The sequence below is a fragment of the Adiantum capillus-veneris genome, chromosome 16, assembly GCF_014529385.1.
Source record: "Adiantum capillus-veneris isolate H3 chromosome 16, ASM1452938v2, whole genome shotgun sequence".
NCBI lineage: Eukaryota > Viridiplantae > Streptophyta > Polypodiopsida > Polypodiales > Pteridaceae > Adiantum > Adiantum capillus-veneris.
This window is the reverse complement of record NC_140946.1, coordinates 153178212-153245804: the sequence shown is the minus strand read 5'-3', so window position 1 is coordinate 153245804 and position 67593 is coordinate 153178212. Positions and strand designations below refer to the sequence as shown.

At 43.8% G+C, this 67593-nt stretch overlaps 1 protein-coding gene across 1 annotated transcript; it reads left to right on the top strand.

Annotated features, from left to right (window-relative positions):
• Positions 1-11617: 11617 nt before the first annotated feature.
• Positions 11618-45388, top strand: LOC147440085 (mitochondrial fission 1 protein A-like). The gene is made up of 5 exons (XM_086485757.1): positions 11618-11815; positions 44435-44576; positions 44662-44783; positions 44854-44917; positions 45007-45388. The coding sequence occupies exons 1-5, from the start codon at positions 11735-11737 to the stop codon at positions 45090-45092; spliced, it is 495 nt and encodes a 164-aa protein (XP_086341883.1). The 5' UTR covers positions 11618-11734; the 3' UTR covers positions 45093-45388.
• The last annotated feature ends 22205 nt before the right edge of the window (positions 45389-67593 follow it).

Sequence of the window (67593 nt, the reverse complement as noted above, 5' to 3'; positions counted from 1 at the left end):
ACAGGAGAGATGCCTGACAACATGAGTGAGGGCCTGATTTACCTCATTCCCAAGGAGGGTGGCTCCTTGGATGATTTCGACAATGGTGGCCCATCACCATCCTCAACCCATCCTACAAAATTCTTGCCAAGGCTCTGAGGATTCAACCACTTCTAGAGAGCATTATACATGGGACATAGACATGTTTTGTCAAGGAGCATAGTATCCTTGACAACATATTTACTTTTTGGGAGGCTTCTACCCTTGCACGGCTCTGTGGTGAGGATCTGGTGATACTTCTTCTCAATTTTAAGAAGGCCTATGATAGAGTTGACTGGGACTTTTTGGAGGGCACTCTACGCAAGCTGGGCTTCTCAAATGCTTGGATCAGAGGTGTGTCAGCTTTGTACAGACAGACACACAGTCAGGTACTTTTGTCAGGAGGTAGAGGTGAATGTTTCATGCTCACACGTTCTGTCAGACAGGGCTGCCCTCTTGCCCTCTTCCTCTTTCTGTTCTATGCTGAGGTGATGAGTAGGTTTTGGTTTCACAACAAGTTGGTTTGCGTGGCTTAGCGCTCCCTATTCGGGGAGATGAGCTATTGGATGCCGAGTTTGCAGACGAATAAGCCTTGTACTTGGATGGCCAGGAGGCCAACCTTCACAGGTGTGAGTAGGCTCTTGAGACTTTTTGTTGTGCATCACGCGTACTAATCAACTTGTGAAAGACTGTGGCTTTCTCAGTTGGTAGTGTTCCTACACCTGATTGGATGCCAGGTGAGGGTTTAAGATGGATTCCCCTAGGGATTGCAGTTTGATACTTTGACTATCAGGTTGGCTTGAACTTGTCTCCCGAGCAGCAGATTGCTCCCCTCCTCCCGTCCATCAGGAGGAAGTTGTTACATTGGAGCTTCACACGACTTTCTCTGGCAGGCATGGTTGTAGTGGCCAACCAGGTGTTGTTGGCTACTATATGGTACATCACTTCTTGTTGGATCTTTGTGAGTTATATCAGCCAGGTAGAGAGGCTGATCAGGAACTTCTTTTGGTCAGGATGCGACACTCAGATAGCTCGGGCCAAAGTGGCATGGTAGGTCATCACTCTACCTTGTCCTCAAGGGAGGTTGGGGATCATAGACCCAGCACATCAGAGCAGAGCCCTTCTTGGGAAGTTTGTTGTCAGAGGACTACTTCCAGGGGAGGAGCCCTGCAAGGAGTTTTTGCTTCAGCGGCTTCTTTTGATCAGGACGTGACACTCAGATAGCCCGGGCCAAAGTGGTCTAGCAGGTCATCACTCTACCTTGTTCTCGGGGGGGTTGGGGATCATAGACCCAGCACAACAAAGCAGAGCCCATCTTGGGAAGTTTGTTGTCAGAGGACTCCTTCCAGGGGAGGAGCCCTAGAAGGAGTTTTTGCTTCAGCGGCTTAGAGCTAGAGTGCCTCAGGCTGGAGGCCCTTGAAGACCTTCCACCATATGGATTTTCACAGAGATGCGTAGAGTTGGCTTGAGCAGGAGACTAGAGGACCGTTTTGCTGTGAGCCTTCTTCGATCCTGGGAGCAGCCGCGGAGAGGCTTGGAGCAGCACCAACCTACTTGCACAAAGGAGCACCTGAGACGGCCCCTTGTTTGGAACCCCATGGTCAGCACTCAGAGAGGCCACTTGGTTGATAATAGGCCTCATGTTTCCAGGGGTCCCACGACAGAGGGTCCAGCACGCACTTTAGGTGACTTGCTACAGTTCTCAGGGTTGTCAGAGGAGCTTCAGAGCATCCAGCTTAGGGCATGAGAGGGGTGCAGAGCATGTGTCAGGACATCACAGAGGCAGTACCAGCTGAGTGGCTCACGCCTCTCGAGTCAACAGCGCCGAGATAGATGGGGGCTTTCACGCGACTGGAGGTTCTCATCGTAGTTTGGGCTTGCTCAGAGACTATTCCCTCCTTGTTTTTCGAGCTAGAGGGTGAGGGACACCTACACCGAGTTTCAATAGAGGCCCCACAAGTGGCAGAGTGCTGTTTTCAAAGGATCCAAGTGGTGAGCATATATGGAAGGATTTGTGTCATAGATCTTGACCCATTAGCTCTTGCGATTGGCCACTGGAGGCTGTGGGCTTGGGAGTGTTGTCCACTGGCACAAGTGCAGTGGGATCCTGGGGAGTGGTTTTAGAGGGACCCTTTCTCCTCAACCGACCACCCAGGTGACCCTTTCTTTCAATACACTAATCGTATGGGATGTCATGGTGTAGAGATTTTTGGTGCTGCTCTTGTCGCGCACACACCACAATCTGTGTATTCCAAGAGATCACATTCCGGATTGGAAGCACCTCAAGCACTTTTTGTGTTTTCTCAAGCGCTCCATATTTGGCATACATATCCGACCAAGGCAATACCAAGCACGACATATGTTTTCAAAAACCTTTAACTAACAATACAGTTGTGCCCATATCAACATCTTGCGTAGAGCCACATGCCTTCAAGATACATTCATGGGTAATTGCATCTGGAGAGAGGCCTTGCTTTGCATACGTATCGACGAAGACAATACCAAGCACAATATATTTTTTCAACAACCTCTGAATAACAATATAATTGTGTATTTTTGTGCCCATGTCAACATCTTGCGTAGAACCACATGCCTTCAAGATGCATGCATCTGGAGAGAGCCCTCGCTTCATATCCACCAAAAACAAAATAGAGCTTTCTAGCCCAGCCATGTGGGGAATAGTGCGTTCAAAGAGTCTACACTCCGGATAGGAAGCTTGTCGAGCACTTGCGTAGAGCCACATGCCTTCAAGACCTTCAAGACCTTCAAGATGGAAGTATAGGTGACTAAAAATTTGGGAACTTACACTTGCTTTGCACCCACTCAAAACACCCTAGAGCTTTGTGGCCCTGCTCTTGTTCGCACATCCCACAGTTAGTGCATTCCAAGAGGCGACATTCTAGACATGAAGCACCTCAAGCACTTTGTGACCTAGACATGTTCTAAGCACGCCATCTCACCTGCTGAAAACAGCCCATGTCAACATCTTACATAGAGCCACATGTCTTCAAGATGCATGGGTAGGTGATTGCATCTGTCTTTCATGCAATGCTGAAGTATCTTTTTATCCAAGAAGCTTGAACCTACTATGTTCCATAGCTAGGCATGATGGTGGGTGTGCAGAGTTTGCTTCGCAAATTCTTGGGCCCTTGCTTCACATCTGCTGAAAACGAATAGAATACCGGACGACTGCAATCATTGGCACAACGATGATTGGTATAGAGCTATCGCTGATTTGATGTTAAAAATAACGAAGACTTTTTTACTTTCCGGTTTCAAAATCTTGACACGCGGATGCACGATGAGACAGAGATTTGAATGTGCATGTATACTAACAAAGTAATCAAGGTATAAGAAAGTGCGTAGAAGACCAGAGCACATAGCTAGAGATTGTTGGAGACTCAAAACATGTGCAATTTGTGGTTAGAAGGGGCATCCCTCTTCTAAGTGTAAAGGAACAACAACACTAAGGAAGAGACACAATAGGATAAATGAAAGAAGAGGAAGACATAACACAGTAATTTGATTGTGACATTACAGGTGATCCTCGAACGCATCATTTCATTATTTTCGGGACAGATAGGATAGTGTGGTCCTAGGTGATTCTTTGTGTGAGAGGAGGAATCTTTAGCCTTCATGGCACCATAGTCCATTGAGATACAATATAGTCTATGTGTCTTGATTAGCCTTTGTGGCGTAGCTTGTGTGGCATAGACTTTGTGGCAAAGTGATCTTTTTGACATTAGTCATTGGTCCAAACCCCAAGGGAAGGTTTGTTGGGTATGTGGGCTCTGTTTGATGGCATCAACTACTCCTTGGTAACTCCACCTTGTATCTTGTTAAGAGTCTTCATGTGTAATAGCTCTTATTCAGTTAAATCCTATGTGGCAGCTAAGCATGTAACTTCCTTGTGTAGTTGATGAGTTAGAGATGAGTCTAAATGAGGTGTACATCATGCTAAAATAATCTCCTACCTTCATGGGTCAGTCCCCCCTTTACAGGGGCTGATTTGGACCTCCCTTCTACTCAGTAAGAGCACTTCTTGTAAACTCTCTGGTGAGTTTATGATCAATAACCTAGTTTGTTTCATCTTGATACATCTTCTGTGTTGTTTCGTTGATTGTTTCTCTAATCACGATGAATGCTTCTCTAATATGCTAGGACCTTTGGCAATCTCATCTGTCACCTTCTTGATGCTAGGGTCCTTATAAAGTGTCTAGCATGATGCCTAATCCTACCTAAAAAGGAACAATTGGAGGCACACCTTTCGAAGTTAGGCTGGGTTCACATCACATGCAGAAGACTCCACTTTTTCATGCGAGCCAATCAAAACGTCTCTATCTCTCGCAGCCCTGTTCACATAAGGCAGTGGAAATTATTGACCGGGCAGCATTGTTTTTCTCTTGAGCCCCCCCCCCCCCCCCAATGAGCACTTCCACCCTTACGCTACATTCTCCAACCAATGGAGCAATGCCATGCAAGCATGTGAACCCCTTGTGGCTACCGCATTGTGTGAGTAGTACGGCGACGAAGAAGCTCGTCACCCTCGTTTGGAAGTGGTGGAAGGGTGCTTTTCTTCCACCCTTCCAATCTGAACCGACACTTAAGAGAGGATCTGAAGTAAAATGGTGTCCTCAAGGAGATGCAAATAGGAGGACCCCTTGCAACGGAATGATAAAATATTGAGTACATTGGGGAAGGTTATAGGAGGTGTTTCTCTGAGCCAGAGGAAGACAACATCTCATCAAGAAGAAGTCGTGAGCACATGAGGAAAGGAGGGCAGAGAAAAGAGTGCAAGAGGGGAGAGGAAACCTCGACACATCCAAAGGTATTGCAAGAGGGAGTGTTGCCACAGGGAGCTCGCCCATGGAGGCAGCACAAGAGGGGTTGTTGCTCACAGGCGGAGAGAGAGAGAGAGAGAGAGAGAGAGAGAGAGAGAGAGAGAGAGAGGAGGGGGGGGGGGGAACTTGAGCATGCCCATGATACAAGTAGGGCTGTCCATCAATAGTACATGAGTTCAAGTGTTGTGCATGGGCGTAGCAAGAGAGAATGAGGGTGTCGGCACAAAAGGGAGCATAGAGTGGAGGTAGGCGTGCAGCTAGCGCCAAGTAATTATAAGGCCAAAGATAAAGTGGGTGTCCCTACTTACAGTTGTTGAAATGCACTCGTTTGGGATCCAGAAAGAAGAAACTGCAGTGCTAGTAGGACATTGATCATGGTTGCAAGAGAGAGGAGTACCTAGAGGGCATAGTAGCAAGCGAGAGAGACACAATGCGCACATGGAGCTACTTTTCTCGGTTCGTTCCATCTCTGTGAACGCCAACAAGCAAGCATCTTTTTGCACACAAGCAAGCTCGATCGCTCGCAAGTTGACTGACGTAGGCTGTAGTTTCTGGTAGAGCGTGTGCAAGCCCAGTGCATAGCGATTGCAACCTTTAAGAGACCTTCCTGGCATAGTGAATGCATGTGTTCAAAACGAACGATTTCTATGCAGCCCCGAGGATTCGTCTGCTCGAATCGGAAGACAATTACAATAGCGTCAAAAAAATGGTGGGGCTCATCACTTTTTGGATCGAAAAATGAACGAACACTCTTCATGTGCGCACTGCAAGAGACGAGGCTTACTAGCGTTTGAGTCTAAAGTCCTTCTCTCTTTTTTTGGCTTGCATAAAGGCTTAGTAAAGTGTGACATCTTAGGAGCGATTGTGGACCATTGGATATAGCTCATTGAGTAGTGCCACATGGCAAGCAAATGATGACAAGCTTTCTTTTTTAGCATTTCTTGTGGGAGGGGCATCTATATCTATATACTATATTTAAAAGAAAGGAGTGAGGCTCCACGTGGTTGCAAGCACAATGTCACTCCTTTTTTTCTTCTCCATCTTCTCCACGATGGTCGCTTCCTCTCAGCTACCAACTACCACTCTCTCCACACAGCCACCTCACGGCTCTTGCTCAGTGCTCACTCCTTGAATTGGCTGCCTACAAAGCTCCAACTAGCACACTTCTTGAACAGTTGCCTACAAAGCTCCAGCTGGAAAACATAGCCAACCTCCATATGATGTTCATGGAACTCCCCCTATCCACCTTCTCTGTTCTGCTATGTACATCAACTACCCATCCCCCATCAATCAGCCCGATTTGCTGCTCATGATCACCCATCATTGGGGAGCGCTCTGTTTGCACACACCTTGTTCTGCTCAACCCCTCTCCTCCCAAGTTTCATAGTGCAATGACTACGCATGACAGTATGGCAGACAACTAGCTCATTAGCCTACCATCTCTCCATACTCTGCACCAAAGAGCACTCCTTTTCACAATGTAGTGGGCACAATGATCAGAGCCACGATAGAGCCAAGCCGCAGATTGAGTTGCAACTTGCTAGGTATCATTGCAGGGTGGTTTTGAGCTATGGTGTGAGCCTCCTTGACATGCAAGCTTAGAGGTGAAGTACACACTTTTATCAGTGGGATCACTACTTGAGGTGTGCGAAAGGAATTTTGTATGTTCGAACAAATGATTTTTCCCGAACAATGATGCACACACCTACCCTCGTCTCTAATTGCCACCCTTGTTTTTTAGAGGGGATCTACGGTTGAAAATCGGATCTACGATTGAAAATCATCGTCGCTTGTCGACAAAGATCACAACCGTTGATCCCAAATGTGAACTTGATGTAAATCAGATGTAAACACGGACAAATGTTAACATGGTCTTTCTCATTGACACACACCTACCCTCGTCTCTAATTGCCACCCTTGTTTTTTAGAGGGGATCTACGGTTGAAAATCGGATCTACGATTGAAAATCATCGTCGCTTGTCGACAAAGATCACAACCGTTGATCCCAAATGTGAACTTGATGTAAATTAGATGTAAACACAGACATATGTTCACGTGGTCTTTCTCATTGGCTAAATTATGCCTTGGCCCAAGAACATCGACCGTTTGAATTATGGGGGCATGATGTGGGAGGCAACCTTCTAGTTCCATTTGCATGCTAAATGTGACAGGTGGGTGAGCTAACCTCTTCTTGAATAAGTCTGTTGGGAAATAATTCGCATTACAAGTTTTCTAATAACTCGATGGTGGAGATGAAAAAGATGTACTACATTAGCATGACTCAATTGCGGCGTAAGGGACTTACGTTTCAACCAATCAAAGAAGTATTTAAATAGAAGCAAGGATTTTAACAGATACTTTAACGGCCTCTTGCCATTGATGACATCCTTGTTACTTTCGTTGCCTCTGTTTTTAATATGAGGCATTAATGGAAGGCACCTACTATTGTTTTTGCCTCTATTGCTAGTGCTAGTATTGCTACGATTTTTGCTAGTTAAATATCTAGATGGCATTAGTCACCACGGATTAGCCAAATTAAAATAGAAAAATTCTTAAGCCATTTGTATTAATTCAAAAACTACAGATTTTTCCAAATAATCGTAACGTACTTCCATGTATCCACTTAAGGGAAAGTCTTTCCTCAATAGGTGACCTTTGAATCCATAATCCGTTAATATATAGTGTAACTCATGATAACGGCAAAATCGTAGTCCAAACATGTCCCACACTTCTCACTCCCACCGACTAGCTAATCAAGATATATAGATTATTGAAATTACAAGAGTGATCTCGTTTACGTTGATTTTGGTACGAATGCATGATTTATATTAAGTAATCGATAATAAATAACTCTGATTCTTGATTTTGGGAAGGATAATTGACTCCGTAGATATCAATCAAAACTTTTATTAATATGGCATCTAAAGAATAATAATGTTTCATATAGATAATCTGGAGTAACATATCATATGCTTTCTTTCTTTGAGATTTCAAATCTATATATCCGTTTGGAAACCAATAGAACAATAGTGAATGATTTGGGTGAATGCAGGTCATGATACATGTGCCCATCCTCACCCTTATTGGGTGATTGTATATTCTCACCCTTATCGGGTGGTTGTATAATCCTACACTATATATATCAAAACAAACCTAAAGAGGTACATTTCTTTTGTACCCAAAAACATTGAGTCAAAGCTATCCTCTCCATCTCTAGCTTATGCTCATCTTTTGTGCATGCATCTCCATCACTTTATTGCTTCGTCTAATTTTGTAGGACAATCAAACTAAGTTCTGCAGATTGCTGAGTCAGAATCTACAGATTGAACAGATTGCTGAGTCTGAACCTGCAGTTCGAGCTTCACTCAATCCTTAGAAATTGGTATCAGAGCTATGGTTTCACAAGCTGGTGTGCAGTGAGGGTGGATCAGCATAAGAGCTGTGTTTTGGAAGTAGAGTTCTGGTTCAGCATCAGAGTGTGATGTAGGCAGTCTTTGTCACTACAACAATGTGCAAGATTCAAAGCAAGGTCATCTTGGTCTTGCAGGTGGAGCAGTATACCTCCGGAGAGTGTACACAAGCCTGAGGTTCTTATGAGCTTGGATCTCTCAGATCTGTAAGCTTGGTAACTCAATTTCAAATTAGGCAAGCAATAAGGGTTTCCAGCAAGGTGGGTTTCCTATAGTGTATCAAAACCTTTTTTTTCCAGTGCTACTCGACTTGATTTTCAAAATATTCAGAATTGCCCAAAAGTCTTATTCCAGAGGTGCATAAGATCAAAATCCAAATCGCTAAAGTAGAATCCAAATTGCTGGTTAATTTGAATTCTGTAGATTTTCTGAGATGAGTTTGTGCAGCTGATCTTGTGCTTCTTTGTCAGTGGCTATTAGTGTTGCAAACCGAGTTTGAGATTTTGGTCAACAGAGGCTTCAATTTCCTTTTTGGGTTGAAGTCATGGCAAGCAACAGTGATAGCAGCAATCTTTTGCACATCAAGAAGCTTGAGGGTGCACACAATTTTGCCATATGGCAGAAACAATGCTACAATGTCTTGGTGCAGAAGAAATAGGTGGAGCCTATCAAGACAAAGGGGGTATGCCCAGCAGACATAGAGCAATTGGATTGGAAAGATATGGATGAACTTGCACGATCTATGATAGAGCTTCCAGTTTTTGACTCTTTGCTAAACATAGAAAATTTGAATTCTACCTATGCTATGTGGACTAGAATTGAGGAATTGTATGCTCAAAAAAATGATGCTAGTAAGATTTATTGGTTGAAGAAGTTGATGGACCTTTAGATGAAGTAAGGTACAACCATGACTATACATCTTAATGAGTTCAACTCAATTTCCAGCCAGCTGGTTGCTGTGAAATTCAACATTGATGGTGAATTCAAAGCTACTTTCCTACTATGCACTTTACCTAAACGTTGGGATACATTTAGGACAACCATGAGCAACTCCAATGCTATGCTGATGTATTTTGATGTGGAGAGCTCTTTGCTATTGGAAAAGCTGAATAAATAGAATATTGCAACTAATAAGTCTTCCGATGCATTGCATACCAGAGGTAGATCTCAGCAAAAGGGAAAATTGGAAAACACAGGCATGAGCAAATCTCGACAAAAAGGATGGTCAACCTGAAAAAGCAGAGCACAACTAAGATAGAGGAACTCAATGTAATCAGAAATGTGGAAATGGGGCAATGATATTATCTTTGCTTCTTCTGTTAGTGCACAATATTTGGTTGCAGATTCTTATGATGACATGCACATCTGGATTTTGGATTCAGGTGCTTCATTCCATGTGACACCACATCAGGAATGGTTCTCTAGCTACAATGCTGGCAGACAGGGTGTCGTTCATTTAAGGGACAACCATGCATGTGATATTGAGGGAATCAACAGTGTGTAGTTGAAATTTTAGCATGGATCAGATTTTACATTACATCATTTGAGGCATGTACCCGAGCTCAAGAAGAGCCTAATAAGAACATGGCAGCTAGATGTTGACGACTATCACACTACCTTTGGGGATAGCATGTGGAAAATCAGCAAGGGATCTAGGATCATTGCTAGAGGTCCTAAAAGTGGCACTTTGTATCCACTTCATGTATCTAGTGTGTGGGACCATGTAGTCACCATAATCGAGCAGCCAAGTGTTTCCTTATGGCATGGTAGGTTGGGACACATGAGTCAAACTGGAATGAAGGTGCTTTCTTGTTTGGGGTATTTATCGTGTTTGAGGTATGCTAATTTTAACCATTGTGATCATTGTATCTATGGTAAGCATGCTCAAACTCCTCACAAGAAATCTCTTTCATTGAAAGATTCTCCCTTGGAATTGGTACACTCTGATATATGTCTGATGCTATGTCTATCTCTAGGTAGAAAGTAGTATTTTGTTACCTTTGTGGACGATGCTACCCGCAAGGTGTGGGTATATCCGATACGACATAAGGATGAGGCCCTAGATAAGTTCAAACAATTGTGGCACTTTTTTGAAAATTAAGTCAACAATAAGGTAAAGTGTCTGCGCTTTGACAATGGGGGTGAGTATGTGTCAAAATATTCTCGAGACTTTTGTGACAATAAAGGGATAAAGAAGGAGTTGACTGCACCTCATAATCCACCCCATAATGGTGTTGCAAAGCGGGTGAATTGGACTATTCAAGAAAAAGTCCGATGTATGTTGTCTCATGCTGCATTACCCCATGGTTTTTGGGTAGAGGCTATTATGAGATTCATACATTTGATTAATCAGTCACCTAGGAAGCATGTTTGGGCAAGCCACCTTCATACGCTCATTTGAGAGTGTTTGGTTGTAAAGTTTTTGTGCACATCCATAAAGAAGACCACAACAAGTTGGAGTCAAAGTCCTATAAGTGTGTATTTCTAGGATATAGTGATGATGGTGAAATGGGGTATAGATTATGGGATCCCAAAAAGAGAAGAATTGTTCGCAACCACGATGTAATCTATCGAGAGAATCCCATGCACAAACAACCTCAAAGGACTAAAGAAGACAAGAGAGTTGTCTTTTGGGAAGATGTACCTTTTGGACATCAGTGTATGCCCAATGGTCAGCAAAAAATTGTTGATGATGTTCCCAAAATTGCAAGGAATGTTGCTGAAAATGCTACACTAGAAATTTCCCATCGTAGTCCACAATCAAAGCAACACAAATCAGAACAATTGGAACTGGCAGACCGACAGGATATCATGCAGGACAATTGAACTTTGGACAGTCTAAATCAGCTTGTCGGTCTGAATTTGGTCAATTGAAATGAGGAACAACAAGGTGTAAATTTGCAGACTGGACAACAAGTTGGAAATGAACAATTTCGTCTGAAGAGGCCTCAATAGCATCTAAAATCCTACTTCTATCATCTTCTATTGAGGAGGACCAATCTTCCTATGAAGTGTTGCAAGAAAATTGTTTTTAGAGATGTTTGTGAGGTTGATTAGGGGTATTTTGGGAATTTTTGTAAATTTGAAGGGTGTTACTTGGGAATTTTTAAAATTTGAGGGGTACTTTGGAAATTTCCACATGTTACAGGGGTATTTTGGTAATTTTTCCTTTATTAACATTGCCTTGAGGCAAAAAGATATAGTTCTGCTGAGGGAGTTTCAGCCCATGTACAGAAGAGCACCTTTCAAATTTAGCAGAGCACCTTTCAAATTTTGAAAGATATATTTTATTTACCTCTTTAATCTATAGGTCCCAGAGGACCAATTTACTGAAGGCCAAACCAACGGTGACACGAGTACAACACGTGCGCTCTAAGGTAAGGCTTGTCCGGCAGGTCTGCTTAAAAGCTGCTCTTGCACAGAATTTCAGAAAGGAGGGCGATCGACCATCCACGAAGGGAAAAAATGTCCAGTTTTCTTGATACCATCGGTTCATTCTTTGGCTCTTCTGACCTTCTGCCATGGACAGACGACGACATCATCCAGGTCTGCACTATATGATTCCCTTCCTGTCTCGTCGTTTGTAGCAGTGATTTGAACAGCTTAGGTTCATGCTTCATGTTCATGGTTATCAGAGTTGACCTGGCGTTCTTATGTTCATGGTTTGCTCAAGTACCACAAGTTTAGGTGTTTCAATGGGCATCATACATGCATGCTGATCTGTTTGCAAGTCTTAGAAGCATTTTTCCCCACACCTTCTATGGGCACGAAGCCTTTGTTTGATAGAAAACCAAGCTGGTCGTACTACCTGTGATTGCAAGTTTGCTCAAATAAACTGTGGTGCTAGGTAGGGTGGGTTGGTTTTGCCACTTTTAAAGCCAATGGGTCCAAGATTTGTAGAAAGTCTGTGAAAGTGGATCTTTTGATTAGGGTAATCGATTAAGTCATTAGGATAATTGATAAACTTTTCAGGTTACATTGACAATCTGAATTTTTGTTAAAGTGGTGAAGTACTTAAAGATGATCAGAACAACGGGTGATGTTTTTTTTTTTTTTTTTTGGGGGGGGGGGGGGGGGACAAAAGCTACTCAAATGCCAACCAAGTAAGGCTGGATACATGTCGCCTCAATGCCTGCTCGTCACCGTTGGGGACGGACGGGCATGTTTTACACACCAAACACTGGTTATTTTAAAAAAGTGTATGTAGCATCATAGCTTGCTGGTTTGAACTCGTCTTCCGGCTGAGTTGGCACAATTTCGATCCCTGCCCATGCCTGGGGAGGGGCCGTAGCTGCCCAGATTCTTGTCCGCTGCCCTTTTTTGTAGCCAAGTAACTTTTTACCGGCTGGCTTCCACATCCGCACGCCCAAGCTTGGGAAGGCTGTGTGTAACCAGCCTAAGAATGCCTTGCATGCCTGGTGGGTAAGGCACAACCATTAAAAGCATCGCCTTCCCTTTTTGAACACAAGAGAGTGTGCACAAAATACTTTGCATTCTGTTGCCTACAGAAAGACTCGTACATGACTGCTTAATACAAGTGCACTAGTCGATCTCTTGTGAACAGGTGTGGTGATTTGAACAGGCACAACCTCTGCCGATGCATCACATTGGATGGGTGACGGGGAGCATCGGGAAGAAGTATCCGAGCATCCGAAAACGGACATCTCTGATGCGTCATAGGATGGGTGACATAGAGCATCGTGAACGAGATTGTATTGTAAGTTCGGTAGGAAAGGACTAGGTGATGGGTATTCCTGATGCATCACAAGGTGGGTGACGGGTGCATTGGAAAGGGGATATCCATAGTCAAGAAAAAATTCCAAACTGTGTTGGAATTGTGCACAAGGAAAAGCAAGCACTTGAATGAAGATGGGTTCAGAGGAAACTTTGAGGAAAAACAGATGCTTTCTGAGAAAGCGGGATTGCTTTGCAGGAAAGCACATGCGTTTCCGCGAGGAAGTCTATGTCTGCATTGCAACTGTGCGTGTGATTGCATCCAGGGACGCCTGGGAAGTGCTGTGAAAGCATTGTTTTTAACTTATAAGGTTTTATTGAGTTTTTGGGCAGATTCAGACTATTTTTGAAACACGTCGGCTGCCAATTTAATACTGGGCAGCCATTTGATAAATAAGGCAACAGATCAGCCAGTGTTTTCTATCTCTCTTTTTATCGCAAAACAGCGAAAAAAAATATGAAGAGAGGAAAAAAAAAAAACGGCCGCGATCTCTAATGTCACGTGACACATCCAACCCTATGTGTCCGTGGACAAGCTACAACATGATCAGGGTTCAGTCAGTCCAATCAGTCTTGATTTAGAAGTGATCTGACACTTTTGTGAGTCTATTCGTAGACCGTGCATGCCCAATCACTTAGTGTGGATGCATATCCTCTGGTTGCACACAGCATGATCATCAGTATTCCCACCAGAATCCATCAGATTCCATCAAGGGAATTTTCTAGTGCATTTAGCCTATTTTACCTATTTTTGGCATTTTTCACTTATTAATTTAAGTGACTTTCCAACAAAAGTAGGTAGGGCAATTTTGCTAAGAAAATATGTAAGCAAACCCAAGTTAGCACTTTCTGGCAGAAGAGGCAGCAGGAGCTTCCCGCTCAACAGGCACCTTCTCAGCAAGAACCCCGCAGTACCTCCCCTCACTTGGCGTTCCCAGCCTTGGTTGATCGCCATCAACACCTAGCCCTAGCGTTTCCAGTTTGGTGTCGCCACAGGCTCTCTAGCCCATGGCGTTTCCTTTGCAGTGATCGCCATCAGTCCACAGGCCAGCGTTTTGCATATCCTCAGCACCTCCATAGCCTGGTGTTTGCAGTTTCCCATCGCCGACACACCTACAGCCCTAGCGTTTTCACTAACGCTACAGCAGCCCCAGCGTTTTTGGTTTTCAGCCCTTATCGCAGCAGATGCAGCAGCGTTTTCAGCTTTGAAGACGATAGCAGGTTCAGCCCTAGATGCATGCAGAAGACCCCCATTTTCAGCCCTCGAAAATGCAGCCAAAACAGTCATTTTCAGCCACCGAAACAGCCCCGAAATTCAACAGTTAGAAGACCACAGATTTCAGCCCTAAAGTCGTCGTCGTCATCCCCGTCATCGTCATCGGCATAGTCCCAAGTTGCATCAGTCCATTGCATCCGCATTGTACCACTTTGTGCAATCATAAGTAGACCACTCTCGCCGACGAGAGTGGGGCCTTCGAAGGAGGGTTTTACAACGTCTCTGGTGTCGTATTATCTTCTCTCTCTATCTCTCAGTCTCATACACTTGCACGCACAGTGTCCATTCACTTTGTTGTGATCATAGCACTTTCCATTAAGAACGGAAGGCTCTCCCTTCCATAAGAAAAAAAAGGAACCTTGAGCACAGTTCGGAGCACTCATCTTGAGCAAAGCGCAAACAATCATTCCGCTGCACCTTATATCTACACGAGCAGTGAATGCTCTACTATTCGTGACGTGGCCAGGAGCTAGAAAAGCATCACATGCCCTCACTCAAAGGAGAGGATCCGTTTTTGCAAGAAGGAGATGCTGCTGCAGAGTTCACCCGCAAAGAAGACGTTTGCCGGTGATGCCCATGGCTGCCCCAAGTGTACCCAATGTCGCCAAGACCTAGTGCGCGAGTTCCCTCGCGAAGAAGTGCCTACGGAGCGTGTTTCCATCGCAACAAGCTGCTGTTTTTCTCCGTTTTCAGCCCATAAACATGGTAGACAGGGCTGATTTACGAGAAGGAACCCGAGAATACCTCTTTTGTGCGTAGGATTGGAAGAGAGGATTTTCTATGTAGAGATCTCTTCCGGGGAATTGCTTTTTGAGAACCGAGTTGCGTTTCGAGCGTCGAGACTTTGAAGGTAACGATTTTCATGTTATGATCTCTGAGTATTTGATTGCAGGTGTACTTCCTCTCCGTGAGGTAGTAGGAGCAGAGGAAGGCATGAGCCTTTGCAGGAGAAAAGTGCTATGAGGAACTAGAGTCAGATCAGCCCAAGGGTTTCGTACCCGAGTTTGGGAAGTAGATCCACGGATCGGAGAGAGATAGTCTCTCAAGTTGTGATTCGGAAGTTGGGATTCCCAAGTAAGGACTTCGTGTCCGGGAAAGCAGAGTTGTTCTGCGGGAAGAGGACTCTGGAAACAGAGTTGGAAAAGAGAGTTGCACGGATGTCATGCCCTGAGTCTGGAAGGTGAGATCCCGAGGCGAGAGCCTTGGTTCTCAAGGATTTGGAATAAGGAACGGAAGTTCCTTGGAATAGGGTTTTCCCCTAGGAATTGGAAGCTGAGGCTTCTGGGAACCATCAAGTCTTATTCTAGAACGAACGTGGTAATACATACGGTTCAAGTGCTTGTATAGACTTCTCCTCAGTAATAAAGATACTATTACGGGGGGCGGACCAACCCATCTTCTGGTCCCAGTATTGTGTCGATCTTCTCACTCTCTCTCTCTCTCTCTATCTATTTCTCTCTATATCCTTTGGCTTCAGTAATAAGTGATAAATTCTATTTATCCGAATGTATTTATATTGTTATGCGCTCCCGTTTGCAACAGTGGTATCAGAGCATGGTCTCCTCTCTTTCTCTGTAAAGGAGGACGACTCTGGGAAGACATGGGAAGAAGCCATGAAAAACCAAGAGAGAAGTAAGCAGGCGGAACCCTAAGTCCTGCAAGGAAAAGCTCGCAGAGTTGGAATTTTTTTCTCTCTCTGCAAGAAGTCGACACAAGACTTGGGATTCTCTGAGAAGGCGACGAGCATGATGCTCAAGAACGTAGAGAATTCAAGGAGTGGAATGCTCAAGATACTTCGGAACTCAGAAAATATCCATGAACATCAATCCAGAACCATAGCCAAGAAATATTTCGATAAGGATATGAAGGTCTTTAGACCTCAGAACCATAGTTACCGGGGAACGCCCCCTAGCCCCCGTTCCGACGTTCCGGGGGGCAGTTCCCTTCCCGAACGTTCCGGAACGTCCCGGAATGTCTGACATTCCGGGTGGCCAATGCAAACCGGAACGGCCGTTCCGGAACGTTCCGAAACGCCCCCGGACCGTTCCGGAATGCCCTTGGAACGGCCAATGGCTACAAACAAATTTGGCAAAAATTGAAAAAATTGAAGTAAATGTTTGGGCTTCTTTTGAAAGTGTGCAAGGCCTCAAGGACTCATAAAATGCACCCCCCTTCCCCTTTCTCTTCACAAGCTAATCCTCAAGGCTCAAGCTCTCTCCCTCTCCCTCTCAAGACTCACTCTCTCAAGGCTCAAGGCTTCAAGCTCTCTTCCTCTCCCTCCCACTCTCTCAAATCTCTCCCTCTCCCTCTCTCTCTCTCTCTCTCTCTCTCTCTCTCTCTCTCTGTCTCTTCATCTAGTCATAGCAAGGTTGAATGGTCTTCAAAACGAGTTTTTTGTGAGTATTAGAGTCAAAGCACTCTAATACTCCTTGTATTTAAACACAAGGAGCTAAAAATTGCACTATTTGGGTGTTTTTTATACCTCCCGTTCCGGACCCCTAGCCGTTCCCCCGTTCCGCGAGGATCCCGTTGCCGTTCCCGTTCCGCGTTCCGGGTAACTATGCTCAGAACACTCTGGTCAAGTTTCATACTTCTGACGGAAGGGAAGATGTTCCGAATGCTACTGCTTTCATTCGACAGTTTGAAGTTGCCTTTGCAAACGACAACTTTTGAGAAGCGTCGAAGGTGAGGCATTGTGACCAAACACCTCAAGGGGATTGCAAGTACTTGGTGGTATACCAAAGCGCTGCAAGGAACTTACAACAACAATTCAAGGCTGAATTTTTCGACAAAGTTTTTTCCTCTACGCTTTGAGGAAGGCATCCAAGAAGATTGGGATCGGTTTGCCCAATAGGAACACGAGCGAGTCAAAGCAAGCAGTGGTTCACTCTTGCCAAGGTAGCTCCATTCTTGATCCTCTGTGAGGAAGGAAAGATGAACAAATTTAACGAAGGACTTTTGCTCGAATTTTGTAAACCCATCTGCAAGATACTTTGCAGCAGATGGTGGAGTCGACAATTAAAGGTGAAAGTATACACCTTAGTGTACATAGAATACAATCCCCGTAGTGGGACGATAACCATTGAACACAGAAACAACGAATTTTTGTTACCTCTCCTCGAAGGATACGTTGCTATCCGGAGAAAGTTTGGAGTAAGGGAATTCAATCTAACTCCTAAGTTTTTTGAATAGAAGACTCTCAAACTTTAAGTGAGAGGGCAAGTCTTTGATCAAAGTTAAATCTTTGAGGAACTCATCAACTGCGTATTGCTTTTATGCACGAGATATGCACGTGTCTAACCAGGACAATCACTCTCGAGTGTTTATGAGAGTAAGGTTGAGTCAGAACATTGTTTTATACGATGAACTGCTTTGCTTAATCATCCGGAAGGTCCATGATTGATTTGGTATCCGGTAGTTCTCCAACAAATTACTTGCTATTGCGGGTAGGAAATTATGAAGGAACCATTCTGAGCTTTCAAGCAAAGAAAAGCTTTCATGAAGCTTGAGTACTCTTTAAGCCCACACCCCCTACTCGGTCAGGGAAGACATGGTAGTGCTTTTCGCACAAGTGAATGAACACTCTCTTTACGAGGGAAGGAACAAGTGACGACTACAGCCTGTGCTCGAGGAATCCAAGGATTGAAATCCTAGTTTATTTGATGAGCAGGTTTTGCTCTAAGATTGAGCCAAGGGATCGTCAGGTTGAGCGTCTTCGCTCAAAGGATCTTACGAAGGGAAGGTAATTTCCTAGGCTCACTAAAAGAGTCTAAAACTTATATACACCTTTGGATATGTTGCTAATTAGACTATTTTCTTATTTTTAATGATTAAATCTCTTTTTTAGGATATTTTATTATGTGCACTAAGAACTGTTAAAAGACTGTAGCTATAGGAACTGCCATCAGGAACATACAACTCTGATGTGTCATTTGATGGGTGACGGTAAACATCGCGAAGGAGTTTTCGTACGTTCGGTGGAAAGGGCCAGGTTACGAGTGCCCCTGATGCGTCGCATGATGGGTGACGGGTGCATCAGTAAGGGGGCATCCCGTAGGTTAAGGAGGAAATCCGAACTGAGTAAGAAAATACGTGTAAGAACGCAAGCATAAGAATAAAGATGGGTTCAATGAAGCTTTTTACGAAAAGCAGGAACAATCGCGGGAAGGCAGACGCTTTCTTGCGAGGAATCTATGTTTGCATTGCATTCGTGCATGTGGTTGCATCTAGGGACGCCTGGGAAGTGTTGTGAAATGCATTGGTTTTAACTTATAAGGTTTTATTGAGTTTTTAGGCAGGTTCAGACCAATTTTAAAATATGCCGGCCGCCCACTTAATAAGTGGGCAGCCACTTAAAAGATAAAGCAACAAAACCAGCCAGCGAATTCTCTCTCCCTATTTCGGGTAGAACAACGCAAAAAAAACCCAAAAAAAAAAAGAAAAAAAGAAAAAAAGAAAAAAAGAAAACGACCGCGAGCTCTACGCGAGCAGCTATTCATGCCATGGCCAGGGAGCTATAAAAGCACCACATGCCCTCACTCAAAGGGGGTACCAACGTCAGCAAGAGAAGACTGTGCCGCCGCAAGAGATCGCGAGACTACGAAGCACGGAAGTCGCTTTTTTCCGCGCAAGAGCGACAGGTATCTATTGTGGATTCGCCATACGAATTGTTGTCGCGTGTTTGTGTGGTTTGTTTTGCAGGAATCTCCCGTCTTACGGGAAGGCCCTTCACGGGAAGTACGGCTTCACGCCTAAGTCCCTTACGGGAAAGTACGGCTTCATGCCTAAGTCACTTACGGGAAAGTACGGCTTCACGCCTAAGTCCCTTACGGGAAGGAACGGCCTTGTGCCCAAGCCCTTTACGGGGAAGCACGACCTTCGGGTCTAAGATTACAGAACGGAGGGGTTTCCTCGGGTTCTCGTGCTTGTATAAGAATTCTCCCTGAATAAAAGAATACTCTTAACGGGGGGGGACCAGCCCATCTTCTGGTCCCCAATACTGTGTCGATCTTCTCCCTTCTCTCATGTTTTCAAAGAATTATAATTTTCAGATTTTCTAAGTGCTCGTGTACGCTCCCGTTTTGTGACAGTGGTATCATTCCGGGAAGAACCATGTCGAGCCAAGGGAGAAGCGTTGAAGAGGAGCTTCAACAAGTGCAAGCTCAGCTTGCGGAGTTGCAACAAATTTTACTGTTGCCAGACGTCCAAAAGCTTTTGTGCGGAATGAAGAAAACGAATGGAACTGATGCAGTCAAGCATCCAGACAACACTGTTGGCTTGAGACCACAGGAGGCAAGAGAAGAAGAACGTGCCGAGGTGCACAAAGGATCTTCGGATCGTAATGAACGGCCTACTCCAAGGAAAGGCTAGGAAAAAGCGCTCTCTTTGCTAGACGAGAGCAAGGACATCTCTATCTCATCTCCATCTTACTCTCCTGATTATACTTCTACTTCTCGATCATCTCGTCAGAAGGAGGAAGCCGCTACTACTACTACTCTTCATCAACCTAAAGATAAGCCTCGATTCAAGAAGCATGGTCGCAAGTCTCAACATCGCATGAGAGTCTTCAAATCGGGTGACAAAAGACATCAAGTTCGAAACCTACAATGGACGGAGAGACATCTCCAAAGTACTGTCCTTCATCAGACAGTTTGAAGTTACCTTTACCAATGGGCACTTCACAGAAAGATCCAAATTACGCCATGTGGGGATGCACCTCAAGGAAACAACAAGTAATTGGTGGCTAGCCAAGATTCTGGAAGGTTCTCAGGCCAGAACTTGGGAGAGCTTCAAATCTGAATTTTATGAACAATTTCTTCCGCTTGACTTCTAGCAGGACATACGGAAGGAATGGGACTGGCTTGCCTAGAAGGAACATGAAAAAGTAACGACCTATGTGGACAAGTATGGGTCGGTTCTTTTGAAGGTCACTCCCTTCATGAAGATTGCCGACGAGGAAAAGAAACGGAAGTTCGAAGCGGGTCTCCAACCGCAGCTTCGAAAGAGTATGAAAGTGTATCCGCATGATACTCTTCAGAGGATGATGGAGTCAGCAATCATTGCTGAGGATTTGCACTCAACTGGGACGCCTAGAAAGATAGAGCATATCACTTACCGTGCAAGACAAAGAGGGGTCTACGATGACCAAGGGGGCCAAGGAAGAAAACGTCCTCCATCTAGAGACGATGATCATTCTAAGAAGCAAGAGGGCACTGGCAAGCGAACTAAGTATCTTTCTCCTACTCAACTTCTAACTTTCAGAGAGGAAGGAAGATGCTTCTACTGTGGCGAGAAAGGACATGTGAAACCTGATTGCCCGCTAAAGCAGCAACGGCAAGAGCAAGCCTCTACGAGGCAAGAGAAAGCAAGGAAGGAACCCGCAATACCAAGCTCGAACTAAATTCCAGATGTTCAAGGAAACACAGAAATGGAGAAAGGGAAGCGTCTTCAATTTATTGAAAAGTACAAGGATTGTTTCACGGAAACACTTCCTGATGAACTCCCTCCGGTATGCTCGGAAGATCACCGCATAGATCTCATACCGGGTAGCTCGCCTCCCAATCAACCCCCATTATCGGGTAAGTCTTGCTCAGCAAGAGGAAATTTTGAAGCAAGTCAACGAGCTTCTAGAGAAAGGGTTAGTACGGCCAAGTGCTTCACCCTACTGCTCTCCAGTTCTACTAGTGCAGAAGAAAGATGGCACGTTTCGAATGTGCATAGACTATAGGTCTTTAAACAAGATCACAATCAAGAATCGCTTTCCGATCCCTCGGATTGATGATATACTTGATAAGTTGCAGGGTGCAAGTGTCTTTAGTCGCATAGACTTAAAGAGTGGGTATCATCAGATACGGATCGCCCCTGAGGATGTCCATAAGACTGCTTTCCGCACAACCTTTGGACTATATGAATTTTTGGTAATGCCTTTCGGCTTGACCAATGCTCCTGCGACATTCAACCGCATGATGGACCGCATTTTCAGCCCGTATCGAGGAGTATTCTTTGACGACATACTCATCTTCTCTAAGTTAGAAGAGGAACATCGGAAGCACTTAGACCTAGTATTTCAAGAATTGCGAAAGCATGAGTTGCATGTGAATGCAAAGAAGAGCGAGTTCTTTCTCTCAGAGATACACTATCTCGACCATATAGTCTCTCACAATCAAGTGAGTATGGATCGTGCCAAGATCCGAGTGGTAGAAGATTGGCCTATTCCCACTACGGTACATGATGTACGTAGCTTCCTAGGATTATGTTCGTATTATCGAAGGTTTGTCCGAGGATTTGCTCATGTAGCAGGACCACTTCATGATTTGACAAAGAAGAAGATTCCTTTCAGATGGGGATCGAGACAACAAGGAGCTTTTGATCGGCTCAAGTACTTGCTAAGCCATGGACCTATTCTGATAGTGCCTGACTTAAGGAAACCATTTGAGGTTCACTGTGATGCTTCAGGCGATTGCATCGGAGCAGTGCTAAACCAAGAAGGCCATGCAGTGGCCTACGAAAGCAGACGGCTTAAGGATGCAGAGTTGCATGCATCAATCTACGAAAAGGAACTTACGGCTGTGATTCACGCCTTATCCAATTGGAAGCACTATCTTCTAGGAGCGGATTTTGTGATCAAGACTGATCACCAGAGTTTGCGGTATTTTCTTACGCAAAGGAAACTATCTGAGAAGCAGATGAGATGGGCAAACTTTTTGTCTATGTTTCACTTCCAGATCCTTCACACGGCTGGGAGTAAGAATGTGGTCGTGGACGCCTTGTCTAGGCGGCCAAGGGTGAACGCTATCACTTCGGTGTATCACCAAGAATTAGAAGCACTACCGGATTTGTATCCGAATGATCCAGACTTCTCCACCGTTTGGGGAAAGCTACATCGTGGAGAGAATGAGTTTCCCTATTCCATTCGGGACGGTTATCTCTACCACCATCAAGCCATATGTGTGGCGGAACCATTAAGAAAGAAGATCATGGATGAAGCACACGCTTCGCCTTATGCGGGTCATCGGGGTATTATCCCTACGACCTTAGCAATGGAAAGATATTTCTTTTGGCCTAGCCTTAAAGCAGACATTGATAAGTATGTCAGGGAATGTTTGGTTTGCCAAAAAGTGAAGTATGATCGGCATAAGACGCCTGGGTTGCTGCAACCTTTGCCTGTGCCTAATGAACCTTGGGAAAGTATTGCCATGGACTTCATCATGGACCTCCCTAGAACTCAGACTGGAAATGACGCGATCTGGACCATTGTGGACAGGTTTAGCAAGCAAGCAAGCACACTTTATACTAGTCAAGAAAACGATCAAATCAGATCATATGGCTAGGGTCTTTCTGGCATAGATTTTTAAGCATCATGGAATGCCCAAGTCTATTGTGAGTGATCGAGATCCTCGCATGACAGGAAATTTTTGGCGTGCCTTGATGGATAATCTTGGTACAAAGCTGAATTTTTCATCTGCCTACCATCCTCAAACGGACGGGCAAAGTGAGATAGCCAATTCCGCAGTATTGGATATGTTAAAAGCTTATGTGTCAGACCGGCAATCTGATTGGGAGAAATATTTGCCTCTTGTCAAGTATGCGTATAACAATACCATACACTCATCGACGGGGAAAGCACCTTTTGAGATTCTCTATGGTAAGCTTTTGCTTCCACCCATCCTTTTAACTAAGGATAAGATCTTTGCAGCAGATGAGTTTGTCCGGGATTTGGACACCGCCTACGGGCAAGTTAGGAGAGCTATTCTACGCTCTCAGGAAAAGCATAAGAAAGCTGCAGACAAGCACAAAAGGAATCTAGACTTAACAGTCGGACAGTTAGTCTTACTCAAGTTTGAGAAGGCAAGACTTAAGAAACAAGCGTCTCATAAGGGGAAGGTGGTAAAACTTTCTACCCGTTACTATGGGCCGTTTAAGATCACTGAGCTAGTGAATGATGTCACCTTCCGAATAGAGCTACCGCTTAATTGGAAGATCCATAATGCTTTCCATGTCAGTTTACTCCGGCCGTATGTGGGACCGCCTCCGAGCCAGCCTAGCGCTGAGGAACCTCCTGAGGTTGAGGAAACATAAGAAATACTCCAACCGGAGCAGATAGTAAGTCATCAGGAGCGGTCTCTCAAATTCGGAAAGATAACACGGAAGTATTTGGTTAAGTTTAAGAACTATTCGAATCTAGATGCTCAGTGGATGACGCAGGAGGAATTAGCAGCTTATCCCCAGATACTGGAGGTATATGTCCAAGCACTACAGTTGAGGTCAACTGTTTAGAAGCCAGAGGGATGTTGCTAATTGGACTATTTTCTTATTTTTAATGATTAAATCTCTTTTTTAGGATATTTTATTATGTGCACTAAGAACTGTTAAAAGACTGTAGCTACAGGAACTGCAATCAGGAACGGACAACTCTGATGTGTCATTTGATGGCTGACGGTAAACATCGCGAAGGAGTTTTCGTACGTTCGGTGGAAAGGGCCGGGTTACGAGTGCCCCTGATGCGTCACACGATGGGTGACGGGTGCATCAGTAAGGGGGCATCCTGTAGGCTAAGGAGGAAATCCGAAGTGAGTAAGAAAATACGCGTAAGAACGCAAGCACAAGAATAAAGATGGGTTCAATGAAGCTTTTTACGAAAAGCAAGAACAATCGCGGGAAGGCAGACGCTTTCCCGCGAGGAATCTATGTTTGCATTGCATTCGTGCATGTGGTTGCATCCAGGGACGCGTGGGAAGTGTTGTGAAATGCATTGGTTTTAACTTATAAGGTTTTATTGAGTTTTTAGGCAGGTTCAGACCAATTTTAAAATATGCTGGCCGCCCACTTAATAAGTTGGCAGCCACTTAGAAGATAAAGCAACAAAACCAGCCAGCGAATTCTCTCTCCCTATTTCGGGTAGAACAGCATAAAAAAAAAACCCAAAAAAAAAAGAAAAAGAAAGAAAAAACAAAAAAAAAACGATCGTGAGCTCTACGTGAGCAGCTATTCATGCCGTGGCCAGGGAGCTATAAAAGCACCACATGCCCTCACTCAAAGGGGGTACCAACGTCAGCAAGAGAAGACTCTGCCGCCGCAAGAGATCGCGAGACTACGAAGCACGGAAGTCGCTTTTTTCCGCGCAAGAGCGATAGGTATCTATTGTGGATTCGCCATACGAATTGTTGTCGCGTGTTTGTGTGGTTTGTTTTGCAGGAATCTTCCGTCTTACGGGAAGGCCCTTCACGGGAAGTACGGCTTAACGCCTAAGTCACTTACGGGAAAGTACGGCTTCACGCCTAAGTCCCTTACGGGAAAGTACGGCTTTGCGCCTAAGTCCCTTACCGGAAAGTACGGCTTCGCGCCTAAGTCCCTTACGGGAAAGTACGGCTTCGCGCCTAAGTCCCTTACGGGAAGGAACGGCCTTGTGCCCAAGCCCTTTACGGGGAAGCACGACCTTCGGGTCTAAGATTACAGAACGGAGGGGTTTCCTCGGGTTCTCGTGCTTGTATAAGAATTCTCCCTTAATAAAAGAATACTCTTAACGGGGGGGGGGGACCAGCCCATCTTCTGGTCCCCAATACTGTGTCGATCTTCTACCTTCTCTCATGTTTTCAAAGAATTATAATTTTCAGATTTTCTAAGTGCTCGTGTACGCTCCCGTTTTGTGACAGGATACATGGATAACACACGAAGATGCAGACCTATGCCAAGGAACTCGACAAGAGTTTGTTATACTCTCTTGAGCTCCTTTTTGCGCGCAAGGATGTTCCGACACGAGAATCTCTATTTGAGATGTGTTCGGTAGAAGGAATTTGAATTGCTCTACGGAGAAGAGGTTTTCTGATACTCGTTGCATAGTTACAGGGGACGGGGGGGACGGGCCCTAGGGCCGGGGGACGGCCGTAACCGGGCTGGGAACGGAAGGGGATGCTGTGGGACGGACGGAATTCGGGCCGGACGGGCGGGTCGCAGGGGGGACGGACCGAACGGCAGGGGTCGGACGGGGTCGGCCGGGAACGGCTGCAGTCGGGCCGAAAAAAGTGACTGTTTTTCAACTTTTTTGACGGTTTTTAACGGCTCTATGCAGCCCCAAGTGCCACATATTGGGGGGCCTTGGCCCTTGGGAGGCTATAAAAGGCTCCCTTGGGCCTCTTAGTACTCATAGTCTGATTCCAATTTGCAATTTCCCTCAAGCTCAAGCTACTCAATGCTTTCCTCTCTACTCAATGCTCATTGCTCAAGCCTCATAGCCTCATTGAGTCATTGCTCAAGCCTCAAGGCTCAAGCTTGAAACATGACCATTGACTACTCTACACTCTAGTCTCCACTCTCAAGTCTCTCCCTCTTCTACCCACTTTGAAGTTTGAACTTTGAAGCTCTCCTCTCCCTCTTCTACCCACTTTGAAGCTCTCCTCTACTCTCTCTCCACACAAGCTCTCCTCTAACTCCTCTAACTTCTAAGCTCTACTCTCTCGAGTCTCTCCACCATCATGTCATCTCAAGCCAACTCCACTTCTCAAGCCGGTTCTTCTCGAAGGAGGCCCGCCGTGCAAATGTGGTCGTGGTGGGATGAAGTCGACTTTAGCTCGCGTGGCAAAGGTGGCGGTGCAAGACCATGGACGTGCAAGCTATGCCCATACAAGAGAACGGGTGGTTCAAACAAAGTGCGAGTCCATCTTCTTCATGAACTTGGTCACGAGGTGAAGTTTTGCCCTCATGTAGCTCCCGAGAAGAGGTTGGATCTTCTTGAGAAGCTCACGGTGTATGAGGTTGCGGAAGCGGCCAAGAGGGGCCGTTTTGTTGCCGTTGATCCCTCCGCCACGGCGACACCGCGAGAGCAAAGGGAAGCCAACCTTGACGACATCTCTCGAAGCTTCAAGAGCCATGCATCTACACCATCCTCTTCCGTTCCGCATCGCTAAACCACTCTCAACGAAAATTGGAATCCTAAATTGAAGGAAGAGATGGATAGGTCGGTTGCCCGATTCTTCTTCCACGACCACATTGCCTTCCATGCTTCGCGGTGAGTTTCCCTTGGCATATGCACATTGCAATCTTCCATTTTGTATTCATAATGGATTATTACTTCTCGACTCTCGACTCTCCATACTAACACAACATGCTCTATTTTGTGTGGATAGGTCTCCATACTTTCGAACCATGGTTACGAAAATAGGGGAATATGGCTCCTCTTATGTGCCACCTTCATCGGAGAGGCTTCGCACCACCCTCCTTGACAAAGAGAAGCTTACCGTGGAGCAAGCGGCCCAAGCAACAAAGGATTTGTGGGAGACCAATGACGTCTCTCTCCTTGTAGATGGATGGAGCGAAACCCGCAAGCGGTCCATCCACGGAGTGGTGGCCTACTCTCGGGGGGAGATGTACTTTGTGGAGTCACATGATGCATCTGATAGTGGCAAGGCCGCCGAGATACTTGCTGCAGAGTGGACAAGCACCATAGAGATCACCGGCCCGGAGAATGTCCTTTGTATGGTTGCAGATGGAGAGGCGTCAAATAGGGCAGCCAGAGCTATCATTGAGGGCATGTATCCCAGCATCCATGTCACATTTTGCATGGCGCATTGCCTCAATAACCTCCTCAAGGACATAGGGAACTTGTCATGGATTTCACCCACCATTGGTGACGCCTCTCAAATTGTCTCCTTTGTGCTCAACCATCAAAAAGTGCGCCATGAATTCTTAAAGAGGAGCCACTTGTCCTTGCTCAAATATTCAGAGACAAGATTTGCATTCAATTGGCTTATGCTAGGCGGCTTGTCTACATGTGGCGGAGCCTTAAGGGGCCTCTTTCTCAGTGATGAGTTCCAGGCCATGCCGGAGTCTACATAAGCAGTAGGATTGAAATGCAGAGAATGGGCCGACGACGCTGCTTGGTGGGAGGAGGTGAAGACTCTTGACGCCATGGTCAAGCCTATTCTACACCTACTTCGAGTGGTGGATGGCTTGCAGCCATGTATTGGCAAAGTCTACGAAGCCATGGATCGGATGATAGAGTTTTGTGGTGGGAGGACTATGGAGGAGATGGCCCACATTTGCAACGCTTGGCTTCGTGTCCTTAGCCAAGCATGTACCACTAGTTGCTTGGAGCAACTATGGAGTGTGTACAGCCACATTGCCTCTAAGAAGAGGAATCGCCTTGGGGTTCAGAGGGCCAATGATTTGGTGTTTGTGAGCGCTAACTTGCGCATGCTTTCCAAGAGCGTCACACACAAGGCAGATCCTTTCACTAAGTGGGAGATGGCACAAGAGAATCCATCTATGGCCGATACTCTTTTGGAGGAGCTAGAGGAGGATTTCGAGCCTCAATGCAAGTCTCCCGAGCCCTCATACGTCGCTGACGACCTCGACTACGACGACGATATGGAGATTCAACAGGCGAGCACTTCTTGAGTTTGATGATCATTGATCACTCGACTCTCGAGTCTAGACTCTTGAGTCTACGACTCTACCTACTACATACTACATAGCCCTTTGTACTTTTTGTTATCCTTGGGGCCACAGGCTTGTCCTAAGTCCTTTAGGCTTTTTGACTCTTGAGCCCTTGTGGCATGCACTTCTCATTTTGTATCCATCGATCATCGATGTTTTATTAGCACATTTCAGCCTATATGACTCGTGTTCTTTGGTCTATTTAGTGTAAATTTATGGTCAAAGTGATGCTCTATGTGTGTGGCATGTGTGTAGGTCAAAAAATGCCAAAAAAACTCTTTTTTTTTTTTGCCGTTCCGAACCCCGTCCCCGTTTCCTGACTTTTGCCGTCCTGTCCCCGTTCCCGACCCCGACCCGCCGTCCCATGTAACTATGGCTCGTTGATAATTGAGTACGTTGCGGTATATGTTTCTCCATGAGCAGATCAAGTAGCATTTACACGCTGCTGAAATAAATTCGAAGTGTTATGTTCGTAAGAATATAGTTCGCCAACTGTTTTAAAATGGTAAGAATTACCTTAACCACATATGGGAGAACATCATTGACATCTAAAGCGGGTTCGCCCTTAAGTGGGCCGAGTTTGAACTTATGTTCACATAATGGTATGGCTAGAATTTTATCTGCCTAAGATTTTGTGAGGAGTCCTAGATGCTTGCAAGGATGGCCTCTTCAAGGAAGAGACGCTAATGGGCGTCAGGAAAACACTGCTGGTGGTAATAACTCGCAGGAGAAAAAGATTTGAAGGAAGTGCCGCCGTGCATAAAGAATCTTCGGATTGGAACTGTCCGCCTGTGTTGAGCGATGGCCCGGAACAAGCACCTTCTTTAAGGTGATCGCAAATTGTGAAAGACATCGAGCTTAATACGCTATGACTTGGGCATTCCCTATGTGGGAGGACACAAGAGGTTTAATATCCTCTGGACTAACAGCGCAGGATTATGCGCAAGGACAGATACCTAGATTGATTTCTAGGAAGATTACTCTTCTCGAATTTGAGAAGACGGAATCAAGTTAACAGAGTGTCGGATAAGGAAACTTTGCATCAAAACAATTGGCCTACCCAAAGCAAAGGCCCGGAATAAGAACTCGGATAAGGAAACTTTGCATCAAAACAATTGGCCTACCCAAAGCAAAGGCCCGGAATAAGAACTTACTTTGGTAAGATGACGCACTTTGTCTGCCACAGGAAGATTCACATGAGTTTAATGCTCTCGATGTAACAGAAGTCAAGAATCAACCGCGACAGCACCAAATAACCACTTCAAAACAATTCACAGATCACAATAGATTTGCTCTGGCTCGGCGGAGTTCCGTGCCTAGAGATATTGGCCCCAAAGACCGGCGCCCCTTTCGGTATTTCTTTTTGTATTAATCAATTCAAAGTACAAGAGAGTGGGTCGGGATTCACTCTCAGACTCTGCGTCCAGATGCCGTGAGAAGTGAGGCCCTCACCACTAATTTAAAGGTTACAAGGGATGCCCAAAAGCAGAGCCCCAAAAGCTTGAAAGCAAAAGCAGATTCTCTCTCTCTCTCAATGAGAGTCAGTAAAAAGCAAGTTCTCTTTTTCTCTTTCTTTCTCCCAAATCAAAGCGAAAAGCTAAGATTTGCGTCGCTCAAAATTTCCAATTTTATTATTTATTATTTATTTTTATTTTTAATATTCCGCCTCCGCGATTTTTGGAAATTAGGGTTTTTGGCAGAAATTAGGGTTTGCAGGAATTTTAGGGTTTCTGGCAGAAATTAGGGTTTCTGCTGTCCGCCACGTTATCACTTTGTGACATACCCCCCTCTTGAAAGCATTGTAATCGACCGCGATTACGCCTGCAAAACCGACAAAAGCCATAAACCGTCTTAGCAAACACTGACTGTTAGTACCTACGTACTAGGAACACACATCTAGCACATGTACAAAATCTACAGTCACATCACACGACATCACCAGACATCACAGGACATCACATGACATTCAACATTCATTCGGATCTTAGACCATGATTTATCGGCAATGTAGCTAGCAATCACATCTAGGTCCAATCGGGACCTCATCGATGTCCGATTGACTAACCCCTATTGCAACCATGTCTATTCGAGATCAATCAGACCAAAATGCTGTAGTCATTTCATCTATCAGTTCCTGCACTCACAAGAAGTTAAGAACAAATCAGTATCATAATCAGGAATTCCATTTCATAAAGTCATCCAGCAGAATACTGTCAGCTCTCAGTATCCCTGAAGCTCAAAGAGACATCAGTGACTTTAGTATCAAAATCAAGGCATCTGTTGACAAAGGAGCGGAGTAACTCCCCTCTTGTGCATCCCACTGCACCAGATCTTCGGCCAAGCTGAGTTTCTGGGTTCCGTTTGGAGTAGACTATGCTAAACCAAAACATCGAGGTAAAGTTTCACAATCCGAGGAGTATCTCCTAGGTCCTCCTCCTCCATCCACTTCGCATCAAATGCAGGAAAGTTCTTGAACTAAAACAAGAACCGCCTTCGGACTTTACCTTTCTTCGTATCATTATGTGCCAAAATCTGTTCAGGAACAAGGATCTCCTCATTTTCTTCCACTTCGGGTTGCTCATCAGGCTCCCCATCATCAGGCACATCACCCTTAACAGGGTTCAAGAGACTCACATGCAATACATTATGAATCCTCCAAGTATCTGGCAGTTTCAATCGGAAGGAGACATCATTTATCTTGTCAGTGATCTGGAAAGGTCCGTAGTATCGCATACTAAGCTTTGGAAGAAGCCTCTCCTTTCCCTTTTTCTTTCTTAGGCGTGCCTTCTCAAAAGTAAGAGCACCCAATCATCCTCCTTCAGTTTCAAGTCGCGACGATGGCGATCCGCTGCCTTTTTCTGTTGTTCTTGAGACTCCTGCAAAGTCTCGCGAACCTTGGAAAAGCCGTATCCAAATCTCGCGAATATTCATCCGCTTCAAATATCTAATCTTTTGCGCTCAGGAAGGATGGAACCTTCGCAGCACTTTCAACAATCTCACATGGCGTCTTCCCCGTCGAAGAGTGTATCGTGTTATTGTAGGCAAATTCCACCAAAGGTAAGTTCTTTTCCCATTGAGTCTTCTGATCCGAGATACAAGACTTCAATAAATCTAAAACCACTGAATTGGCAATCTCAAATTGCCCGTCAGTCTGTAAGTGGAACGATGATGAGAACTGCAACTGCGTGCCAATGTTCTCCCAAATTGCCTTCCAAAACAAACTCATAAATCTGGGGTCTCTGTCTGAGACAATCGTCTCAGACGTGCCATGTAATCGGAAAATCATCGTGATCATGTGTTCTCGGGAGATCAAAAATGAAATCCATTTCAATACTTTTCCAGGGGCGGGTGGGTATGGGTAAAGGCTGTAACAATCCCTGTGCTTTATGCCTGTTAAACTTGACCTTCTGGCATACCAAGCAACTGCGCACAAACTCTTCCACATCTTTCTTGAGTCTCGGCCAAAAGAAATCTCTCTACCCCTTTCATGGTGGTAGCAATGCCGCGGTGACCCGTAAAAGGTGGACAGTGGCATTCAGTCATAACCTTATCCCTCAACGGCTGTGTAACGCACAACATAGTCTTTCGCATCAAGTAGCCTTCCCGAAGGGAGTATCCAGCTACTGTCTCCCCATCTCGTATCCGTGTGAAAATATCTGCAAAATCTGTATCTGTGGCATATTGATCGACCATATCCTCGAAGCTCCTATGATGTATCGCGGAAACAACCAGAACCAACGGTTTCCGAGACAAAGCATCTGCCACCACATTCTTCTGTCCCTGCACATGGACAATCTGGAAGTGGAACTGTGACAAGATGTTCGCCTACCGCATCTGCTTTTCCGAAAGCTGCTTCTGTGACAAGAAGTAGCGCAAACTCTGATGGTCTGTAAAGACAGTAAAATCCGCTCCGAGTAGGTAATGCCGCCGCTGAGTAAGAGCATGGATAACCGCCAAAAGCTCTTTCTCATAGATCTGTGCCGTCATCTCCGGCCTAGAGAACAAACGGCTCTCGTAAGCTATGACATGGCCTTCTTGCATCAAGACCGCACGCAGACTACGACCATAAGCATCACAATATACTTCAAATGACTTCTGCAAGTCCGGCAAAGTCAAAATAGGTCCCGTAGTCAATTTCTCTTTCAATGTCCGAAAGGCAGTCACCTCTGTGGGTCCCCACGAAAAAGGTACTCCTTTCTTTGTCAAGGTATGCAAAGGGGAAGCAACCTCTGCAAACTTTCGTATGAACCGCCTGTAGTACGAACACAGTCCCAAGAAGCTTCTAACTTCATGGACATTCCTCAAATCGGGCCAATCACGGATAGTCTCTATCTAGGCCGGGTCCATTTGCACTCCTGCTGCTAACACAATGTGTCCCAAAAAGTGTATCTCTGGTAGGAAAAATTCACTTTTCTTTGCATTAATCACTAACGTGTGATCTCGTAATGCCTGAAAGACTTGAAGCAGATGATCTCTGTGTTCTGCCTCATTCTTGGAGAAAACAATGATGTCGTCAAAGAAAGTGCCAACAAATAGCCTGTACTCTCGAAAAATCCTGTCCATCATCCGGTTAAATGTCGCAGGAGCATTGGTTAAGCCAAAAGGCATCACCAAAAACTCAAATAACCCAAAAGTCGTCCGAAAAGCTGTCTTGTAGACATTTCCTGGTGCTATCCTGATCTGATGATATCCACTCTTCAAGTCAATCCTGCTAAAGCACGAGGATCCTTGTAACCTGTCGAGTATATCATCGATCCTAGGAATCGGAAATCTGTTCTTGATGGTGATTTCGTTGAGAGTGCTATAATTGATGCACATTCTCCAAGATCCTTCTTTCTTCAAAACCAACAACACAGGAGAGCAATACGGTGAAGTACTAGGCTGGACAAGACCCTTTTCCAAGAGGTCTTTCACTGGGTTCATAATCTTTTCATTCTGTACTCGGCTCACACAGTAAGGTGGCCGATTCGGTTGCGTGCTTCCAAGTATCAGATCAATGGTTTGATCTTCAGGCCCTCTGAAAAGCAATCGGCATGAGTGTGGAGAAAAATCTTGGCGTTCTTTTGATCAGGTCAAAACATATTCAACCTTTATCTAGCGTTCAGTTCTCTCCCAAAAGAATGAGTAAGAAACTGAAGTTCATCAAGTACAATCTCTAAGCCCTTCATTTATCAAAGTCGCTTTCTCGGCCCGGTAGTCAACCACGGCGTAGTTCTTGTGGTACCAAGGGATCCCGAGTAGAACGTCACTCGCGTGCCCTGAACACCCCTGTCATTGCAAACAAAGTTTGCCAATGCTCGGTGTAATGGCAACATCCCATCCGGGTGCCAATCGAACTACCTCCGCCTATGGCATCAGTCTGTTGGGGTAATTTCCAAATCGAGCCGCCAATTCCAAGTGAAAAGAAGTTGGCCTTGGCTCCTTCAAAAGAGCTTCATGATCCTTCACTTTGCCCCAAAAGCGGCAAAGTTTGTACTTTCATACATTAGATTCGGTGCAGGTCCCACGCCATGTGGTACCAGTTTTGCTTTTCTATCTGCCTTTTCTGCCACATTCCTCAGTTGCTCTTGAACTCTCAGACCTGTCGTCGTCTTTATCATTCTGTTCTTTCTGTGCCTTTTTAGGGCACTTCGCGGAGATATGTCCATGTTCCCCGCATCCAAAGCACTTCCCCTCTCTGATGAAGCGAGCTCTCTCCTCAGGAGTAAGCTTGGGTCGTAAGCTTGGGTCGTGCATCCTTTTTCTCTGGGTTGCTCTTTTTCTTTCTACTTTCATTCCCAGAAGTCTGTTCGGCTCGTTGTGTCATGGCCTTATCTGTGGGGTAGGTCAAACTGCCAGAGTGAATGGCAAAGCCCCGCTTCGCATGACTCATCAACTCCTGAATAGAAGCTGACTTCTGTTCCAAGCAGTGATCTCGGATCTCTGTAGGTAGACCCAAGGTAAACCGCTCAATCTGTTCTCTGAATGAGATCTTCTTGAATGAAGAGGCAGGTAGAAAAGAGCTCCAGAATCTTTCACAATGAGCATTTAGTGTATCGCTCTTGGTCATCCGAAGATGGTTCCAAGCAGCTCGTATATCTCGTTCACATTCTTGCGTCAAACAAGAAGAAACAAAAAGCTTCTTAAATTTCAGCCATTTAGCTGGCGCACTCTTGTTAAAAGAAGCGTGGGCCACCAAGTACGAGCATTCCCCTTAAGGTAAGAGGTAGCTCTTCGAATCTTGGAGTGCTCTGAATAGCGTCCTCCCGCGAAAGCGATGTCAAACTGTTGTATAAAAGACAAAGCCTTCGAAGCATCTGAGTATCCTGACAAGTATCACACTTGATCGAGTGGCCATCTTCCTTAAACTCTCGGACTTTCTTGCTTTCATCTTTGAGAAAGTCATACTGGTTGGCTTTGGAAAAAAAATTCTTCTTGTTCGCATAAAAGTTTCCATCATCGGAATCTGAGCTGTCTGTAGACGAGTCCTCAGTAGAACTGTCAGTCTCTGGGCGAGATGTAGCCTTCTTTGCCTTTTTCTTGCCCTTTCCGAAGCTTTGTTTCTTGCTTCGCTTTTTACCCTTTCTGTCTTCTTCGCTCGAATCTGAAGAGCTAGAAGAACTGTCAGAAGAAGAAGAAGAAGAAGAAGAAGAACTGGGTACTCCTTCAAATCGAACACGCTTCTTCTGTTTCTTTGCCTTGTCAAAAGTCGATTGACGACCCAAATATCTCGGGAAGTCAGCGCTTTTCTTCTGGTTTTTTTTTGCGATGCTTTTTGGCTTTCTTTTGCGCGTCAAAAAGCTGAGCAATCCGTGCATCAACCACGTTCTCCAGTTCCTTCTCCGTATATTTCTTGGAGGCAGAAGGTTTCTTGAGAGCGGGTTTCGGGAGTGGTGTTGTGGTTCTCTGCCACTCCATCTGTACCTCTTCCAAAGAGGTCTGGTTCATATATTTTGCCATCTTCGGGTCCTTGGCAAAATTGAGCATCATCTTTGTTGCATCGCCGATCAATTGACGACGCGTCATCTCTCTTTGCTCCGCTTGAGTAGGCCGAGGCGGGCCATACTCTCTGTCTGAATCTTCGTTGTGATCCCAGCCCGCATCTCCAGATGCAGAGGGAGTCGACTGATCATTGCCTGAAGCCATAGGTGCCGCGGAAAAAAAATTCGGGGATCGGATTTCCCGTAGAAGAGAAATCGGCCGAGCTCTGATACCATTGTAACAGACTTGGACACTCCAAGTCAAGAATCAACCGCGACAGCACCAAATAACCACTTCAAAACAATTCACAGATCACAATAGATTTGCACTGGCTCGACGGAGTTCCGTGCTCAGAGATATTGGCCCCAAAGACTGGCGCCCCTTTCGGTATTTCTTTTTGTATTAATCAATTCAAAGTACAAGAGAGGGGGTCGGGATTCACTCTCAGACTCTGCGTCCAGATGCCGTGAGAAGTGAGGCCCTCACCACTAATTTAAAGGTTACAAGGGATGCCCAAAAGCAGAGCCCCAAAAGCTTGAAAGCAAAAGCAGATTCTCTCTCTCTCAATGAGAGTCAGTAAAAAGCAAGTTCTCTTTTTCTCTTTCTTTCTCCCAAATCAAAGCAAAAAGCTGAGATTTGCATCGCTCAAAATTTCCAATTTTATTATTATTTTTTATTTATTTTTAATATTCCGCCTCTGCGATTTTTGGAAATTAGGGTTTCTGGCAGAAATTAGGGTTTCTGTTGTCCGCCACGTCATCACTTTGTGACACTCGACATGCCCTATGCGGGAGGAGACAAGAGGTTTAATATCCTCAGGACTAATAGCGCAAGGTTATGAGCAAGGACATAGACCTAGATTGATTTCTAAGAGGATTATTCTTCTTCGAATTGAGAAGGTGGAATTGAGCTAACAGATTCTCGGAGGAGGAAACTTCCAATCTGTTGGAAAGACGTGAATGACGAGTTCTTACATGGCTTGTAACTTTAATGAAAGGTGAAGGATCTCCTCGAGGTACTAGAGGAAAGACATGAACCGGTAAGGTAAGTATTGAATTATTGAATTTTTGTTTAATTTAATTTTTAAGTTCTCTTTTGAGAAAGGACTAGCTCAACTCACCATTGAGCAAGATTTGGAATCTTTCTGGTTTCTCCCCTGCAGTTCAGTTGGACCTCTACAATCGAGGACAACTGTTTATAAGTGAGAGGGATGTTGCTAAATTGGCTTTATCTGATAGAAAATTAATTCTAAATGAATTATTGGATTTATAAGTGAGAGGGTTTTCTCGCTTGGTTACACCAAGGAAAAATAATTCTAAATGAATTATTGAAATTTTAAGTGAGAGGGTTTTTCTCACTTGAGACATCCGAGCACAGAGTATTCCTAGTACATCTTTCAAAGTAATGATGGGAGCACTGAGAACGGGAATATCTGTAAGGCCACCAGGAACGGGCACTTCTGATTTGTCACATTGGATGGGTGATAGGGAGCGTCGGGAAGAAGTATCCGACCATCCGGGAACGGACATCTCTGATGCGTCATAGGATGGGTGACATAGAGCATCGCGAAGGAGATTGTATCGTAAGTTCGGTAGGAAAGGACTAGGTGATGGGTATTCCTGATGCATCACAAGGTGGGTGACGGGTGCATCGGGAAGGGGATATCCATAGTCGAGAGGAAATTAACTGTGTTGGAATTGTGCACAAGGAAAAGCAAGCACTTGAATGAAGATGGGTTCAGAGGAAACTTTGAGGAAAAATAGATGCTTTCTGAGAAAGCGGGATTGCTTTTCAGGAAAGCATATGCTTTTCCGCGAGGAAGTCTATGTCTGCATTGCAACTGTGCGTGTGATTGCATCCAGGGACGCCTGGGAAGTGCTGTGAAAGCATTGTTTTTAACTTATAAGGTTTTATTGAGTTTTTGGGCAGATTCAGACTATTTTTGAAATATGCCGGCCGCCCATTTAATAAGTGGGCAGCCATCTGATAAATAAGGCAACAACTCAGCCATCGTTTTCTATCTCTCTTTTTCTGGCAGAATAGCGAAAAAAAATGAAAAAAAAATTTGAAGAAAAAAAATTGAAAAAAAAAGAAAAAGAAAAAAACGACCGTGATCTCTATGCGAGTAGTGAATGCTCTGCTATTCGTGCCGTGGCCAAGAGCTAGAAAAGCATCACATGCTCTCTCAGAGGAAAGGATCAGTTTTTGCAAGAAAGAGATGCTGTTGCTGCAGAGTTCACCCGCAAAGAAGACGTTTGCCGGTGATGCCCATGGCTGCCCCAAGTGTACCCGATGTCGCCAAGACCCAGTGCGCGAGTTCCCTCGCGAAGAAGTGCCTATGGAGCGTGTTTCCATCGCGACAAGCTGCTGTTTTTCTCTGTTTCAGCCATAAATGACGTAGATGGGGCTGATTTACGAGAAGGAACCCGAGAACACATCTCTTTTGTGTGTAGGATTGGAAGAGAGGATTTTCTATGTAGAGATCTCTTCCGGGGAATTGCTTTTCGAGAACCGAGTTGCGTTTTGAGCGTCGAGACTTTGGAGGTAACGATTTTCATGTTATGATCTCTGAGTATTCGATTGCAGGTGTACTCCCTCTTCGTGAGGGAGTAGGAGCAGAGGAAGGCATGAGCCTTTGCAGGAGAAAAGCGCTTTGAGGAACTAGAGCCAGATCAGCCCAAGGGTTTCGTACCCGAGTTTGGGAAGTAGATCTACGGATTGGAGAGAGGTAGTCTCTCAAGTTGTGATCCGGAAGTTGGGATTCCCTAGTAAGGACTTCATGTCCGGGAAAGCAGAGTTGTTTTGCGGGAAGAGGACTCTGGAAATAGAGTTGGAAAAGAGAGTTGCAGGGATGTCATGCCCTGAGTTTGGAAGGTGAGATCCAGAGGCGAGAACCTTGGTTCTCAAGGATTTGGAATACCTTGCACCGTTGCTCGCAACGTATCAAAACACAGGCTCCCACGACAACAAGACTCACTTGCTGGTTGGGCGTTCCAACTCGCTCGTAGGAAACAGTAGTAGGAGAGTTCCGACGCTAGCTAGCAAAAGGCTGGCGTTTTGAGATGCTCTTGCAGAAGGTAGTTTGGTAGCGGCGACAAGGTTTCTTCTTCTCCTCCGATTGCCCTTCTCCACCAACGTTTTTTCAAGCACGGAGCTTCACTAAGAGCTTTGATACCATGTCAAAGTTGACGATGCGGAAGCGGAGAGAGAGAGAGAGAGAGAGAGAGAGAGAGAGAGAGAGAGAGAGAGAGAGAGAGAGAGAGAGAGAGAGAGTCTCTTGAACCAATCAACCTTGGCAATGAATAACTGAATGTATATACAATGGAGGCAAGGGGTTGCTTATATAGAAGCCTCAATAAATTGCCCTACCTAGACTTTGACAAATAAGTAAAATAGATACCTAAAAGCCGAAATAAATAATGGGATCACATTGGGCAAATTGCTAGATGTGAACTAAGCAGCTAGCTGGAATTGTGTAGGATATGAGTAGGGGGGTGAAAGTAGTCAATGAGGGGTAATACAACACAATGTGGGTGTGTGTGGGGGGATATAATAGGTAAGAGTTGATACAAAGGCTGATGCAAAGAAGATGAATAGGGTGTACAATCTTCAAAAGAGCTAAATCACAAGAGATCCATCATCGGTGGCTGGCAGATCTCATCAATTTCCTCCATGGTCAGTAGTCTGACGAGGCGTCATGCATGTCGGGCCAAAGTGATCCGAATCCTCTGATGCAGCCTCCGTCGATGCTGTCACAAGACGAGTACCACATGCCAATAGAAAAGAACAGACTGAACAGACTTTAAGCACTTCAATAATAAATGAACTGAGAGAGAGACGACACGCGACACGGAGTGGCGGAATTCCACGCTAGAGAGTATTGGCTCCAAACCTTGGTGCCCCTTTCGGTATTTCTTTATACAGCATAGTACAAACCAGTACTCCAGACTCTGCACCTTCTCCAGGAAGCATGTCAGAGAATGAGCCCTAACCTCATATTTGAAGGCCCTTGGCCTAGTTTACATGAAAAGCCTTCAAACTCAAAGCTTCTGGTCCAAAAGCAATGCCAAAAAGCTGCCAGCGTAATCACGGAATTCCGTAACTGCCACGTCAGCACTGTCAGCGCGTCTTGCGGAAATCTGCCACGTTAGCAATGTCAGCACTGTCAGCGGAAAATCCGGAAATTGCCACGTCATTTGCTACGCCGCATCTTGTGCCGGTTGTATCTGTCACAAGCTTGGGCACCCCAAGTCAAGAATCTGGCACGACACACGAGAGAATCACTTAAAATACTTCATAACTTTAAACTTTGCATCGACACGGCCCAAAACCTGGCACCCTTTTCGGTATTTCTTTATTATATTAATGCTCGAGCAAAGTACAACACCCGAAGGGGTCCTCTGCTCTCAGACTCTACGTCTAGATGCTCTGAAGAGTAAGGCCCCTAAGGGTCTTTTTATTCTTACAAGGGATGCCAAAAGCAAAGCCCCAAAAGCTTAAAAACTCAAAAGCTAACGATCCCAAAAGCAATTGTTCAAAAAGCTGGTCCAAAAAGTAGCGCAAATTATGGAAATCCGTATTGCTGCCTCGTGAACCTATCATCACAAATTACGGAAATTTATATTGCTGCCACGTCATCATCTGTCCGCTTCTACTACATCAGCAGGATGCTATAGGCTTCCACATCATTGTTGTGTTTTCGGGCAGTACCACCACGTCATCAGTTTGTTGCAAAATCAAACATAAGCCATAGACCATTTCAGTAGACACCGACTCTAAGTACCGACGCACTAGACGACACAAATCCTACACTTATACAAAGACGATATTTGTAACAAAGTGCTGACGTGTCAAAGCCTAAAGAATGGAGCCAACTTACAGAGGTGGCCGAGGGGCCTAAACCCTAATTTCTGCCAGACACCCTAACTGCCTAAACCTGAATTTTTGCTAGAAACCCTAACTGTTGAAACCCTAATTTTGAAAACCCTAACCCTAAAACTTGCAAACCCTAATTCTAGAAATCCTAACCCTAAAACCTGCAAACCCTAATTCTAGAAACCCTAAGAAGAACAAGTAACAGAAGAAGAAGTCCTACCAACTGACATAAAGACATTAAAAATAAAGCAGAACACACTCAAAAGACTTTTAACATCAAAATATGATGACGTGGCACCTGTACAGACGTTCCGCAATTCGCGGTGGACTTTTAGGGAAATCCCAAAATTTTAGGAAAGTGTTTTTTTGGGGTCAGCTTTTCATATTTGATGCTTTTAGGCTTTGGGACTTTAAATATGAGCCTTGGGGTCCTCTCTGGCACTCTTTAGCACGCAGATTGCAGAGCAGGTGCTCCCCGGTTGTTGTACTTTGCGAATCAGCAGTAATATAAAGAAATAAGGTTTGGGGCCAATACTCTCTGGGGTGGAATTCCACCACTTCGTATCGCGTGTCGTCTCTCTCTCTCTCTCTCTCTTAGTTCAATTGTTATTGAAGTGCTAAAAGTCTGTTCAGTCTGTTCTTTTCTATTGGCACGTGGTGCCTGTCTTGTGACAGTGGTATCAGAGCATCAGGCGCGTGCTTTTCTGAAAGCATACCGGTTCTACAAAAGAGCAGACAAAGCTTTTAGAATTTTATCTTCGCCCTCCAATCCGGACTTAATTAGCCACTCCCACCCTTACTTCATCGCGCATCGGGCGCGCTCCCGTCTTCACCGCTCATGTCTTACAAGGCATAAGCCACAAAGATCACTTGCAAGAGAAGGATGCAGATTTGTTTCAAGTCACTGTTTTTCTCAGAAGCAGTGCCATGCAGATGTTGATGTCTATAGCTACCAAGCCGCACTTCCAAGGACTTGGCAAGCTTTCAAGAAAATTTTTGCCCGAAGTTATATGGTTTTTGACATCTTCCTTCGGATTGCAACTTCTGGCAGAGTGGGGTATCCTGAAATGCTTGCCATGGAAACCCTAGCAGATCATAACTTGAAATTTCTCGACATCTCCTAGTAGATGTCTCTTCACGAGCAGATGACCTTGGAGATTTGGTGCGATTGCTATCTTGGGACTACCATCGCCGCCAAAGAAACACAGTCTGTCCAAGAGTTGATGGACCATGCTGTGCTCGGCTACGACCTTACGGAATGAACGTAACCCTAATTTTTGGTGCAGGTTTCAGGATGGAAAGTCAGTCGACTTTTTGAGCTCGACTAATGTCGAGATTGCTTTTTTTAAAGTTTCAAGTCTGTTTGAGAACTTGTTTGGTGATCCTGTTTGGAATTTGTTTGAAATGGATGCTATCTGTTTTAAACGTGTCTTGGTGCTGATTTGAATTGTTTGACTCTGGTTTGATACTGGTTTCAATGATTGGTGATTTTACTCCCGGGTGGAGTAGTGAGAAATTATGTTTGAGAATGCTTGTTCATACTCATGGCCCGGACACTTGTGGTTATTTGCGGGGGGAGTATTGAATGATTGAAAATTGTTTTTTTTTTAAAAAAAAACTCATGGTCCAGACCCTTGTGGTTATTTACGGGGGGAGTATTTTTGTTGTGACTCCCGGCCCGGACCTGGATGGTTATGCGGGAGGAGTATTAAGAAGTCTGAGTAGTGGTTACTCTCAGCACCTCCAAACGACGCAGGCTGCGGTCTGGGGGGCGTTTGGTTGTAAAAGGCCTCTATATCTCCCGGCCCGGACCTTTTTAGGTTATGCGGGAGGAGTGATGAGGGAGTCGTTGAATATCTCCCGGCCCGGACCTTGTTAGGTTATGCTGGAGGAGTGTTCATCGGCGGCTTTATGTTTCTATGTCTTGTAACATGCATATGTAAGCATTTGTGTTGCATTGTGATGTGCCAACCACCGAATATTCCTAACTGGATGAGATTGCCTGGGTGTGTAATTTTAGTGCATCAAGACACCCGTGGAAGATCAATACGGTCTGGGTGTGATGGTTGATTTACTACGCCGGAATATCAAGAGTTCCGATCTGGACGAAAGGAGAAGCTAACTCCTTGATCAAAATAGCCGAAAGGAGAAACTAACTCCTTGATCAAAAGAGCAAAAGGGAGAAGCTAACTCCTTAATAAAAAGAGCAAACTGATTGTCCCCCGGAATGACCCTCGATTTTTTTTTGAGCTAACTTGAGTTGTTTTGCAGATATGTTGTAATCACGGACGATTACTCTCTTTCAAGAAGGGGAGATGTAACAAACTGCTGACGTGTCAAAGCCTAAAGAATGGAGCCAACTTACAGAGGTGGCTGAGGGGCCTAAACCCTAATTTCTGCCAGACACCCTAATTGCCTAAACCCGAATTTTTGCTAGAAACCCTAACTGTTGAAACCCTAATTCTAGAAACCCTAATCTTAAAACCTGCAAACCCTAATTCTAGAAACCCTAACCCTAAAATCTGCAAACCCTAATTCTAAAAACCCTAACCCTAAAACCTGTAGAGCCTAATTCTAGAAACCCTAAGAAGAACAAGTAACAGAAGAAGAAGTCCTACCAACTTATGGGGACCCCGTCCAATGGGGCCCCAAGTGACATAAAGACATTAAAAATAAAGCAGAACACACTCAAAAGACTTTGTACATCAAAATATGATGACGTGGCACCTGTACGGACGTTCCACAATTCGCGGTGGATTTTTAGGGAAATCCCGAAATTTTAGGAAAGTGTTTTTTTGGGGCCAGCTTTTCATATTTGATGCTTTTAGGCTTTGGGACTTTAAATATGAGCCTTGGGGGCCCTCCTTAGTGCGCAGATTGGAGAGCAGGTGCTCCCCGGCTATTGTACTTTGCGAATCAGCAGTAATATAAAGAAATACCGAAAGGGGCGCCAAGGTTTGGGGCCAATACTCTCTGGGGTGGAATTCCACCACTTCGTATCGCGTGTCGTCTCTCTCTCTCTCTCTCTCTCTCTCTCTCTCTCTCTCTCAGTTCAGTTGTTATTGAAGTGCTAAAAGTCTGTTCAGTCTGTTCTTTGCTATTGGCACGTGGTGCCCGTCTTGTGACAACAGTCACATCACATCACATTCAGATCACGTTCAAATCACAACACATAAAATCTAGGACCGTGATTCGTGGCGATGTATTTAGCAATCGCATCTAGATCCGCACCGGACGTCACTAATGTCAATTAACTAATCCCATATCTCGATCACGTCCATGGATTTGGTTCTGATCTAGGACCATGATTCTTGGCAACGTATTTAGCAATCGCATCTAAATCTATCCCAGATCTCATTGATGTCGGATAGACTAATCCCATATTCTGATTATGTCCATAGATTTCTGCACTCAAGCACTGTCGTGTGCGAGTGATCATTCCATTTGCACTCAAGCATTGTCATGTGCGAGTAATCATTTATGGGGATCCCAATCCATCACTAAGTTCATACTGAACAGAGTGGTCCAATCATTCAGTTCTAGCTGTGTGGCCATCTCATCCCGCAGGAACTCTTGATGTGCTCATGATAGTCCCATTGATTCAGTCGTGATTCAAAATTCATGATTCGATATCAGGTTCATTCGAGAGCTGTCACTGCTCCAAAATCATCATCATCTCATTCTTAATCCTGTTATGTGTTCACAAATAGCAGGATCTTCCATTAGTTTCATTCAAACCTGCAGGTCCATACTGCTATGTGTAGTTCTGTATAAAGTGTCTTGTAGGCCGTTGAGGTGGTACAGACCCCTGAGGTGATAATTGTCCCGGCTTCGTGACCTCCCTTGCCACAAAACTGGCAGGAGACTCTGAGGACACTCTTGGAAGTGTGGCAGAATTTGCACCATACTTGTACTCGGGCGTCCAGCTCTCTCTTCAGCTGTGCCACCATTTTTGCCTGTGCCGGTCCTGAGTGTGGCAGATTTTGCACCATACTTGTGCTCGGGCTTCCTATGAGCCTCGAGCTCTTCCAGCTCTCTCTTCAGCTGTGCCACCATTTTCGCCTGTGGGTTGACTTGTGGCACAGAGTTTAATGTGGCACGCTCTTGTAATGCTCTCTGCAGCTTCAAAGCGTCTAGTTTGTTCTTTATAGAAACACTTGGCTGATGGATGAAACGTTGCGTCTTAAAACCCTGAAACGTTGAAAACTCCGAAATGTTCCTTGTGACTTTGGCGCATATGTTGACTTTGGTACCGTTCAAATGGGTACTTTTCCAGCTCACTCCCCACTTCTTGTTTGAAGCCTCCAGAAAGCTTTAACTTTTCCAACTATGTGCAGCGTTTGGGAAAATGGTTGTGGTTTATTGGATCAATGGGAAATTTCGCCATGAGGAAACTGACACTGCTCAAGTGCTCGAAAATCAGGGTGATGTGCTTCTGCTTCTGACTCGAGTCTGGCATGTACCTGTTCCACCAAATTTTCTGGCGTTTCTCATGTTTGGAGAACCCCACAATGATCATTTGTCTACTGTCAACTGGAGCAGTCACAAAGCCTTAAACCTCTCCTCTTGCCGGTTTTATGCCACTTTGTGCTGCTCTCAGTATTCAGCTTGGTGTCCAGTCATTCTTTCCCCTCTCTGCTCCATTGTCCCCTCTCCTGCCTTCTGCTGTGTTCTTTGACAAGGCAAACCTCAAATAAACCTCAAGTTCAACCAATCAGTCGTTGCTTATGAGCAAGCTGGGTAAACCAAGAATATTCTTTTCTTAATCAAGCAGTGCAAATGCTACGCCACTTCTTTCTGTAAGATTACACCGGAACCCCCGTCTAATGTCATGGGTTAGCTTTGACAATTGCATGTGTTCTAATGATCGTGCATGAAGTTGTCTCCAGGGCTGTGAGCGGGACGCTGTAGGAGCAGGCTCTGGATTTGGAAAGGAATTGGACAAGAATGAAAGCTATATGAGGCTATCCTGGGCTCTGGTGCATTCTCGCCAGGTTTCAGATGTCCAGCGTGGGATCTTGATGCTGGAAGGTTGAATTTTGTGATTTTTTATTTTATTTTGTCGACTTTGACAGTTTGGAGCAGAGATATAAAGGTGATTCTTGTGTTATGCCAGCTTCTTTGGAGAAAAATCCAGATGAAATACAGCAAAGAGAGATTCTTTATCTTCTTGCTGTTGGTAACTATCGGGCTGGTGATATACCGCGTGCAAGGCGTCATATTGACCATGCACTTGAGGTAGATGGACCATCGAAAAATAGTGTGGTAAGTCTTCTCCAACTAGGTTTCTAACATGTGTTTCTGTCAGATAACCCCTGACTTTCGACAAGGATTAACGCTCAGAAAGATGATAGAAGACAAAATTGCCAAAGGTGGACGATTTCAATGTTCTTGACCTCATGTCTTTGTATTTGGGGGCCGTAACTGATGGATTTCGCTTTCTTGTTTCACAATATTGCAGATGGTGTTATTGGTATAGGGATAGCGGCAGCTGCGGCGAGTGTTGTTGCTGGTGGTATAGCAGCATTATTGGTCAAGAAACGATAACTGTTGTCTGGAAGACCGAACACATAGCTTGTGTCTGCAGTAACTTGTATCCATGTGTATTATCTGGAGTTCTCTGCTTGTCGGTTTCTTGCAGATATATATGTACTATACTCTCAACCTAAAATAAAAACCATAGCGATGGACAGGAAGAGTGGGGTGACTACAAGCTGAAAATTTTGTCAGGGCTTTACAATCAAACAGAGTTTACGAATGCTTTCATTTTGAAGGACATTTTGCAACTTAGATGGACAACGTTCACGGTTGAAAAGTTGTGCAGTCAAAAACTATTTTGCTCATGATTGCATGTTGTGTGTTTTCCTGTTTCTATGTGTTGCCCCATGTTGGTTTGCTTGTGGGAAAGTATGTAGAAGGTACTTCTATTTTGCTTGCAATAAGTAGACTTAGTGATTTGAATTTAGTGATGGATTGCCTACTCATTAGGATCTTAGGTCACTATTAGTAGAGCTTTGTGTTACTAGGCAAGACACTCGCTTTTGTACTTGCAAGTGAAAGAAGCAACAAAGTAGGCATGGTTTGCTGGTAATTGAATCGATTCTGTGAAATTGCATTACAAATATTGTGGGCGTCTTTTGAAGTCCCATCCATTGTTACTAATGTGCCAATAAAATTTATCTTCTCTCGTTTCTTATGCCCCTCTATGGCGTGACTTTTCGATGAACACAGAAAAAGCATTTCTATCACTTATCAATATTCCAATACATTGATGCTCTATAAGTGCCATTGGGCATCTGTTGTGATTCAAAATGGATGCTTAGCAGTGTGCTGACGTATAAGGGTACATTGGTAGTATTAGCCTACCTGGGGACTCCACCAATTACTTGGAAATTGGAGCAATTATACCCAACAATGATAAGACCATATGGTTGCCATTATAAGCAGTGTGATCATATCTAGGTCATCGTACTGTGAGGGGCAATCTCAGTTAGATTCATCCTTCACATGAATGACCAATGTGTCCACCCAACAGACAACATTGCTCTGATCGAGCTTCCTCACAAAAGTGTGCAGTCATTCACATGTTGACACAAGCAAACCCAGGATCAACCCTCGCCTCTTCATCTCATGCAATCGCATTCCCATGAAATATACTCCACACGAGAACAAAATTTTGATATGCAGAAACAAGTCGTTTGTAAGGAAATTGTAGAGCTTGGCCTTGTTGCATATCCTGCATTTAATGCATCTTGTAAGAAAACAGTGTGAGAACAAAGCCTCTTCAGACAAGCTTGCGCCTGACAAAGGGAATCACACGTGTGGACAGAAGCACAAACAAGCAAGAACCCTTGCTCTAAATTTCCATCATTTCCTTGGTTAAGTGACACACACACACACACACACACACACACACACACACAGGCGGCAGGGGGAAGGGAAAGAATTTGCCTTTTGTGCATGCAGGATGCTTGGCCAGTCAAGGCCAGTGTGAAGGTACCTTGTACCTAGCTACCCCTCACACGAGTGGGACTGACTTACCTCGGTTCATTCTTGTGCACACCTCAGTAGTGGAGGCGGCGGGCATTTCTTGACATTCTTGGTCTTCCATGGCATTCTCGTTCGACATAAAGTGAACTTCTTTTCGTAAGCACTGTCAGGTAATTTTCAGCTGTGCTCAGCCCCATCTGTACTGTGTTGACCAGCCGTGCAGGTCCTACTCGGACACCACAGGAGCTTGTCTCACAATCTGAACATCAATATGTTGTCCTTGCTGCCCTTCGATGTAAAGCTAGTTGCATGCTTGTTTTCATCATTTGCTTTACTACCAATTTGTAATTGAAGCCTATCCATGGGGATCCTCATTCAAGTCTAAATCTGGTTGTTCCACTTTGTCACCTATCTCACCCAGCTTCTGTTCTTGCTATTCCTGTCAAGGTCGTGGGGAGGGGGGCAGAGGATCTGCACCGTCGAGCTGCAGCACTTTATTTTGCAGAATTCGTATCTGCAGCCATGCGATGCAGGCCACATCAGCTGGCGGAATTTGCACAGCCTGGAGCCAATGACCGAGCTCCAACTCAGCAGGTGGAATCGCATGCTGTGCTGACACATCAGCAGTTGGAATCTGCCAAGTGACGATTGCTCTGCAGCTGCCACATCAGTACGCAGAACCCTGTGCCCTTCGTGACTGTACTAGTCTGCAGGCAGTGTGCTGCCCCCCCTCTCCCACGACCATTGACGGCTGGGAATGGTCGTGCACAGACCATTCCCGTAATCAGGGCTCCCGGCCTCTGCCGGTCGCCCATGATTAACGGGAATGGTCAGTGCACGACCATTCCCTACACCGTCAAGCTCGCTGGTTGTGGGACAGCTGATCTGCAGCCTCCACCACTGGCGTTTATCTTGCAGAATCCTTGCATGCAACCGCCTGATTGCTGCCAGGTCAGCACAGAGAACGTCTTTGCAATGCATTCAATCATATTGTGCCAACTCAGCTCATGGAAACCTGCCGGCTGCTTGCCAAGTCACTGCATGCATAATGCATTGCCAATGATTGTAAGCCCCGTCAGCACCCATAATAAATCGTCGACCTCCTCTCAATCATTGCCAATGACTGTAAGCCCTGTCAGCACCTGTAATTAAATCTCTTTAGCAATGGGAGCATGCCAAATCAGCAAGCAGAATTTTCTTTGCGCTAGCACGTGTGCTCTTGAGACCGTTGTACAATGAATGTTACCAGTTCTACTCATCAATTGTACCCTGTTGCAAAACTGTACCTGGTCACAAATAGCACGCATTTCGAGAAAAAGGTTACCAAGTGACCATTCCCGACCGTCAATGGTCAGTGGGAGGAGGACCAACACCATGATGCATGCTCCCTTGGCCTCCGCCGGTCGCCAAGGGGTCACATGCATCATGGGGAAAGGCTTGAAGAGGAAGCCTAATTGCAAGTGGGTGTGTTCAGATATTTAGGTCACACCTATATCATGTCAAGGGAGAGGGTACTCATAATCGAATGCTTAATTTCTGCAACTGAGGGACTTGGTTGTGGAAGTCTTTGCGTTATGTGTTGGCGAACTAATGCTCTAGCATGAAGCGCGAGCGTTTAACCACTCGGGGCGTTTCATGGCTGGCCACAAGCAACGGGTCAGTGTGATAGAGGCCTGCACTTACACAACTTCTTTTGTGACTGGATGGATAGTGCGTCTTTGGGGGTGTGTTTGATTTAGTTCACATGCTCTAGACCAAAGAATGGAGGTGCATCTTCCATGTAGTTGCTAACGTGCGCACATGCTTCAAACTTTTTAATCCTTGGGACCGCCAAGTGTTTTTCTCTTTTCATGCTGCCAATGTGACCTTGAGTTAAAATGGGTAAGAGCTTCCAATTGACTTTTACTGAAGGTAATCTGATGTTTAGTTAGTACCCTTTGTGCTGAGCCGCTCTGATATGGATCTCGATGTATAAACTTGTTGGTGGAGCTGCTCGTTATTCGACTTTTGTGATACTGCATAGCCCTCTACTGTATTTAAAGATGGGTTTCCTCTGCCTTGGTTCATCTCTCTTTCAGAACTTTCTTCCTTGGTTTAGATCACCTCTCCATTGCTTCAATGACGGGCTTCCCTATTGTATCACCAGGTAGGGTTTCTGGGTTCAGACGGGCCGGCGACAAGAAACACTAGTCCACGATGGAGGAGGTTGATTGGGCAAAAAATAGCGAGAGAGCTTCTGGACCCACCACCCATCGGATGACACCCGCCGAAAGAGTGGAACTACGAGGCTCATGTGCAATGTCAAAAGCGGATGATGGAGTTCAGCATGGCTATCAGCACTCCTGCAAAATATCGTATTGTCAAGCCGCGCTCTATCGGTGATATTCTGAGCAATGAGTTTTACTTTCTTCCTTGCTGCCGTCTCTTGTGAAAGGGGGGAGCGGCTCAAGGAGTCTAAACGAGGAGGTAGTTGGATGTGGAAAGACACACACTAGTCCCAGTGTCCTTTCATTGGTACCTCTCGGGACTAAGTACCACCTATCTTTAAGCCGGGGAGGCAATGGGATCAAAGGCGGAGAAGCTCACGCACGAAAGCCGAGAAGATCGCAATCCCAAAAATCAAATAAAAAACTAAACCTGGACACGCACTAAACTTGGACAGCAAATGCATTTTCTTTTATAATATAATGTTGTAAAAAGGATTGTGAGCACACAATGCGTGTGCAGGTGAGGTGGTTAGCTTCTGTGACCCTAAACTCGGACGGCCAAGTCTTGAGGTTCAAATCGCCCAGTCGTGCCTCGTTTTTTCCGTTGTCCATGTTTAATGCGCTTCGCCTTTTTGACGATGCGTCTCGTTTTTCCCACTGGCCAAGTTTAGTGCGCCTCTAGATTCTGCCCCGCAGCCCCGATCGTCGTTCCACCTCGCATTTAATATGGGTGTCACTTAGTCCCAAGGATTGGTACTAGAGCTCTCTATTTTGGGTGTGAGAAAGTTGTTGGTGCTTTTTTTAACATCGATACCACAACTTTTAGCAAACAAGAGCGTGGGAGTCGTCTTAAAAGGTCATAGACTTGCACAGAAGCGGGCTTTGCTAGTGTCGAAAGCCCCCCCCCCGGCCCCCCCCCCCTTCATCAGTTCTTCTTCTCTAAGTGTTGTCGAGTGCTTCCAGAGGCTTCACAAAATCTGCACTCACTTAAGGTTTTTGGCCAACTTTTTTTCTGAAACGGGGTTCCCACAAGGACCAAGGTGAGCTTTTCAAAGCTTACGCAAAGCCGACAAAGGAAGTGAGAACAAGTAAAACAAAGGAAGGCCACAAGTTTGGCAAGCATGGCAACTCAAGCTTAACAAGTGAATGCCTCACCCCTTTCTCACGAGTAGAGGTCGTGGAGGTCTCACATGACACCTCTCAGGTACAACAAACCAAACCTTGCCAAGGAAGCTTCATGTGAACTACTATAAGTTTTTGAAAGCTTTTGAGAGCTTGTCTCCATCAGAGTTCGAGAATTCAAGGTTTGAGAAGTTTAACAAATTATCATCTTTTATTATTCTCCAGGTTCTTTTTTGTAGAGAAGTACACAAGTGTTAAACACTTATGAGGGTATAGTTTATCCTTTGCCACTACTGTTAGGATGCCTTCTTTAAAACGGTCGAAGGCCATACGTCTTGGCAAGGCAAGCAAGTCAGGATTTTATCAAGCACGACGTCCGTAGCTCAATTGGTTAAGACCAAGGAGTTTTGCACCCACGTTCTGGTGCTATGCCATCGATTTGGCATGTTTAATTGTGTGGTTTACAACCTACATTACATGCTCCTTCTCTAATTCACAGATTATCTTATAGTTTTCGAAGGAAGTTTTGGACAATACATCAAGGATACTTCGTTGCCTTCAAGCATAAACATGTCAAAAGTATTTAAATGTCTACGAGACATTGACACATGCTTGAATGTGCATGCAAGCCACTATTCTTGGCTTGTGGTGTTGTGGTCGTCATGATTTTGTAGGATATGCTTAAGTTTGCAACGATAAAGATGTTAGTGCAAGGGCAAAGATGCCATATTCAGAGTCTGTCGATTCTCCCAATTTATCCAAAAAAGTTGGTTTTCTAGTTTGCTTGTTTATCCATGAGGTTTTACAAACCACAAGTTGGTTTTATACAAGAGCAACAACCAACATACCATACTCATCTTAAGCTTTTTTTATGCTTTTCTTGGCAAGTATTCCTAATAAAGAGTTTCATCTGGAAAACATGGCATGGATTCATAGCATATTTTTCTTTCCTAAGGGGACACAAATTCCACAAATGTTATCTATCTTTGGATTATTGGCTTCGATTATTAGTTCTGTAGCAAAATGCTACTAGGATTTTTAAAGAATTTGCAGCAAAGTGCTCACCCAAATTTTTGCAAGATTTTGTTCATGTAGCAAAGCGCTTGTCGGAATTTTCTTCATAGATTCCTAGGCCTTGATAATGGATGTCAATTTTATAGGCTATTGAAAAGTGGGGATTGATGCCAAGGGCTCGTTGCCAAGGACAACAAGTGGTAAACTCTATATCCTTGTTTCCATCAATTACATGACAAGATGGGTAGAAGTATTGTGTAGCACGAGCAAATGAGAAGAAAGTAAGCAGGTTTGTTTACACCCACATCTATTGTAAGTTTGGTACACTCCTTGAAATATTTTGTGATAATGATCGAGGCTTTAGAAAGGGGTTATTAACACAAGTGTACGAGGAGCTCAAAATGCACCATAGACAAAGCACTTCCTACTATCCACAATCAAATGGTTTGCAAAAAAAAAAAAAGGCTAACAAAATCATTGCCGGAATTATTAGAAAAATGGTGAATAATAAACCATATCAATGAGACCGCTTTCTAAATGGAGCATTAAGGGCATTTGAAACAACCTACAAAGATGTTACACAAGTCACTCCATTTTACTTTGGTGTATGGGCAAGAAACTGTGAAGCAATTGAGCTTCGCATTTTGACCATAAAGCTTACAGATAAACAAGAGCAAAAGGGAAATGAACCATGGATCAATAGGTTCCTCATCATCGTGGAACTAGAGTGGAAGAGGAAGTCGTCTTATGATTGTTGTGAGAGGAAGCTTTGCAACTCAAGGAGAAGCTTGACAAGAGCCTCAAAGAAAAATGTATTGAAGAAATGAGCATGGTCCATCCATACAGCAATAAGCCGAACAACAAATTTGATGCCAAATTTGAGCATAGGTGGAAGGAACTTTTCATTGTGAGAAAAGCTTATATAGGAGGATATTACCAATTGATGGACCTGGATGAAAGGGAGCACCCTAAAAAGATGAATGGCTATGGACTCGAGCTTTATTTCAGTCTCATCCTTCCAGGAGAGTTAGAGACGAAACAAGCCAAGGAGAAAACCAAAGAGTTATGGTATGATTGTTGCAGTTCTCACACAATGAAATCATGTGCTAATAGGTGCAAAACCCATGGAGGCAAAGAGGCTCAAGTAGAGATGTAATGAAATTGGCCTATTTAATTTGAGAGTAGCGGAAATTAATGAGAGTACTTTTGAGAAATGACTTTGTGAGCATAACGGGTGAACATAATTGAAGATAGCAACATAATCATAGCAATTAGTTAACTTGGCATGAACAACACTTTTGCAAGAGAGAATTTAGAGAACATGACAACAGTTGAGGACCGGATTTATGTGGAGCCGGTCCCCCCTCCAATAGGCATTTGTATTATGATTTCTTCCATTAAGAGAGACTTGTTGTTGAAGATGATGAAACAGGAAACAGAAGGAAGACAGCAACTCAGAGTAGGAAGAAGATGGAGAAGGAGAAGACACAGAGCTTGTGTACGAGATCTCTGTAGTCTCTCTCTCTCTGTATTAGAATAATAATGTATTCAAACTCAGAGCTACAAAGCTTATATGAAACCCTAAGAGATAAGGTGTCCTTTCACACCAGATGTCCAGGGGAAAAAACCCAGTGGGAGAAAAGTGCCCCTGGTGAAGCGCGTATACACACTAACACTACTACATGTCTACAAATCCCCCATGTAGTGATAGTGTGAATCCGTACAAGGTAGCAGATCATCATGTGTATGAGAGTAAGCCCAAAGCTTTTCGGAAAGCTTCAAACTTTTCTCGTGATAACGCCTTCGTAAATAGATCTGCAATGTTATCCTGTGTAGGACAGTAAGTTAGTGTGATCTCCCCTGCATGTAGCCTTTCCCTGACATAGTGGTAGTGAACCTCTATGTGCTTTGTTCTTGCATGAAATACTGGATTCCTTGCAACTGCCATAGCACTCTGACTGTCAATGAAAATGGTAGTGGGTGCCTGTTGACACTCACAAAGATCTGCCAATAACCTGCGTATCCATACACAATCAACTGTTGCCGTGAAAGCTGCCCTGTACTCAGCTTCACAAGTTGATGTAGCCACTGTGGGTTGCTTCTTGCTTAGCCAAGATATACATGCATTTCCCAAGAAAAAACAATTGCCACTTGTGGAATGTCGTGTGTCAAAATCACCAGCCCAATCTGAATCGCTGTAACCAAGAAGCTGCATAGAACTGTGCTTTCCATACATATCCCCCCTTGGAAAGAACATGGCAAGATTAGGGGTACCTGAAAGGTAACGAAGTATGCGCTTCACAGCCTGCCAATGATGCATACCTGAGCTGTGCATAAATCTGCTTGCTTGTGAAACCCCAAATTGAATATCTGGACGAGTGTTGCCTGTCAAATATATCAAGCAACCAACCGCTGCTGCATAAGTATGTACATCAAAAGGTTCTCCAGCATCGTGCATGCTCAACTTTGATCCAGTTTCTACGGGTGTAGAGATTGGTTTACAATTTTGCATACCAAACTTGTCCAAAATTTTATGCAAATATTTTGCCTGCAACATGTATATGCCATCCTCTGATTGCACAAACTGAATACCCAAGTAATAATGTAGCAAACCAAGATCAGACATCTCAAAGGTTTTTCTCAAAGCATCTTTAAACGCTTCAATTTCATCTGCACTATTGCCTGTAAGAAGCATATCATCCACATAAAGTGTTAGCATAATGAGAACTCCATCTCTCTTTTTGACATACAAAGTACTTTCTGTTGGACTATTCTGAAATCCCTTGCCAAACAAATAAGTATGTATCTTCTCATACCATGCTCTTGGAGCCTGTTTGAGACCATACAAAGCTTTACGCAATCTACATACCTTTTGCTCTTGACCTTTTACAACAAAACCACTTGGTTGACTTACATAAACTTCTTCCTGCAAATCACCATTCAAAAAAGCAGTCTTGATATCCAACTGATGCACTTTCCAACCATGATGAGCAGCAATTGCAACTAGTGATCTAACTGTGGACGCACGAGAAGTAGGAGCAAAGGTTTCATCATAATCTATGCCTTTCTATTGCGCATAGCCTTTTGCCACAAGCCTTGCTTTGTACCTGTCAACAGTACCATCTTGTTTCCTTTTTACCTTAAAAACCCACTTTGTACCAATAGGCTTTTTACCTGTAGGCAAGTCCACTAGATCCCATGTATGATTCTTATGAATAGAATCAATTTCTTGCTGCATAGCATCTTTCCACTGAACACACTCTAAAGCTTGATCAAATGAATCAGGCTCATCTGCATCACAAAGAGTGCTAAAGCAAGCCAAATCTACTTGCTCTCTGCCAAAAGTAGTACCAACACGTGTTTTTCGTGGCAACGGTGCATCCAACTTGCTATCCTGCAAAGTTTTTTGAACCCATTTAGGCAAGGTTCTTTCTTCCCTGAGAACTTCTTGCTCTTCACACACAATTTCCTCTACATCATGAGGTGTCACATGCTGATCAAAAGATTGATCAAGATTATCAACCTGTTGTGATTCTTGATTCTCCACAAAAGAAGGAAGCAAACCTTCAAATACATCATGTGTCTGCATATGCGGTACATCAAAAGCAACCATAGGTTGAGCAGTAGTTTCTGCAAAAATTACATCACGACTTTCAAAAATCTTGTTTGTAGCAGGATTGTAAAGTCTATAACCTTTACTTCCACTACTGTACCCCACAAATATACATTTGATTGCCTTATCATCAAGCTTCCCACGTAACTGCTGAGGGATGTGAGCATAAGCAAGACAACCAAAAACACGAAGATAACTGACTGAAGGTTTTTTGTCATACCAAGCTTCATATGCAGTAATGGTCTTCAAGGCACGAGTAGGACACCTGTTCAAAACATGTGCTGCACAAGCAACTGCCTCCATCCATAGTTTATGAGGCAAACTCTTAGCCTTGAGCATACATCTAGCCGTCTCCATTAAAGACCTGTTCTTCCTTTCTGCAACACCATTCTGTTGTGGTGTGTATGGCATAGTGCATTGGTGTTTAATGCCTTTCTTTCCCAAAAAATCCTTAAATGCACCTGACATGTATTCACCTCCTCGATCGGTACGAAGAGTCTGTACTTTGCAACCTGTTTCATTTTCAACCATGGCGACATAATGTTGAAAAACTGCAAACACATCTGACTTTGCTTTGAGTGGATACACCCAACAAAACCTGGAAAAGTCATCAATGAAGGTCACAAAATAAAGGCTGTTTCCCAAAGATGGCGTCCTCATAGGACCACATACATCACTGTGTACAAGCTGCAACTTTCGTGTCGCTCTAACTGAACCATCCTGCGAAAATGCAAATCTGTGCATCTTTCCAAGAACGCAACCTTCACATACATGTCTTGGTGGCATCTCCAATAAAGACAAATCATGCACCATATTATGACGTTGTAAAGTCATCAAACTGCCATAACCAACATGCCCAAATCTAGCATGCCACAACTCAGCATCCTGCATGGCCTGAGTCTTTGTTTCTGCAATACATACCTGAATCTGCTTTTCATAACGATCTAGCACAAATAGTCCATTGTCCAGCGTACCTGTAGTGATAAGAGAATAACCATTCTCTCGATCTCGTACAACACATCTGTCATCCTCAAAAATGACCCGAAGACCATTTTTTGCAAGAGAGGATACAGACAACAAATTCTTCTTGATCCCTGGAACATATAGGACATCTGGAAAGCATAAATCTGAACCATCTGAAATGGTAATCAAAATCTTACCAACGCCTTTGATTGGATAAGAAGCATTATTTGCACATGTCACCTTCTTTCCTGCTGGAGCTGCATCCAATGAACAAAACAAATCCTTCCTTGAAGTAATATGCCTGGATGCACCACTATCAAAGTACCAAATCATTTGTGTCTTGTCAACACTGTAAGCAGAAAAATCTGAACATACTACAAAAGCATAAGAATCCTGCACAAAGTTTGCAGACTCTTCTTTAGCTGTAGAAGAATCACCAGAAGCTGAAACAACCAAACTTGACTCTTTCTTCTTTTCTTTAGCAATTCGCTTTTTACACTCACTAATGTAGTGACCAGGTTTCTTGCAGTAGTGACATTTACCTTTCTTCTTGGACTTGTCGGAATCACCTTTAGACTTCTCTGAAGATTGTCCTGCACTAGACTTGGAGTAATGAGCACTCTCTTTACCCCTGTTTTTGTTCTGTACAACAAGAGCATGATCCATACCATCCACCTGTAAAGACTTGTTCTTACGTGATTGATCCTCCTGCAATAGCAAAGCCACTAACTCTTCAAAATGAAGAGGGTCAGGATTAGCTCGCAAAAACAGAGTCAAAGAAGTCTGAAAAGTCAAATAAGATGGTGGTAGTGAATTGAGTGTTTTGGAAACCAAGTCCTTCTCTGGAATCACTTCATCAATGCTAAGCAATTGCTCTTTAAGATCCCTGATTTTTGTAAGATGCTCGACAATATCGTCACCTTCGTCCGTCTGTATTTTGTCAAGTTGTTTCTTCAAAAACTCTATTCTGGCAGCGTTTCTTCCTCCAAACATAGCTTGCAGAGTGTTCCAAGCATCCTCAGAAGTTCTGTAAGATCTGATATGTGGTGTGATTGTCCTCTTTATGGTTAAGGCAATCACAGCCATAGCCTGTGCATCTTTAGTATCCCATCTCTTTTGCTCTGGAGTGACTTGTGAGGGTCCTGCACCAACAGCTGCACCACGACCAGGCGTGGCAGGTGCAATGCTATCTGGACGAACTTCATCTCCAGATACATAATCCCACAATCCTTTACCAACCAAAACATTTTTGGCCATAAAAGACCAAAGAGAATAGTTGGTACCATCCAATTTGTCTTCGGATGTAAACGCACCAAAAATCTCTTTCTCCGTAGATTGAGCCATACTGTAGATGCACACAAGAGAGCAAAAGAACCTCCAAGAGATTCACAAATCTCCTCTCCAATCCAAGCAAAACTCTACACAAAATCTCAGCACAAAGCTAAGACAAGCTGCTTCCCAAAATAACTGTTTACCTGAAGAAAATCTGTCAAAAAGCACACCCTCTTGATCTAAACGCCTCCGAAAAGTAACTTCTGCTACGCTGCTCATAACAAAATTCTGAGGGCTCGAACGGCTTCGAAAGGGGGGTAAAACCCCAGGTCACCTATTCAGAATACTCCCGGAACGTCGAGGATGCTCCCGTGAACAAATTTTCCGAAAATTGCCTGAAAATTGCGATTGCGCGCGCGGACGCGAAAACGCAAGTAGAGGCTCTGGAAATCACCTCGCTCTGATACCAATTGTTGAAGATGATGAAACAGGAAACAGAAGGAAGACAGCAACTCAGAGTAGGAAGAAGATGGAGAAGGAGAAGACACAGAGCTTGTGTACGAGATCTCTGTAGTCTCTCTCTCTGTATTAGAATAATAATGTATTCAAACTCAGAGCTACAAAGCTTATATGAAACCCTAAGAGATAAGGTGTCCTTTCACACCAGATGTTCAGGGGGAAAAACCCAGTGGGAGAAAAGTGCCCCTGGTGAAGCGAGTATACACACTAACACTACTACATGTCTACACTTGTTACAATACAATCTTTGTGTTCCTTGTAACCTAGGTGATGCAATGAAGATGAAAAGCTTCATGCATCACAAGCATAACATAAACTTGAAGAAAGCTTTAACTATCCTAAGCCTCAGTCCTAAGACCTCAAACACCTTCGAAGGTGGAGAGAGCTAGCAGGGAATGAGGGTAGGGAAGAGGAAGAAGAAACATTTCATAGGAGAAAGAATTAGTTCCTCACTTATCATAACTCTTGTTGCTAGCATACATAATAGCATAGTAATGAAGAAGAAGGAGATGGCAAGCTTAAGCATTGAAGCATGGCTCTTGGTTGGATTTGCACTCCATATCCAAGAGTGTTGGTGTAGGCTCTCAACCTCTACTTGCTTGGAGAAGGAGAGGGAGCTCTTGCACTTTGCATAGCACACAATGAGAGTGTTTGTGAGTGTGTGTAGGTGAGTATACCCCCTAAGAAACCCCCTAGATTGCTTGGGTCGACCCCCCCTTGTAGCTCATGCTTGAAGCTCATTGGACCCCTCCAGGCCTAACCAATCATAAGCAGGAGGCATTACAAGCAGCAAAGGAAGCCTTGAGACAAGTGTCCCCCTTTCCCCTTTGAGAGAGAGGGCTAGATAAATGCTAAATCAATTAGTTAAATATCCTAAATTATTATTGGACCCCTTGGGTGGCCAACTAATAGGCTTCAGGCACACCATGAGGGCAACATGAGGAGGAACTTGACAAGTGTCCCTTTTGCTTTTTTTTGTACAATGCATGCCTTGTGTGAGTGTGTGGGTGTTCTCTCTCATCCCCCCTCATGTAGGGCGCGCCCCCTCCTTGTAGGGATTGAATATTTGACTTTTTCACACCTCAAGCCCCTCATGCATAGGCCCAATTTCCACCACAAGCTTGGCTCTTAAGCACTTTAAGCTTGGGATGGGTTCTCACCTCAAGTGCAACCCTAGCATGTCAAGCACCTCAAGCATCTCAATCATTAAGCACCTCAAGCACCTCAATCATCAAGTACCTTAATCATCAAGCATGACAAATAGGACAAGCACCTCGAGCTGGGTCGGGTTCCCACGCCTCAAGGTCAGCCCTAGCTTATCTAAGGTCAAAGGACTTTTACACACATTATTGGAGGTCTTCAATGAAGATAACCCTAAGGTCTTATGCTCCATTTGTTAGCCTTGCTCTTTGATAGACCATCTCTCATTTGTTCCCCTTTACCATTGGCCCTGTGTTGAGATAGATCTATAAGCACATATCTATATCTTAACACTTGTTCCCGTTTATTCTCCCACATTAAGTGATCAATTTAACATGAGAAAATAATTTGGATTGGTTAGATATTAGATTTTATGACATTACCTCTCTCTTGAAATCATAGTCGTCCTCGACTATGAGGTAGAAGAGATAAAGCCTTAGTCATTAGTCAATTTTACTTGGCGGGTAGAGGATCTCTTTTTACCCTACGACATCTTTCCAAGATGGATGACTAATCCATTTGGTGCTTGGGAGACATAGCTGCCACAAGCATGTCTGCTCTTTAGTCCATTTCATTCTCCCAAAGTAGAGTGACAAATTCTACTTGGTGTTTGAGAGACGTTGTCATGACAAACATGATTCTAAGCATGCATACTAGTTAAATTTGTACACAATTGAAAAGAGGACTAGTCTTATAAGACAAAAACATGAGTCATTTGAAAGAAATTTGTACATTTGCTTACTCTAATGTAGCATTGTAAGCATTGACAAGGTTCATACCATCCTTAAGCTGTATTCCTTGCATCCATCTAGCATCTTCAAAAGGATAATTTTTGAACTTAATAAGATACCGTTGGATAATCTTACCATGTCGTAGTACCTTGTCTTCATGCCGAAGGATAGCTTCGGGTTGTAGCACCTCTTCCTGGTCTTCAACTTCGGGAGGGTCTGCAATAATTGGTTCAGTTGGTGGCTCTCCTTTGTAGGGCTTAAGTAGGCTTACATGAAAGGCATTGTGTATGAGCCAATGGTTGGGCAAGTTGAGTTGATAAGCCGTCTCATTGATGGGCTTCAAGATTTGGAAAGGACCATAGTATCTTTTTGCTAGTTTAGCATAATACTTTTGATGGCCCGTAGGATTTTTGCCCATCGTTTTCCTTAATCGAGCCTTAGGAAACTTGAGTAAGACCCAATCATTTTCTTTGAACATTAAGGCTCTTCTGTGCTTATCAGCAGGAGCTTTTTGCCTTTGTTGAGAGATGGATATAGCCTCCTTAATCTTTTGAAAAGATTCTTGTAGGTCACGGCTATACTCATCGGCAGCGAAGATCTTCCCATGTACTTTGAGTAGCAAGGGAATTTTAGGTCTTTCCTTAATAATCTCAAAAGGTGCTTTTCCCGTAGAAGTATGTACAGTATTATTGTAGGCATACTCTACAAGAGGTAAGTACTTTTCCCATTGTGAGCGTTGATCTACTTCGGTAACATAAGTCTTGAGTAGATCGAGTATCGTAAGATTGGCTATCTCACTTTGGACATCCGTTTGTGGGTGATAGGCCGAAGAGAAATTCAATCTTGTTCCTAGATTTTCAAAGAGACCTTTCCAAAAATTATTGGTCATTCTAGGATCTCTATCTGACACGATGGATATGGGTAATCCATGGTGCTTGAAAATCTGAGATATGAAGAGAGTTGCCATTTTATGTGCCTTAATAGTATTTTTGACATGAATAAAATGTGCTTGCTTGCTAAACCTGTCGACTATTGTCCATATTCCTATATTCCCATGGATAGACTTGGGTAATCCAAAGATGAAATCCATGGATATACTCTCCCATGGTGAATTTGGGATAGGCAATGGCTGGAGTAATCCAGGTTGCTTCCCTCTATCATACTTGGTTTTTGAAACATACTCTTGTATGTCCACTTTCATGGTAGGCCAATAGAAGTACGTCTCTACTCCTCGGAGAGTAGGTTGAATATCTCTATGCCCCGCATATGGAGGAGCATGGGATTCATACATAACTTTCTCATGAAGGGAATGGGTAACACATAGCCTATTGTCGTGGAGAAGATAACCATCCTGCAAGGTGAATGGTTCCTGTTTCTTCCCCAAAGCAAGGGCTGACATTATGTCTCTAAAGTCAGGGTCAATAGCATAATCAGCTATCATAGAGGATAGATCATTGTGAGTAGCTATAGACACCGTATTAACTTTGGGTCGTCGTGAAAGTGCATCGGCCACTTGATTGTGCTTACCAGCTATGTGAGTAATATGGAAATTAAATTGCGAAAGAAAATTTTTCCACCTCATTTGTTTGTCGGAAAGCTTGGTTTGCGTCATGAAATACTTGAGACTTTGGTGGTTGGTTCGTAGGATAAATGGAGTCCCCAATAGGTAGTGCTTCCATGTGTCTAGGGCATGTAGAACAGCTAAAAGCTCTTTTTCATAAATGCCTAAGACTCGTTCATCAATATTGAGCCTTCGTCTCTCATATGCTATGGCATGCCCTTCTTGAAGCAAAACTGCTCCAAGGCAATCACCACAAGCATCACATTGGACCTCAAATGGCTTTGAGAGATCCGGAAGCAAGAGGATTGGTTGGGAAGTAAGCTTCTCTTTGAGATTTTCAAAAGCATTTTGCTCCTTAGCAGTCCATACAAACTTAACATTCTTCTTAGTTAAGTCGTGTAGTGGTCCTGCTACTTGAGAGAATTTTTCTATGAAGCGTCTATAGTATGCGGACATACCAATAAATCTTCTTAGCTCATGTAGATTTCTTAGGTTAGGCCATGCTTTTATTACCTCTAACCTAGATGGATCCATTTGGATACCATCCTTAGAGATAATATGCCCTAGGTATTGAATCTCTTGAAGGAAGAATTCGCTTTTCTTTTGGTTGAGAAAAAGCTTGTTCTCCCTCAATGCTTGAAAAATCACTTGGAGATGTTGCTTATGTTCCTCCAAAGACTTGGAGTAGATGATGATATCATCAAAGAACACTCCAGTGAATTTGCGGTATGGTCTAAAAATTTTCTCCATCAGACGATTGAACGTAGCTGGTGCATTAGTCAAGCCAAAAGGTATGACTAGATATTCATAAAGACCAAACGTTGTGCGAAACGTGGTCTTTAAGATATCTTCATCCACTATCCTTATTTGATGATAGCCACTCTTAAGGTCAATCCTACTGAAGTAGGTAGAGCCTTGTAGCTTATCAAACAGATCTTCTACCTGAGGCACGGGAAATCTGTTTTTGATAGTAATATGGTTTAGTGCTTGATAGTCCACACACATACGGTATGTACCATCTTTCTTTTGCACTAAAAGGACTGGAGAACAAAAGGGAGAGGAACTAGGCCTCACCATTCCTTTGTCTACCAATTCTTGTACTTGCCTCATGATCTCCTCTTGTTGAGCTTGTGAGACTCAAAAAGGAGGTTTGTTAGGTGGTGAGCTTCCTGGAAGGAGCTCAATGCGATGGTCATCAGCCCCTCGTGTTGGAGGTAAGTCCATAGGAATATCATCAATGAACACATATTGGAATCCTTTTAGAAAATTAGACAAGTCTAACTCTTCTTGATTCCTACCATTTACATTTGATGAAACATTAGTATCTTTTAGAGACTCTTTGACAAAAATCATGTATGTAGAAACCAAGCTCTTCATTGACTTATCAAAAGCAAGAGGATTTACAAGTAGAATAGTGCGACCACGCTCACTAGCATCTATATACATGTTCTTTCCCCTGTAGGTGAAGTAGATTCTCCTTTCAAGGAACTTCATGTTGGCAGCCATGCGATCAAACCATGGCGCCCCTAGGATAGCATCCTCATGCTGGAGAGGAGAGATGAAGAAGTCTTCTTTGTCGTCATAGCTTTGGACATGAAGCCTCAACTTCCCAATCAAGGGAGTAACAAAGGCTTGCTGTCCCTTGAAAGATGCGTCAACCATTACCATATCTCCCATCTCAAAAGCTTGAATGCCCAACTTGGTGGCCAAATCCATTGATATGAAGTTCAGAGTAGATCCAGGGTCAAACAAGATGAAGGCATCATGCTCTCTTACCTTTCCCCAAGCATAGGAAAGTGATGATCCTTTGCAATGAGAATCCTCTTTTGGAGCTTCGATGGTGGAAGAACTAGGAGTCTCATTGCGAGTATTCTTCTTGGGGCAAGAACGATAGCCACGTCCTTGCTCCCCACACTTGAAACACTTATGGTCCTTGCGAAAAGCTTCAAGCTCTTCAGGAGAGAGTTTGTTTTTACCTTTGTAAACTCCCTTCTCCTTGGACCGATTGTTGTTGTTGTTGGAAGTGACTTGGGAAGAATTTTGAACATTGGTTTTCCCCTTTGCATCATTTTTGTCTTTGTTTTCCATAGGCTTGACATTACGTCTATCCCCTTGATGGAAATTGATGCGTAAAGCAACCATGGTGTGATGGATTACTTCGCTAATAGTACCAGGCCGTTGAGAGTTGATGTATTCGGCCATCTCTTCAGGTAATCCCGCACATAATTACTGCCATTGCTCGGCAAAGTCTATCTTTTGAAAGACAGTAGCCTTGAGATGTAAATCCCAAAACTTGTCTACATATTTGTGGATAGACTCATGGGAGAGGAGCTTCAAGATGCGCCATTCGGTAAGCACTTTGTCCTTTGCATCGCTTGCAAGGAATTGCTTCATGATGGAAACTTGTAGAGTTTTCCATGTCTTTGGGCCATGAAGGCTAGCCCACCATTGACGATCTGATTTTTGGAAGTGCATAGCTCGTCTCCAAAGGCTGCATCAAATTGCTGGATGAAGGCCAAGACTTTGTCAGTAGCATCAAAGGTGCCATCATAGGTGAGAAAAGAGATACTCTTTCCTCCCTCCTTGAACTTCTTTAGCTTTTGTGACCTCGCCATGCAGGAAATGATTTGCGACGTCCTCCTCTCTTGTATTCTCTAGGAGAATAGCCATAACTTTCGTTGGAAGAGGAGGAAGTTGGAGAAGAAGGAGAAGAGGGTGACCTCTTCCTAGCCCTTTTATTCCGTTGTTTCCTCTCTTGCCTTTCAGAGTGATGAGGAGATCTTTTCCTGTTGGGAGGAGTGGGCGATCGTCTAGACCGCCGTCTTCGTGGAGCCACATCTTCAGAGGAACTTAAACTTTCATTGCTTTCTTGCTCTTTGGATTCCTCCTCTCGAATGGGAGAGAGTCTTCTTTTGGGGGTCTCTTCAAGAGGCCTCCTAAGCTCTCTCTCCTCTTGGAGAGGAAGGGAAATTCCATAAGTACGAAGTTGTTGAGTAACTTTGGCTTGCAAAGCAGGGTTGCCCATAGCTTGTAGTGATCGTATGCTGCAAGATATTCAACATAAACATTTTCATACATCTTCTTTTATATAATGATAAAAAAATACGAGATATTTAAATACTTAAAGATTACCTTGGATCATAAATTGAGCATGACATTGTTGCCCATCCATCTATTCTATGGGTAAAATCAAAATGTACCCACACATTTCTTAAGTCACCAGTTTCAGTTCTTTTCATCCGATTTACTAGATCAATCCCAGAACCTGGTCCTTTAGTGGACATTTTAAATAGGAAGCACTTGTCATCCTCTTCACCTTGTCCAGGAAATCTACTCCCATGGAAAAAAGGAAACATGCATTTTTTTGAAGCAATAAAATATTATCATATCCATCCCCAATAACAACACCTTGACTCTTCCTCTCCTTTGAAACAATTGAAGAAAACCTACACGATGCATCACAAGAAAGCTAAATTTATAATAGTTAAAAAATTAACAAATTCAAGGAACAAAATTGAGTTTCTCTTACCCTTTGGTTTGAACCAGTGGCATCATTTCTTCCAAAAAATCATTGAATTGTACATCGGATGTATTTTCAGCTTCCTCACCAATCAAGGAGTGAAGCACAAGTTGTTGAGCCACCAACATTTGAATTTTTCTTGGGCCACCCTTTTCTATTTTTAGTACTGCACCTACCAGTTTTTGCACTCTTGAAATAGCAGCCCTAGAGGTTCCTGCCTTAACATTATGACAATGTTTACCAACATGTATTGCCAGTCGTGACATTGTACCATCTCTAGGAAAAACATAATAGATTTTGCAGGGACAAGCAGCAACACAAGTAACAACCTTCTGACAATAATGACAAGTTATTGTTGTATTCTCTTCCATTGCAAGGTAGTCCTTTTTGACCTATTTGTCCAAATATCCATGAAAATCTCTACTATTAAATTATTGTTCCTTAATATAATGAGGACACATTGAATAATTGCACTGCATGCATCCCAAACAGTGGCTTAAACGAATTGTGCATGCTATTGCCATGGTTGTCACAGATGGGCGAATCCACAAGTGACCATCAAAGCATTGTTCCATCCCTGTCATTCGTTTTGTGTTATCCCGAGTCACAGGTAACTCAAAACACAAATTTCCATCATAATGTTGTGGAAGTTCAGAAACTTGCAAAGGAGCTCCATATAATGTTAACAGATCATTTAACTTTTTTGCCCCTGGATTTTGTTGAATCCAAATGACGATTGATTGAGTTTTGAGATGTCCTATATCGTCACCACTACTTTCAAGATGCACAATGCTTAAAAAATCTTCAGATATCTCTTTGTCATTTCCTTTCTCATTGTCAGATACCTGTATAAATGTGTCTGAATGAAGCATCTCAAACAAGCTCGAAAAAGATCCATCTATTAAGAAATGCTGATGACCTTTGATATCCCATTGTGGTTGCAGTAAGACTTTTGTTAGGCCACAATCACTTTCAATAAGAGCAGATAGTGACTGAAAATGGCAAGATGGAGGCAACAAACTCTGCAAATAGTAAGCACTAAGCAACAATGAGTTTCCCTTGAATTAAATGTTGCGGTTGACTATCTGACCACCAACCTTCCAAGTTATTTGTTACTTTCATGTTGGACATATACTCTCAAGCAAAAGATTACAGGGTGGAGATACGAGAAAACTGTGGTGGATTAAGTGAAGGTGGTGAAGGTTAACGAAAATTAAAGATAAAGTGAAGGTTAATGAAATTGGTGAAAGTTAATGAAAGATGTGAAGGTTAATGAAAGTGAAAGATTGGTAGGTAGACGAAAAGACAGTTGCATAAGATCTTGTGACGGCTCAAAGAATAATGAAAATCATAATTGAAGAAGTGCATTTAATATATGACGGTTGTGAATGTATGTGCAGTGGAATATGTCATCAAATTTGAGGGGCCATTTCATTTCTAAATGGTGGTTCAAGGACTGCATTTAATGCACTCTAATAGTGTCTCCATCTTTTGTGTGTGTGTGTGTGTGTGTGTGTGTGTGTATATATATATGATTGTGTGAGTGTGTGTATAAAAAGCGTAGTATTCTATGTGACTGACTTTGTATAAAAAACGTAGCAATTTTCTTAGTTAAGTTATATATATGCTTCCATCTTGCCATTTTTTGGTAGTGTGTATATATAATTTTTTGGTAGTGTGTGAGTGTTTTTGGTATTGTGTATATATAATTTTTTTGGTTAAGTTATATACATTACTGTGCGTGTGTATAAATGATTTTGTGGGTGTATGTAAACAACGTAGCATTTTTTTAAGTTAAGATATATATAATTATCTCTAGAGAGTGTATGTATGACTGTGCACATAGTTTTTCCATCTTGTGTGTGCGTGTGTGTGTATATAACTTAACTTTAAAAAAATGCTACGTTTTTATACAGACAAACACATACAATCATTTTTTTAAATATATGACTATGTGTGTCTGTGTGTAAAAAACGTAGTATTTTTTTAGTAAAATTATATATATGAATCCATTTTGTGTATATCTTTGTGTGTGTATATACATACATACATATATATATATATATATATATATATATATATATATATATATATATATATATATAAATGAATGTGTGTGTGTGAGTGTTTATACCACAATATCATTTTTTGTAATATATGGTGTGTGTGAAAAAAGTAGTAGTTGAGATGAACGTGGAGTGAAGTTTAAGTGGAGTTTTAATTGAGATTAAAGTGGAGTGAAGTGAAAGTGGAGTTTTTCTGTGAAGAAGGAGATGAAAGTGGAGTGAAGAGAAAGTGGAGTTTTGCTGTGAAGAAGGAGTAAAAGAAGACAAGGTACTGTGCGTGTGTGTGTGTAGATTTTTTACTCACGTGTGTGTGTGTGTGTGTGTGTGTGTGTGTGTGTGCGCGCGCGCTTACCTGCGCACGCTTGCCCGATCCACCGGAGGAGCTCCATTGGAGCTCCTATTGGACCTTCTCCGGTGGATCGGGCAAGCATGCACAGGTAAGCACGCACACACACACACACACACACACACTCACACACACACTCACACACACACACAGTGATACACACTTGCATTCACACACATCAAAACACTTGCACACATAGCACAAACACACACACAATCATGCATACGCACACACATTACACTTGCATACATACACACACAGTGATACACACTTGCATTCACACACATCAAAACACTTGCACACATAGCACAAACGCACACACATTACACTTTCATACACACACACACACACACACACACACACATATAAACACTTTCATTCACAACATCAACACACTTGCATATATACACACATGCACATATATAAACACTTGCATTCGCAACATCAACACACTTGCATACATAGCACAAACACACACACAATCATGCATACAGACACACACATATTACACTTCCATTCACACACACACAATCATGCATACATCCACACACACACACACACACACACACACACACACACACACACAAACACTTGCATTCACACACATCAACACAGTTGCATACAAGACACCATGCATACACACATACTAAACACACTTACAGTAACAATTACAATGATGTAAGAATAGGTTGTTGTAGAGAAGAGGTATACAAATGTCAAAGTGGATTTGTATTTTCCTTGTCACCCATGAGCAAGTTGAGAATGGTTTTTTTTTTTAATTTGCATTTTACGCCGTTATGTTGCCGAAATTTAGAAGTTTATATTTGTATTGTCATGCATACGCACACATACACATATATAAACACTTGCATTCACAACATCAACACACTTGCATACATAGCACAAACACACACACAATCATGC

Coding starts and splice junctions, on each gene's coding strand:
- LOC147440085 (XM_086485757.1), top strand. CDS start 11,735: ATGTCCAGTTTTCTTGATACCATCGGTTCATTCTTTGGCTCTTCTGAC. Junction 44,577..44,661: donor TGGGATCTTGATGCTGGAAG/GTTGAATTTTGT, acceptor GTGTTATGCCAG/CTTCTTTGGAGAAAAATCCA. Junction 44,918..45,006: donor AGAAGACAAAATTGCCAAAG/GTGGACGATTTC, acceptor ACAATATTGCAG/ATGGTGTTATTGGTATAGGG.